Below are 72,089 nucleotides of genomic sequence, written 5' to 3' on the forward strand. Positions count from 1 at the left end.
TTTTTCAATATCAAAATCAGCTTTTGGAAGAAGTCTCTAAATTGCTACTAAAATCTAAGAAGAGGGGAAAGCTCCAAAACCTGATAACTCTTTTTAATAGATTCCTTCACAAAAGATTTACTCTTGAACATACACTAGCATTTGAGAATGTCATTGCTAAGGATATTATACTGCTTGCCAGCCAAAACCTCCTGTGTCTCTCCTTCTGGGCCATGCACTCAGTTTGGTTCATCATGAATTAGCCTGTGTCAGCTAACGTTTCTCACTGTAGGAAGTGGTAAAAAATAGTAATAATAATGCTTCTCCCTGTCACAATGCCATGGGAAGAGAAGCGAATGGCTTCTTTAGTTTCTTGAGCACAGCCACTGGAATTGAATCTGGGAAGTTTCCTTTACATTGCACATAGCCATATTGCCCTGGAACAAGAAAGGTGAAAGGTAACAGGAAAGATTTCTAAAAGTACATTGATATTAAAAAGAAGGCTAAGGAGGGTGCAGGTCCATTTCTCAGTGGGGCATGGGACCAAGAGACAAGTAATGTGGAAAAGGTTGAGGTACTCAATACCTTTTTTGCCCTACTTTTCACTAGTAAATATTGTCCTCAGGCATACGAAGTCCCTGATCCTCCTAGTAAAGTCTGTGAGAGTAAAGAAATAACCACAGCAGAGGAAGAAAGAGTAAGGGTTACTTAACTGACTGGGATGTGCACAAGTCCATGGGACCAGATGGAATGCCTCTGATGGTGCTTGGGGAGCAGGCTGATGTCACTGTGTCACTGTCTACAATTTTTTAAAGATCATGGCAATCAAAGGAGATTCCTGATGACTGGAAAAAGACAAATACAACATGCATCTTCAAAAAGGAGGATACATGGGACTGCTGAGGTCAGCCTGACCTCAGTCCCTAGGAATAAGATGGAGATGGAGAAAATCCACTTATAAGTTGTTTCTAAACCTTTAAATACAAGAATGTGATTGGAAGAGACAGCATGGTTTACTGTAAGCGATTATGCCTGACCAACTGCATTTCTTTCTATGATGAGGTGAATAGCACCGTGGATTAGAGGAGGACAGGGGATGTTGTATACCTTGATTTTAGCAAAGACATTGACACAATATTCTACAGTCTCCTTCTCACCAAATTTGTAAGATATGAGCTGGATAAGTGGACAATAACATGGCTAGAAACTTGGCTGGATTGCTGAGCTCAAGGGTTGTGGTCAATGATGCAAAGCCCAGTGGAGTCCCTCAAAGGTTGGGACCAACACTGTTTCATGTCTTCATTAATGACCCAGATGATGAGTGATGAGTGCATTCTCAGCAACTTTACAGACACCAGATCTGAGAGAGTAGTCAATATAATGGGGCACAAGGCTGCTCTTCAGAAGGATCTAAATAGGCTGCAGAAATGAGTTGACAGAACCTCATGAAATTAAGTAAGAGCAAATGCAAAGTTTTGCATCTAGAATGGAATAACCCCCTCCAAAGGTCAGGCTGGGGTGCAGCTGTCTAGGAAGCAACTCTGCCAGAAAGGATTGGCGGGTGCTGAAGGACAAGCTTAACATGAGCCAGCAATGCATCTTCAAAGCAAAGGTGGCCAGCAGCATCCTGGGCTGAATTAGAAAGAACATTGCTAGTGGATCTAGGGAAGTGATCCTTCCTATCTATTAGGTGCTTGCAAAACTGCATTTGGAGTATTGTCTTGTTTTGGGCTCCCCAGCGCAAAGAATATACTGGAGTGAATATAATGAAGGCCACTAAGCTGGAGCTGAGGACATTTGAGGAAATGCTAAGCGTTGGATTTCTTCAGTTTGTAAAAAAGAAAATGAAGGGAAGATCTTACTTCTATCTACATCTACCTGATCAGAGGATACAGAGAAGACGAAGACAGACTCATCTTGGAAGTGCACCATGATAGGATGAGAAGCAACAGATAGCAACCGGAACACAGAAAATTTCAAATACATATTAGTAAAAAAAAAAAAAAAATACCATGCCAAAATACTGACATAGGTCTAGAGAGGTTGTATGAACTGTCCTTAGAGGTGATGAAGATTCGTCTGAACACAGTCCTGAGAAATTTGATCTAATTGATTGGATCTGATCTGATCAGATTTGCTCTGAGAAGGGGCCTGCACTAGATGACCTCTGGAGGTCCCTTCCAACCTAGACTATGTTTCTATTATTCTAAGAATTTTATTCAGATTAAGAGGGAAATCTTATAGCTACTCATGTACTGATTACTACACAGATATGAATATTTGAAGCTAGAAGTAGACTTTATTTTAGAATCTTCTAATTTTTTTTTTCCTTTTGGTAATAATTGTCAAAAAAAGTAGAAAAAAATAGTTACATTGAAAGCAAGAGGCTGTGAAGGAGGTTGCCTTTCCTGGAGAGTTGGTTTTGTCAGGTGCATAGCAGTTTAAGGCTCCTCAGCCATGTAAGCAAATCATCCTCCCCAAGACAGGGGAAATGAGGCTAGGCAAGCTGATCCTGATATGGGAGAACAAGCAGCATGAAAAAGGGGTACAAAGGCAATGAAGAGCTTCAGATAGAGCCCTAGAGATTTACTGTCAGCAGAAGATGGGAGAGAAACAGTGACAGTGTCTGCTGAAGGAATCACGTTCCTTTTGGCAATAGCTGTGGTCTTATTCTCCCACAAAACATCCTGAACAACAACAGCTGAAGCAATGACTTGGCTTGCCAAAGTGCTTTCTAGGCCTGGCCTATTTCTGCATTTCTTTTGTGTTTGCAGCAATCAGGCAAGCTCTGTGTTGTGGAGAAAACAAAAGCTAATGAACTTCTCCATGACCAGAAACCATTGTGCATCCATAGGCAATCACCCACATTTTTTTCTCATATTGTTCTATCAGTGTCTTCAGTTTCTTGTAGGGACTTCTGAAACTGTACCATGCATCTGGTCAAGCTTAGGAACTGCAGAGGGCAGATTTCTTCTGGGTAGAATCCAGAAGGGTATCTTTTGCTTTGAAGTACAATTAAATTACCTTTTCCCGTGGAATTTGGCAGTCTTTTATATTTTTTCCCAGGATGAAATGGCTATATTTACACCAAACACATACAAATACATGACTCCTTGCAAGGTTTTAGTGTAAAACACTTTAAAACAATGGCCAAAGGATTTGTTTTTATAAGCCTTTTTCTTTTCTAGGGGCAAAATCCCACCGTTCATTCACTTGTATTTAAAAAATACAACTGGCATTAGTGGAACTCACTTGTCACTGCCTATAATTTTAGTTGGCATGCATTTAATTCTGATTGTATCATATCTGTAGAAAGAAGAGTGGAATTAGTTGGTATGTATTTCAGACATAAAACATTATTTTAAAAATGCTATTACTATGTCCAGATTTTCTTTCTTCTTCAAAGGAATAATTCTTTATGCAGCAATTTCAAGACTTCATTCTGCAACTATCAAGCCATTTGCAGTTTTGCCTGCACAAGAACATGAGATTAATTTGTTCTGTGGGTGGACATCAGAAATATTCCATAGCACAGTCCCAGCTGTCACCAAGGACTAAAGCCCATACAGCTGAACACAGTAGTCTCTGTAGTTAGTAGTTGTGACAGTATTACCTCTGTGACTAGATCCAGAGGGAGATAAAGTTGATCACCTTCTTTGTGTCTTCAATGCCAAATTTAGCTGTTACTTTCATAGTATCTATTTTTTATGATGAATTCTACATTGTTCTTGCCCCAGAGGTTACACTGAGTAAACTTCTGCCAAAAATATTTACAAAAACTTTTTAAAAATGCTTTATCTGTTTTTTCTTACTATAGCTGGAGGTATTACTAATAAGAGGATGAACATGAATCAATTATGCATTCTACAGCTCACATCTATAGCAGTCTCTATGAATGCTCAATATGACTAGAGGCAAAATATTAATTTATTATTATAGACCAGATACGTAAGATCCAGTGAAGCAGTAATATATCAACAGATGAATGAAAAGAAATTTTGCCTTCCATATTTTCCATTAAATCTGTAATAGAACTTAAATACCAGAAAATATTCAGCAGAACAAGGTTGTGTTTTATACAAGATGAAGAAATATATACAATCTTCGACAGATATTTATTCATAACAAAATTCCAGGCTTCATGCAGTTCTTTAAAAATACAATTGGGAAGTAAAAGTAATCATTTTTAACCTAAGAGTTTTCTGAAAGGAAGAAGTAGAGATACAGAACTGTATTTCTGCCACTGATAATGGACAAGAAATAATCATTCTATTCAGTCAGTACTTCAGACGTGAAATCCTGCATTCACTGAAGTCAACAGTAATAGTATTTAATTCTTAATATTAGTTTTAATACTTCCTTGAGGGTGAAATTTGCACCTGCACGGAGGGAGATCACAAGGCTAATGCACCACTTAATCTCATTTAGACTTCATTACATCCTCCACTTCCTTCTTTACTGAAGTAGGATTTACTAGTTGTCTTCACTCATCTGCCTAGGTAAGTTTTCTGATCAGATTTCTATTGTAAGAAACCCTCTAGAATAGATTGTTTTTAATGAGAAAAAACAATGTTTTTCAATCAAGATAAAATTAAATGGTTGAGAGCACATCAAATTTACTAGAAACTGACTTTGTCCCTAAAGTACTAATTTTGTTTTTACTAGTTACCTTTGCAGAACACAAGATCTCTCTGACTTTCTTCCTCTCTTTTCTTAAGGTGTCAATACCTAATATGTTGGTGTATATACTTTGGGGTCTTTACAAATAAAATAATATTTTCCTCAAAGATACATAAACCTGTACAGAGCTGTTACATTCTTTCTAAGTATACTCTCAAATCATGTTATAAATATATCTATGTTGATAGTTAGTTAAATTGTAAATTGCATTTACAATTTCTTTGACAAATTTAGATTGAAGGGGGAAAGATTTGAATATAATAAAGTGAGGGCTAAAATTAATTTAAGGCCTTTTACATAGGTAGATGGGTGCATTATTATATGGAGAAATAAAGTATTGCTCAACGAAGACGTTTCACAATGGAAGAGCCGTATTTAGTTGTCTAAATTAATTTAAATTTCATATAATTAATTGATTTACAGTTTAAATCAAAATGTAATACTGTGCAGTAACACATGATATAAATACTTACTTTACCAAGTACAAGTTATTGTCCATACTTAAGGACTCAACAGAAAACTGTCTGACACACTGAATAGCTCCATCATTTTGCACAGACATCATGCAAAGCAAAGTCTTATTCAGTGCATGTGGTGGTAGAATCCAAACCTAAGAATTCAGCATTGCTGCCATGTCTTTTAAACATTTGTGATGAAGGTTCAAATTCTGGAATACTTCTTTCTCTGAACAGTGAATTATTCATGTGAGCTTCATTTAGGATTGTGTACTTGAGGAAATACCAGCAGAAGGATTCTTAACAGTGATCTTTCATTTTTAATGTGCAAAGATAATTTGTAAAATGACTTCATAAAAATATCAAACTGCTTCCTGTGAATATGCAAAACGATAGCTGTTCACTTTTATGGTTAATGAAGTGGTTACAATGTTTTGATTTTTCTTGTGGAGTTAAACAATGATGAGAATTTAATCCAAATTCTGGACTCTGTTCTGATTCATATTATCAAGTGATAAACAAATTTCAAACAATTTAATTCTAATGCTAGTTTACATATAAGCTGGACAACAAACTTTGACTTTCAAGCTACAGTTTTGAGTAATCAGGAATAGGAGTCATTAAAAACAATATTGCCAGTGGAGTAAATTTGAAGTCCTCTCCTACATTCTCTGACTGTTGAAGCTCCTTATTTACTAAGAAGACAGTTTCCCATGTAGACATGAAAGTACATTAGTGCCATGTTCAGTACCTTGGTATAGGAGTTACGAAAAAAGAAAATGCAAAACATAATGTGCCAGATTTAGAGAATTATTTTCAAGGTAGAATCAAAATATTAACGATTACTACTTTTAGCTATAATATTTTTATCTTTACTCTCAGACCAATTTGTCTCATTAAAGTTTATCAAGTTACACGAGCAATATTTATAGGTCCTATTTGTTTAGCTCTTTATTTTAATAGATAATATAGATAGATATATCTACTATCTAGAGAAAATGTTTACGTCCCTTTTAGATCCCTATGCATAGAGTTTTAAGCTTTTGTCAGACTAGTATTGTACTGAGGCCTAGGGTACTGTACTTTAGAGCTTATTAGAAAATACCTGAAAAAATTGAAGTAGCTAGAAGAATCATCACATTTGTTAATTTGCTTTATTTCTTTTGCTTTAGACAGATATTTAACAAAGCAAACAAAAATTTAATGCTGTGTTTCTTTGATGTTTGTCTAGATGTATTTCAAAATAGGAATCATGTTTAGTATGTCTGAATGGCTCCAAGAGCAGTATGTTTGATGCACGAATTAACATTGTTATACAGAGATATTTTTCATAATAGTTGGGTCAGAAAACCCAAACTGACATACAAATAGCAATCTGAATTCCTCTTTTTTTTTCCTATTTCACTGTCAGAAGTGGATTTACCAGATAAAAGCTAATTCATCTCTCTCCTCTCCCTGATCAGTACTGTGCGTTTCAGGACTAACAAGAAAATAATTTTGTTCACCCTGTGATTCCATGTGCTCCTGATACATAATCTAGTATAAAAATAATTCAAAGCACACTGTGCAAATGACTACAATGCTGAGAGGTATACCCCAGGTTATAATCTGGTCTGTATGGCCACTATTACAATATGATGGTATCTGAAAAACAAAATAGAACAAAACAAAAAGTCTGAATTTGAGTTACTCCGTCTGAGTTTGTAAACATAATAGAAAACTTCATGTTATGAACTCTGCAGATTTGAACTGCAGTTACATCAAGAATAGATTCTGATCACCTGACTTTGTCTAAAGTGTGTCTACACATAAACTGTTTGATCTGTTATAGGCAATGAGGATACAGTCTGTTCCTCTAACCAACAAATTTGTCTATTTCAAGATAATATGAATCATTTCCTAAAACTCCATGTAATACAGTTGCAGTTTCATATACAAACACGCTGGAGGTACTTCAAATTAGGCAAGATATATCTCACTCCAGCTATCAATAGCGAGGAGTTTAATCTGAAGTATTAATCAAAGCTCCTTCTAAAGTCAATGAACCAGAATCTCCATAGAGCAATTCATCCCGTACTTGGACACATGTCTACTATAGATGGGAAGAACCATATCTCCGTGGACTATAGAGGGAGCCTTGCAGGTTAGCTTAGATTAGACACCTAGTGTGGATTTTGTTCAAGGTAAGATTTTTGCGTATTAGTCAAGTATTTCAACTACCGTTATAGTCAATGAAGTTTCTTTTATTTGGCCACATACAGGTGTCTAGGTGACACTGTGTGAGGCGATCTAGGATATCCTGACTGACTCCCTCTTGTTACTCCGGAAGAGCACAGGTCATATGCCATAATTGCCAGCCTGTTGCAAATTTGTCATGTATATGTAAGTGCATCAGGTGACATCGGCTGTATATATTTAGGTAAATAAATGGAGACCAATGAAGATTTATTCAATACAGGCAGTGGAATCTAGACAGGTATTCAGCTCACTGGGTGGTAGAAACCCAATGACTGTTGAGCTGAATCTTCTGCTAGGTTCCACTGACTGCATTGACTAGATCTCACCAATAAATTCCTACACATAGACAACTAAATGTGTCTTCACTGTAAACTGAATTCACCCCCAGATGGCAGAACTGGATGAGGTGACTCTCATCCTAATAGCCACAGAGTTCACAGTGTTACTAGAACTGCACTGCAGACCAGGGTACTCTTTTTCCATATTCAGGAAATACTTAACTAGTTACAGCCCCTTCTTAAAAGGGCTTCCACTGAGGCCAGATTCACCTCAGCTGACAAGAGTACTGAGACAGCTCTCTGAGAGTGCTATAGAAAATTATCATTTTGAATTCTGCTACTTCATTTGTATCAATCCTGTTTGGCACTCACTCCTTCATATACATTCTGGAGTCTATAACTCAGAAGAATTTGTTCAAAAAAAGAAAGGAGATTTATAACATTACATTATTTCATATGTTTGGTATAGTTATGTGTCTTCTACCTTTTACTGCACAGGTAACAGCCTGATAGTGTAAGAATGCTGATCATATGCCCTCTCTAAGGGAATAATATTACTCAAAATGAGTATGTAGGAAATCAAGTTTTGTATTATATCTTCTACAATAAAATTGACCATAGAAGATGAACAAAGTACACTGGGATGGGGAACGTTGTATTAATATTTGTCGTTACACCAAAATTCTTCTCTCCAATTCACAAGTTTGTTTCTAAGATACTACTACTCTCACCAGTATGTACACAGAAGTGCCATATACTCAGGTATGGAAAACTGAGTAATCTGCTTCACTCTCTTTGTTTAGATATAAGAGGGAGGAAAAATCACTTCCCAGGTTTTGATCAGCTGGTATGCTCATAGGAGAGTGTATTCACTGCATTTTCTAAGGACTAAATCCTGATTTTGGATAAAGCATGAAAAACTCCCACTGAAGTAAGTGCCACGTTCACATGTCTGAGGGCAGAAACAAGCTCTCAGAACTAAACAGCTTACCTACTGCTTTAATTCTGAAAGGTATTTTCAATTGATATCTTCTGTATATAGTGAATTAATGTGAGCAATGTGCTATATCAAGAAGATAATATTCCAGTTATAAAGTGCCATCCAAATGGAAATCTCCGAAAGGTAAACAAGAATGAGCAGGATATTACAAATATGTTATTGGAATTTTCCTTTTCAGTCCCTTGCATTTAGTATTACACATTTACAAGGTATCAGTTTTCATTTGGTCATTGTTATTTAAAGCAGGAGAAGGCTTGCTCTTCTGACCTTCAGTTCCTCCTTTGGATGTGTCCTGGAAGAAAAGCCTTGGCATCCATATTGACATTAAAATTCGTTTGTATTCTTTCCGAAAATTCTGATTAAGAAGTCCATATATTATTGCATTAAGGCAGCTGTTGAAATAGGCCATGAAGTAGCTTACAATGAATAACCATTCAGGAACTTTTGGTGCCATTTCCAAAGGATCAATGGCTACAGCCAGTCCAATGAAGTTTAAAGGTGCCCAACAAAAGGCAAAAATCACAAAAACCACAAACATGGTAAGAAAGTTTCTGAAGTCACTTGGCTTCAGTCTTGGCTTTGTTTCTGACTTGACTCGTCTTCTAACTTGAATCACTAAGATCCAAATTCGAAGGTAGCAGAAGCTCACAATGGTGATAGGGACAATGAAGTGAATTACCACAACAGCTATGGTGTAGTAGGAGCTAGCAGTCTGGACAAATGTGCATGAATAAATACGTGGATCATACTTCAAAGAACCAACAAAAAAATTTGGCACAGTTGCAATAACTGTTAATACCCAGATTAAGGAGACATACAGCATTGTGTTCCAACAGCTATACACTTTGTCATAGGCAAAGCTATGACATATATAGCAATATCGGTTTATTGCAATTGCAGTAATGTTGAAAATAGAACCTATTACACTTAGTCCCATCACAAAGCCACTCACTTTACAGTGTATTTCACCCAAAGTCCATCCATTGTGGAAAATGGCTAAGAGCACCAGAGGGTATGGGTATAAGGCCACCACCAGATCAGCCAAAGCCAGGCTAACCACAAATGCATTACCTAGGGAAAAAGAAAGATACATAAGCATAAGTCCAAAGGCAAGCATATTTGTGAACAATAATGAAATATGTTATAATATTTGGATATTAGCAATGTCAAATTATTGATGATGCTGCCAAGCGGCAAGTATATGGGATCAATTTATCTGTGTATGAAGTAACTCTACCACTTAAAGCAAACTGCCATAGAAATAACTGTAGCAACATGATGGCTCAAATATATTGGTGACTGGATTATACCCTCATTTTTATTCTAATCATTAATAAATGTAAGTATCAACGAGCTATTACATAAGCATATGCTGAGCTGTTTCTGTATAGCTCACTCCAGCAGTAGGAGTAAATAAAGTGAAAAAAACAGACAACAGTGTAAAGGGAGCTAGGTAGACATGTTATTTTGTCATTCTAACCTATCACTGGAGTACCAAGAGGCTTGACAAATGGCAAATGGGAAGATACATAAAGACCAAGTCTAATAGCGTTAGAAGGATGCATGGTTTTATGTGTATTCTGAACAGCTACACAATGAGCAGGGGGGTTGGACTAGATGATCTCCAGAGGTCCCTTCCAACCTTACTGATTCTATGATCCTATGATAAACTAGAGTAGATATTTTCTTGAATGAATGGCCTACCCATGCTGCAGCTCTTTTCCTGTCCTGTGATTAAGGAAGATTGAAGAGTATTCACTACCTTCTATAGACAGACAGATTAGATTATGCAAAATAAAAATATATGAGTGTGATGGAAAGGGAAGAAAGCATTTAAATGTACAGAAAGAGCCTTTAGACCCATTTCTGCTGATAATGAAATATTAGTAATATAATTGAGGTTTATTGTCTTTCTTTAAATAGTGTCCTTTTCATCATTTTGAAATTTCTGGATGGTGCATCTAAGGATATTTACATAAAATAGTGTGTTAGTAAAATATACTTTTGAAAAATGAGATTCTTATCATGGTAAGCAATGGCTCCCTTGGTTTTTAGGAAATGTGACACGAATATGTGATATTTCTGAAGAAATAGAAGGGAGAGGTACTGATCTTACGGTTTTGGTATTAAAGACATAGCTATATTTTGAAAAGAGCCATTAAACACTCAGCCCTACAAATTCTGAGCTTTCTGGTCCTGATCTAACAAAACAGTTCTGCACATGTTTAATTTTAAGCACAGAAATAATCCTGTGAATAAGAATGTCGTCAGCTGGGAGCCAGAGCACCAAGAACACTGCAAGATTAAACTCCTCAAAAAAATGCCAGAAATCCACCTCCATACCATTTGTTCGTCATTCTCCTGCATGTGTACCTTGCCTAACTTGAAAAAAAAGGAATGAGGAGCTGTCTTTCTCACTTATACTCTAGGGAGCTTGTGCTCATCAAAATTTCCACACAGCCAGGGAACTTAAGAGAAAGCAGAATTATCCGTGTGTAGCCACAGAAGCCTAACTCCCCTCAGGAGCTGTATAACTTATTTTAAGTGGTTGCTTGTTATACATTTAGCAGTCCATCTCGTACCCTTTCAAGGGCACACAAGTGTTTTGATGTTTATGATTCACTCACATAAAATTGGATGGAAGGCAATTCTATGCTATTTTTCTTAGAAGTGGGATGTAAAACTAATAGCATTATGCTATTTTTTGTGCCCTCCCAAGCCATCCTTACTTTAGGGATGAGGAGGGGTCCATTTCAGCATGTCCCTGGACTTGTATATTACATGCTACTGATATATGTGATGTACTAAATATTTACATGCTACTGATATATGTGATGTACTAAATATATTTCAGTAACACCATGCTATTGTGAAAAAGGTAGGCATCAGTTCCAGATGCATAATTAGTACACTTTGAAAAACATAATCTTTTTGTACTACTCAACATTGGTGGGGCATTAGAGAACTTCCTCTAATTTGGGACTTTGCACTTCAGGAAAGAAGTGAACCCTAGTTAGAACCAGTCTATGGAAAAGCAATGAGAATGATACGTGAGTAGAGACTGAACATACTAGAGAGAAGACTGAGGCCATTGTGGTAAGTCTTCAAATAAGTGAAAGAGGAAGGATATACTCCATTCCCCATGTCTGCAGAGAACAGAAACAAGCTTCAGTTGCAACAAGGAAGTTTCAGATTAGACACTGAGAAAAACATTTTAACAGCGAGAAAAAAGAAGTGCTGGAACATCTTGCTTTGAGCCAACCATTGAAGGTTGTAGAAAAAAGTTAAACATTCTTCGGCATTAACCTAGATACAAGTGATTCTGCTTTGAGCAAGGGAAGAGTGAGATGACTTCGAAGGTCTCTTCTAGCCATATGATAACTATGATAAGACTGAGAAAGGTGCACGGACATCTTTATCAGAATATACTGCTTTATGGAAATAAGAATTCCCTTTATATTTTTCCATTACTGTATCTGACAGTAGACAGCAGAGAAGGCAGAAGAAAGTGCCTTTTTGAGAGATAAGGATACAGCCTAGTCGAGGACACATACCAAGATTAATAAATCTAATCTCTCAGGCCTCCCAGCATAAGCACATACTTAAAATGTAATTATTCAGTTAAAAACAATTGGGCATTCAGGTTCTTCAACAATATTTTGAAATCTCCTGTAAAGTATATTTAGTAGGAAAATGTTTAAATTGTGTATGTAATTTAGGACTTCTTGAAAATTCCATCTGCAGTGAATACTGGTAACGAATCTGTCAAAAAATAGTGCACCACTTTATACCACAGGAAGAAAAGTTATACAATATCTACAAAAGTCCAAAGTGATTTGTCACTTTTATGATTGTTCAACAGGAGATCAGGAGTTTACTTTGAAGCTGCATAAATGGTTAATTTTATATCATGTGTTTTATTTTTCACTAGGAGTTATTTTAGTTGTTACAAATTTGTTTAACAAGTTGTTTTACATTGCTTATAGATTTCAGTCTCTTAACCCCATTTCCTGATAGCTGGGCTACAGAATCATGTTCTTCCTTGCACACGCCTCTTCTAATTCCATTACTCTTGTCTTCTTTAGGGTAAAATGGCCAAGCTTCAACAGGAAGAGTGTTTCTACACAGGCTATTGCACAGACAGTTGCATTTGTCTCTGAGAAATGGGAGAGAGGGTTTGTAATCCTCCCTTGTTTGCAAGGGAATTGAACTATATGCTAGTGCTCTGTCCAGCAGGTTATACAAAGACCAAATAGCCTCCTCATCTCCTAATGTTGAATTTGGACCACTATATAGTGAAGAATGGAAGGAAGGCAGAAGGGACATGAATGTGATTATGGTGTAGTGGATGAGTGTTTGGAATATCAAAGGGCAAGGTTTGATGACTCAGGATATTCCTATTATTTCTCCAGTTTCATATCCTAACCTCAAGGGGCAACTCAGAATCCTTCTTGCACACTTCTAGCTTATTATACCTTCAGTTGGAATGTAAGTCAAAAATCTCTTTGTTAAAGCTAAAGGCATAAAACATGTATAATAATTAGCACTATATTTATAATCAAATAGTTTTTCATACTGTCTGATAATGATAAAAAGTAGAGGGTTTTTTAATTATATTACCTGTAGGCACAAGCAAATCAGGAGAACATCAATGACTACCTCCTGATACAAGTGACAGAGGAGCCAACAGGAGAGGTGCTCCTCTGGATCTTGTACTGACAAACCAGGAAGGACTGGTTGGAGATGTGAAGCTGGGGGGCAGCCTTGACTGCAGTGACCACAAAATGGTGCGGTTCGGGATCCTGCAAGGAGGAAGCAGGGCGAGAGGCAGAATCACAACCGTAGACTTCAAGAGAGCAGAGTTTGGCCTCTTCAGGGACCTGCATGGAAGAATCCCATGGGACACGTCCCTAGAAGGAAGGGGGATCCAGAAAGCTGGCTGATATTCAAGGATCACCTCTTCCAGGCTCAAGAGCAGTGTATCGCAATGAGCAAGATTTTGAGCAAAGGGGGCAGAAAGCCTGCACTGAGGAGCAGAGAGCTCAAGGCAAAACTCAGACAGAAGCAGGAAGAGTACAGAAGATGGAAGCAGGGACAGGCACTTGGGACAAATATAGGGACGTTGTCTGAGTATGCAAGGATGGAACTTGGAGGGCCAAAGCTCATCTGGAGTTTAATCTGGCAAGGGATGTCAAGGACAGCAAGAAGGGCTTCTGTAAATACATCAGCAGCAAAAGGAAGAGGAGGGGAAATGTTGGCCTGCTGCTGAACGGGGCAGGAGCCCTGGTGACAAAAGATATACAAAAGGGAGAGTTACTGAATGCCTTCTTGGCTTCGTTCTTTTCTGCTAAGACCAGCCCTCAGGAATCCCAGGCCCTGGAGACCAGAGAGAAAGTCTGGAGAAAGGAAGACTTTCCCTGGGTGGAGGAGTGTTGGGTTAGAGCTCATGTAGGAAAACCCGACATCCACAAGCCCGCGGGCCCTGATGGAATGCACCCACAAGTGCTGAGGGAGCTGGTGGACATCTTTACTCGACCACTCTCCATCATCTTTGAAAGGAGATGGAGAACAGGAAAGGTCTCCTGAAGACTGGAAGACGGCTAATGTCGCTCTGGTCTTCACAAAGGGTGAGTAAGAAGGAAGACCCCAAGAACTAAAAGCCAGTCTGCCTCACCTCAATCACTGAAAAGGTGATGGGACAGCTCATCTTGGATGCCAATACAGGCTGTGGGCTGACCTGGGAGTCCTGCTGGACTGATGAGGTCACATCTGGAGTGCCGTGTCCAGTTCTTGGCTCCCCAAAACAAGAGAGACACGGAGCTACTGCAGCAAGTCCAACTAAGGGCTTCTAAAAAGGGCTAAGGGAGTAGAGCATCCTCCTGTAAGGAAAGGCTGCAAGAGCTGGGCCTGTTTAGCCTGGAGAAAAGGAGGCTGAGGGCAAATCTTATCAATGTGTATAAGTATCTGAAGGGAGGATGTAAAGAGGATGGGGCCAGGCTCTTTTCAGTGGTGCCCTGTAACAGGACAAGGGGCAACAGGAACAAACTGAAACACAGAAAGTTCTGTCTGAACATGAGGAAGAACTTCTTGACTTTGAAGATGACTGAGCACTGGAACAGGTTGCCCAGAGAGGCTGTGGAGTTTTCTTCCTTCAAGATACTCAAAAGCTATCTGGACACAATCCTGTGCAACATGCTCTATGTGACCATACAATCTCCAGAGGTCCTTTCCCACTTTGCTAGTTAGTGATTCTTTGATTCAAATGTCATACATGTTAGCTGCTCCTGGAGAAATGCTGATCTTTCTTTACCTCCCAGCTGAAAAAAAAAAAGAAAGAAAAAAAAGAAAAGAAAAAAGAAAAAAGAAAGGAAACTAGGGACTGAATGTTAACCCTGAACCATAGTTTCATTTTCTCTTGGTCATGGAATACTGCAGTTGCATAACAGCCATAGATTTCCAGGTGCTGATCTGGGACACAGCAAGCTACAGAAGTGTAAGTCAACTCAAACAAACAGAGTAACTTGGGTACAAAAATAGTATGGAAATCTCATCCATACTGCCTATTTTTTAACTCATTTCAGGCTTTTCTGATTTTTTTTTAAGTTCTTGATGTTTTTGACTCTTGGGTTAAACATGTACTTTTATTGTCTATTTAAAATCACTTGTTATAATCTATTTTTTTTCTCACAATCCATTAAGAAGAATAATTCCTGCAAACCTAATTCAGATGAACCTCCATTCATGTCAGCAGGAATGAAGCCAGCAGAAGTGGACACTAGCCTGCAAGTGGAGTGGAGAACTAAGTCTCTCACATATTGACATTTGAATTTCCTGTGACACTACCAGCCAAAGCCTGGGGTAATGTTTGATCTACTCAAACATGTGTTGATCTAGTGTAATGTTCAGTGATGTGTTACTAACAGAAGGTTTAACATAATGCTTCAAGCAAGTGCCAGCTGGATTTTCGATTTTTTTGAACATTACAGTTTAAAAACAGTGACACACTCCCTTGCTGTTATATCTCATGTTTTCAGATATCTGTTGGAAGTACTGCAGACATCATTGTAATGAAAAAGATGAGTGGTATATTTTAACTAGATCTGCAGTGCTTTAGGGACTCTGTGGCAAAAAAAGATGCTAGGGACAGGGAATCAAGACTAGATCTTTTACTTATGGAACATTTAGGTTATTTCTTTCTAGGAAAAATATGTTCTACGGAGTTATTTAAAATGTTTGATGAGTATAATTACTCTATACTATGTCTGAGGGAAATTCTGTAACATCTTTGGGAGTGCTCTGTGCAGAGCAGAAGGGGAATATTTATTGTGGGAGTTATGTTTCTATTGCGTATCTACCCACAGACTCCGGGAGAGTATTTCATAAGATATTCTAACCTAGGCAGTCTGAAAGTTAGAAACCTGTCGTCCTGCTATTTTTCACATCAAAATATAGAATTCAGACTGAGCAGGCTCAGGACATAGTCATCTGCTTTCTGGATAACAGCACTAACCTGTTATGCAGAAGATGAGAAGAAATATTTCTCATTTTAAGATAATACAAATAACATCACTTTGGGATATTTCAGGGACAATACTCTATACACCCCTTCCTTATTCAAGTTGTGCTCCAGTGCCAAGAGTACAAAATTCACAGGACTAGAATCCCAGAAAGTCAAAAGTAGCTTGAGATTGCAGTTTAGTGACTAGCAGACTGCTGGATCAGGGGAGACTTGTGGTCTTGACCCCAGGCTCAGGATTATAGTTTTATGAACTGGAGGTAGAACACAAACCCACAGGAGCAAATCTTAGGCCAGAAGCTGTAGTTCTCAGGTGTTGAAATAGTCTTACTAAAAGAAGCACATTAAGTTGCAATATTGATGAATATTTTTTCTAAGATCATGATTTTAGCATGCCTATCAGTTAGATGTGAATGTAACCCAGTGAGCAAAGCCTCAGGCTCTGTTCTCAGACTTATTCTTCCACTAAATACGGGGGCATAGGTACTTGCTGTAAGTTTACTGCTATAAATTCCATAATCCATAAATTCCATAAGTAGGTTTAAAAAATCTTTCTAATGTTGTGTTGTTAAAAACCCAGTAAAGACTCAAGATTTGTAACCTCTTGGTATATAGTTTTGTTCAGCTGTGGCTTCCTCTGCTGTAATAATTCAGAATAAATAGGGAGTATGATGACTCTCTATTGCCACCTAGTGCACCAGCCAAAACAGAGACCATCTAACACTGTAGAAGGCAAAAACAAATGGTTTGTTCATCCAGAGCAAAAGTCTGGTTGTTATTCAGTTAGTATGTTGATAGGGGTGATAAGACTTTTTCTGGGTTCCTGAGACTGGCACATTCCTGGTACTAAGTGAGGAGTTTTGTTTGTTTGTTTTTAAGAGGAAGAATGAGTGGAAGAAGAGACCAGACAGTCTTCCAGAAAATTGACTGTTGCCAAATGGTTAGGACACTTTCATGGTAGTAGACCCTTTTTAAGACCTTGCTTGGAAAAGGGACTGTGTCTCCCATAGTCCCAAGAGACAGTCCTACTCACCGGCCCAGCTGCTCGTCTGGGATTAGCCTGTGTCAAGAATTTCATCCTGGAACCAGAACACATGGGTTATCACTTATGTTGTAGAGTGCTCTTTGTCTATCTTAAAAAAAAAATCTTTCTCATCAATTTACAGGTGAGAAATTGAGACAGATAGGTGCAAAGACTCTTCCAAGGAACAGTTTTAGAAGAGCACCTAAGATTCATGAATATTGCTTTTTTATTCTAAGTAATACCTACCTCTGTTAGGCACATCCTGCAAAAAATGACAATACCTATCCAGTTCACTGCTCCAAAATGGCACCATAGAAGGGTACTGGTATTGAGAGACTACTCAATGTCTGCTCTATGAGACCAGCTATATGCTTGGTCTGAACCAATGGAACTGTTTTTGTGATGAGTACATACTGTACTCAGTATGTTTCAGCAACACTAGTCAGAAGCATAACTTCTTCTGGGGCTCCCAATGTTGTGCAGATTTAAGCTGTGTAATGCAGCTTCTTCATTCAGATCCTGACCCATTCCTTCACTGCACAACCAGCCTATTTTTGTTGGCAGAACATATGAAGGAGCAACAACCTTGTTCTGTATCTCTATCTACTTGCAATCTTTGTGCAGCAGTCTTGGTAATGAAGATCTCTTACACTGATGCCTCCACACTGAAGTCAGAATCTTGCCTCCAGGGTAATCTAGCATACTCTAAGGCCCCTGCTATTGCTGAGAAAATCTCTATATCTAGGGATATCTAGTCCCCTGACTGTTGCTTTTCATGTATTTGAAGGGACTGAAGGGAAGACTTTTACTCTGAGAGTTTCCCACTGTGGGCACCACTGATGCCCCACCTTAAAAGTCTCCAGTTGCTGGAGGCTTTGTATGATCACCAGATAACAGTGTTTTTTTCACTTGTTCATGAAAAAAGTCATGCTTTCTGTATCTGTCAGTATATATCTCCTTAATTTTCTTTCACACAAAGTAGGAACAGCTGTTGATTGTTTCAACCAAGGAAGAGTAAGAAACCTACATGGACTGCAAGTATGAAAACTCATTTACTGCTGACAAAGAGGCTAATATGACAAGTTGTAAAGCACTACAGGTGCAATTTAGTCAGACCCTATGAATAGTCAGGACCTATTTTTGTTAGTAGCATATATATTTTTCAGTCTCCCAAAACTATATTGCATTCTGTATACAAAAGTGAAATATGTACCATTTTGAAGGATGATATTTTGTTACGAAGAAAGAAAAACTGAAAATTGAATCAAAGCAACTGCAACAGGATTTTGGAAGCAAATAAAGTAGTAACTTTAATAAAAATGCTGGACAAAACTTTACTCTGTCCTGGCAGATATTAATTTGTATTGTGTGAAAAGCTAATTCTTCTTCTATTACTTTTACAAGAACTCTTAGGCACATTAAATACATCACAACTGTCCTTGCTACTTTCTTTAGCCTGAATTCATGTCAAATGAAATTATGTTTTTTTTCCTCTCTCTCTCTCTACAGCAACAAAAAGTGTTCAGGTCCTTAGGATAACTGCAATCTTCTACCTTCTTTCAGAAAGGAGGACAGGATACTGAAGAAAGAAAATACTTTTGTGAAAACAAACTTCATGCTTTGTTTTGTTTACCTGGTTGGTTTTGTGCTTTTTGCTAATATTCACCAGTATTTTAGTTTCATTCAAAAAACAAAATAGAAGAGATATTCAGAATATTCAGAAAATGTGTCAAGTGAATAGGAAGGACAACTACATTTTGTTAACTATGGGACATACTTAGCAGCAGTTAGCCAAGAGTTTTGGCTAGCTATGATAAAGTGCATCTTGTAGCTTTGTCTTGTAGATCCTCAGTAGCTCTACTAGGGTTCTGACATACATAACAGTGGAATTAATTCACCTGATGACACTCAATATGCCTACATGAATATAAGCTTCAAGTTACCCAGGTCTTCAAGGCTTTCTTGTCTTTTTCAAGTAGTGCACTACATTAGGCTATACATGAATTAAGTAGCAAAATAGTAGTCTTAGTGTTGAAACCTGATATTTCCATTGCATATGTACAGTAACAGCTCTCTGAATTAATCTAGTAGGCAGCAAATATATCGCAAAATTCCAAGATATGAAAAATAGCAAGCGTTACTGGGGTTCCTGCAAACTTTTACTAAAATTGTTTTTGTAATGATAGTTCACTGACAAATGCCCTACTTCCTTGTCAATTACAATTCTTTCCTTTTCTCTGGTCTCAGATACTCATTTAATCTGGATATAACAGAAGTCATCTACCTGACCTTTTATTAACCTGTAAAACCCAGAATACTCAGACGAACATGACGGTCCAAATTAAAAATGAATGGCATATTTGCAAGTCTCAAAAAAAATCAAGTCCTCTTTCTCTCTATTTTTGAGTAGAGATTTAATAATGAATGAATAGATGAACCTAACATGGATATGACTCCATTACTTCCATAAACTTTCCTTCAGAACTTTTGGTGCACTGTGAAGTATTGCAATATTTAGAATGGAAGCACTTTTTCAGATTAAAAAAAGAAGTGTATGTGATGCATTATTCACATTTTCCTATTGAGTTTGTTTTCAGGCTAGTTCTCACAGATTAGGCTGATGTTTTTCCTAGTCACTTGGATAAATTTGGAAGGCTCTATCAGAACATGAGGCATAAAATGTTGCCTGACTCATGTCCTAAACAGTGATTATGTCTTAAACCATTTATTGCATCTCTTTCCTTCAAAAATCTACAAAGTACAAAACAGTGTGAAGAAGAATATTGGAGCATGTTGTTATCGCTCACTTATCATTGGCTAGCTTATCCTCATACACTGATTTTAAAAATGGCAGTGTCACTAGTCTGCTTAATAGATTGGTCAGAAATAAAGTGAATTATCCAATGGCAAGTTGAGACCAGGAATCAAGGTTTGGTTAGTACACAGTTGCCAAGACTATCGTAGAAGCTCTCTGATTTCTATTTATTGTGATTGTACTTGAATAACCAGAGTTTGTGTTTTTTAGCTCTTCATTTTGGTACCTACAGTCATAATGAAAGGAAAGCAGTCCATTGATGAGAATCCATTCTGCAAACTGTGATGCTTTGCTGTTTCTTTTTATGGGGTTAAATCCTACTTTAATTAAACTAGAACTCCCTTTTAAAGACATCAAGTGATTATCCTGAATGAGGACTTCCAGATTTGATTTATCCATTTAAACAGAACAGACTATTTTGGCCTGCACTAAAAATGTGATGTCCTTTTCTGTAAATAAAGATATGTAAGTAGTAATTTACATAGTGATTTGGTCAACAGCTCTAGAGGGCTCCAGAAGATTGATTTACAGCAGTGACAAATAAACAACTAAAAGCAAGTACATTCAAAGCATACACATGCAAAGCACAGCTGCAAAAAGAAATTAAAGATATAACAGTTATTGCTGCTACATACTTTAACGGGTTCCTGTGTTAAATTCCCTGACAGTGGGGGATCTAAGACAGTACTGGAATTCTATAAAATGAGGATGGATACACTAAAATAACAAAGCATCTGGGAGTATTTAATATTGGGAACATTCAGGCTTACAAGTTTCTAGTTCTTCTAGGTAGTCTTTTGGAGTCCCATCATTATGGTTCTCTCTCTCTTGTTTTTCTGCCAACTTGGACCTTGTCCTAACCAACAAACAAGGACTGGTTGGAGATGTGAAGGTTGGGGGCACCCTTGGCTGCAGTGACCACAACATGATGGAGTTCAGGATCCTGCAAGGAGGAAGCAAGGCAATAAGTAGAATTGCAACCCTGGCCTTCAGGAGAGTGAACTTTGGCCTCTTCAGCAGCCTGCTTGAAGGAATCCCATGGGTTAAGGCCCTAAAAGGAAAGGGAGTCCAAGAGAGCTGACTAATGTTCAAGAATCACTTCCTTCAAGCTCAAGAACAGTGCATCCCAAGGAGAAGGAAGTCCAGCAAAGGGGGCAGAATGAACAAGGAGCTCTTGGTAAAGCTCAGACGGAAGAAGACAGTACATAGAATAGTATATAGAAGAGGGGACTGGCCACTTGGGAGGAATACAAAAATGTGGTCAGAGTATGCAGGAATGTGATCAGGAAGGCTAAGGCCCATTGGAATTAAATCTGGCAAAGGGTGTCAAGGACAACAAGATGTTCTTCAAATACATCAGTAATGAGAGGAAGACTAAGGAGAATGTGGCCCAATGATGAAAGGGGTGGAGACTCCGGTGACGAAGGATACAGAGAAGGCAGAATTACTGAATGCCTTCTTTGCTTCAGGCTTCACTGCTAAGGGCAGCCCTCAAGAATCCTGCAGCCTGGAGATGTGAGGGAAAGCCTGGAGAAAGAAAGACTTACCTTTCGCTGAGAAGGCAAACCTGACATCCACAAATCCATGGACCAGGATGGGATACACCCATGAGTGCTGAGGGAGCTGGCAGATATTGTTGCCAGGCCAGCCTCTTTCATCTTTGAAAGGTCCTGGAGAACTGGAGAGGTGTCTGAGGACTGGAAGAAAGCTAATGTCACTCCAGTCTTCCAAAGGGACAACAAGGACGACCCAGGCAACTACAAGCCGGTCAGTCTTACCACCATCCCTGCAAAGGTGATGGAACAGCTCATTCTGGATGTCATCTCCAGACATATGGAGGAAAAGAAGGTGATCAGGAGTAGCCAGTACAGATTCACCAAGGGGAAATCCTGCTTAACCAATCTGATAGCCTTCTCTGATGGAATATCTGGCAAATGAGGGGAGAGAGCAGTAGATGTTGTCTACCTTGGCTTCAGCAAGGCTTCGACAGTGTCTTCCATGACAACCTCCTTGGCAAGCTCAGGAGGTGTGGGTTAGACGAGTGGACAGTGAGGTGGATTGAGAACTGGACTGAAAGGCAAAGCTCAGAGGGTCATCATCAGTGGCGTGGAGTCTAGTTGGAGGCCTGTAGCTAGTGGCATTCCCCAGGGGGTCAGTACTGGGTCCAGTCTTGTTCAACTTCTTCATCAATGACAGAGCGCCTCCTCAGCAAGTTTGCTGATGATCCCAAGCTGCGAGCAGTGGCTGACACACCACAGGGTTGTGCTGCCATTCAGAGAGACCTGGACAGGGTGGAGAGCTTGGTAGAGAAGAACCTCCTGAGGTTCAACAAGTGCAAGTGCAGGGTCTTGCACCTAGGGAAAAATAATCCCATGCACCAGTACAGGGTGGGGGCTGACCCTCTGGAGAGCAGCTCTGCAGAGAAGGACCTGGGAGTGCTGGTGGATGACAGGTTGTCCATGAGCCAGCAATGTGCCCTTGTGTCCAAGAAAGCCAATAGTATCCCTGGGTGCATTAGGGAGAGTGTTGCCAGCATGTGGAGGGAGGTGGTCCTGCCCCTCTACTCAGCCCTGGGGAGGCCTCATCTGGAGGACTGTCTGAGTTCCCCAGTACAAGAGAGACATGGAGCTACTGGGGACAGTCCAGAGTAGGGCTAGTAAGATGATCAGAGGACTGGAGCATTTGTCTTATCAGAAAAAGCAGCGAGAGCTAGGGCTATTTAGTCTGGGGAAGAGAAGACTGAGGGGGGATCTTGTCAATGTCTACAAATATCTTAAGGGAGGGAGTCAAGAGGATGGGGCTGAACTCTTCAATGGTGCCAAGCGACAGGACAAGAGGCAACAGGCACAAACTGAAACACAGCAAGTTCCACCTGAATGTGAGGAAGAACTTCTTTACTGTGAGAGTGACAGAGCACTGGAACAGGTTGTCCAGAGAATTTGTGGAGTCTCCTTCTCTGGAGATATTCAGAACCCGTCTGGATGCAACCCTAAGATGCTCTAGGTGCCCCTGCTTGAGCCAGGGGTTGGACTAGATGATCTCCAGAGATCCTTTCCAGCCTCAACCATTCTGTGATTCTGTGATTCTGTGATTCTGTGATACTTTTTCTTTCCTGTTTCCTATTTCACTGAAGAAGAAAATAATGACCATTGATGAAAACAGCCATTATAACCCTTCAGTGAGAAAAAGTCTTACTCTTTTTATGTACTTAGCTTTTGTAAGGTATCATCAGTTTTATACTACACATACATATGGAGTTGAATGTCTTTAGAAACTGTTGTCAGTCTGTGCCATCTGCTTCTTTTGGAAGCAAGGCTTTAAAGCAAAGTGCATTGACATGATTCATCTTATGATGATACACATAGGTTTGTAAACAGCATGTAAACAGAGGAGTAAATAAAATGCTATTATAGAAAATGAACGTGTATTTTCTTCTAAAGCATTGACTAGTTTGTGATTTAATTAGATCTGGAAAAAGTGTGTAATGATCATTTCCTGAATTCGGGTCTTTCCTGAGAACCAGTAAAAGTCTTACAGGAGGACAAAAACTCTGTTTAGGCTGGGCCTGTGAGACATGATATCACTGACGTAGTTAAAGGAAGGGTGGTAGGTATAGGTATACAATCATATAATCATTAGGTTGGAAGAGATCTCTGGAAATCACCTAGTCCACTTCTATTCAAGGAAGGGTCAGCAAAGCAGGTTGTTTAGGGCCATGTTCAGTGAGGTTTTGAATAAGTTCCAACAAGATGCCACTGATTTTTTATCAAATGAGGGAAGGCAGGAAGACTGGAAGGCAGGGAAGGCAAGGGAAGGCAAGGGGAAGGGAAGGGGGGAGGAGAGGGGAGAGAAAAGAAGGAGAGAGGAGGGAGGAAGAGGAGAGAGGAAGAAAAGGAAGGGGAGAGGGGAGGAAAGGAAAGGGAAGAGGAAAAGAAGGGGAAGGGGAGAGGAGGAGAGGAAGGGGAGGGGAGGAGAGGGAGGGAAAGAAGGAAGGAAGGGAAGGAAGGAAGGAAAAGGAAGAAAAAAAGAAAGGAAGGGAAGAGGCAATGAACAAAGAATCAACAAGCAAACAAACAAACGACCTGCTTATTTTGATCCATAAAACAGTTGTACATGGCAGATGGTTCTAAGCTCATCTGTGAACATAACAGCTAGTATTTTTGCAGTCACTTTATAGTTCTCATAAGCAGCCATTGTAGTTTGCCCTTCAGTAGAGTACTCTGTATTTTAGAAGCACAACAATCATTTTCTGCCACTGTATGTCAATAAGATACCTGGAACATGCCAGTGAACTATCTGACTGCTGCTAACTATTCTGCTTTTAATTTTAGATTTTCTTTCCATCATGACCTCTAGCTTACAAAATACAGGCATATAAGGATACCAGTCTCCCATTAATCAATTAATTGTTTCTTTACCTAATTGTAGGCCTTTCTATTTAACAGAGGGTTCATTAAATATAATGTTTTCTATCAGGTGACTATGTTGATGTAATTCCAATTGTAAGAAAGTGTGCTGCTTTGTTTTCTCTTTCAGGAAATTACATTTCAATTAAGGGCTGGATTTGCTGATGCAGAACATTCCTGAGGGTTTACCTCCCAGCTGCTTTTAATAATAATGTGCACTGCAAATACAGAGTTCCACAAACACAAACTATTCTCTTGCTATCATTTATCAAAGCGCTATCCCTTGTTTAACAAAAGAAAAGACATGCAACCAGATGCACTGCTACTACCGCAAACATATCACCATGTTCACTTTATTTTCCTGTTTAGTCTTTTCGGAACTGGAGCAATAATGGAAGGGAAAAATAGCTTTTGTAAGTAATAAGAGAAAGACCACATTAAAAGGCACATGAAATGTACTACCTTTTAAATTACTTATACAGTAAAAAAGTGAGCTTTTTGGAAAATGTTTCCTATTGCAATCTCAGAAATCAGAATGAGTGTCTATTCATTATTAAGCCAGTTCTGTTAATAGGGTTCTGCCAATTTATGTCAAGCAAAAATCTTTCTTCTTAAGATGTGTCTCTCTCAATGCAATACTTAATTATATGAATGCCAGTAACTAAGTTAAAATACAAGCTTTTTAAGAGCAAACTATGTCATGCTGCAGCCTTACCTCAGTAGGGAATCAGAAGTGGTACCTTCTTGTGTCATCCTGCAATTTTTTTGGTTATTTGTCTTCCAGTCATTCAGTAAGTCAAACTTTGCTTAGGTTGTGGTAGAATTAATGGGATATCAATGAAAAGGACATTAAATTAATAATCCAGCTCACTTCTAGATCTAAAATGCAATAGCCAGGGATGGGACACTAATTAGAAATCTTTCACATTCTCATACTTTAAGGTTACCCACAGATAGGAAATTCTTTCTTATTACTAAACATTATGGAGTAGACTTCTAGAAAAGCTGTGGGAGTCATTTCAACTTTTCAGCTAAGTCATTTTGGCCTCTATGGTGATGGCAGTGCTTGGGAGCAAAAGAAGGAATGCAATAGATGCTTCTTTTAGGGTTCCCAATGTACTTCTCTCTCAGGCTTTTGCAAAAGATTTATATTTGCATTCCATGAGTGAGACCCAGGAAAGAGCACAGCATTTTACTCAAAACAGAATGCATGATCAACTTTGATGGAAGTACACATAGGACAGTGTGATTTGCTGGTTCCTATGGGAAAACTTCAAGAAAAGTCATCTCTCTGATTCAAAAGGTATTTGTATGAGAGGTATACAAGTATTGCTTGTGTAAGGAGATTCACATCTCCTTTTTGTGAATTTTAAATCTGTAGATAATGAGCTTAAGCAATTTTGCACATGATATAAAGTGGCGGGGCTGTGTTTTCTGAAGAGCTTGGCATCCAATAAGTTCCTTGGCTTGTGAATACTTTGGGAAATCTGTTTTTTTCACTTTATGTTTATCTAGAAGTGATTGTATGCCAATGTCTTTTGCAAAGCTCTCTATATTTGATATGTTGAGTAGCACCCAGCATTCTTTACAGCTCTTGGCTGAGTGAAAGATGCAGTGCTTAAGCCAGAACTTGGAATTGTCAATAGGCAGTCTAGATGAATGAGGCTAAAATTGCCCTCAGTGACAAGAAGAATGGTTTCATTTCCAAACAGTGCAGTAGTACTGTGAAGATGGCTTATTATTTCAGAAGGGATTTGCTGAGATGCTTTTAAGAAAATAGAGGATTAACTATTTTTCACCCTAGAGCCAAAAAGGATGGTTCTTTATTTTTAAAGGATGACATGGAAGAAAGTACAAAAGGTGTGTTGAAGCTACATACTGTCTTAAATTTGTAGACTTAATCCCAGAAGCTTTGGCCGAGTAAAGATGGAAATTCCAACTAAGATGTTTTGTGAAGCTTTTTCTCCATAGCAATTCAAAGATTACACCTTGTGCACTCTAGTAACACCTGATTTCAAACAAGTTTGCTCAGATGCGGTCTTTTCCTCAGTATTTCCAAATGGGTGGACTAAGTATGACCTTGCTCAATGTACTAGCTACCATGAGTGCCATTCTGAGGTTCCTAAATATACCCAGACAGAAATGAGGGAATCTGCATGAGGGCTGTGGACTTCATTTTCATGATCCTAGTCCTACTGATTCTGAATTATTTTAGATACAAAAGTTTCTCTGTAGTGTAATAAATGCTATATTCTACAGAATGTTATGTATTCCTTTAGCACACATATAATTTGGGCTTTAGAAAAGAGTTAAGTACATAACTTTATAACTTTATAACTTTATCTTAATATTCCTCCATCCTACTGGATATATCTTTCTCTTCAATAAAAATGAATGAATAAAAGCAATAGTGTGACAGATATCACCATTAATATTTAGAACGAGTCCTTTATGAATGATAGATTCTAAAATTTACTTTGTAATTATAATACTAATGGAAAAAATCATAGTATAATTAAGTGTGTGAACCTGCAGGTACTAAAATGATCACAGGGGATTATGGTAAAATCAGTTTGTTTATCCACCAGCATGATACTTTTAGTGCTGTAACATGTACTAACCTAATTAGCCAAATTGATAGGTGATTCATTGTCCTGAAAGGATCTTGAATTATAGGAATAAGCACAGACAAACAGCTATTTTTTCCAAGGTAACCTGTCAGTGACTTATAGTGGAAAGAATTATTTTCAAGTCAGTATTGCTGGCTTTTCCTCAGGAAAAATATTGTACACACTGCTCCTTCAGTCTTAATTGGCTAAAACCTTAGTAATGCAATAAGGTCAGAAATCAGTTTCCCAGAGGGGTGAAATGTTTGATATTTGAACATCTTTCAGTATCTGAATTGAGACAAAATGTTAAAAAAACTGCAAGCCAACAATAAAAATTGCATATGAAAGAATATTTTCTTTTCTTTTTTTTTTTTTTACCAAAAAAACCCCACTTTTCCTATTTAGTTCAAGTTTGTAGAATCACCTTGTCCTCAGCTCTGAGGTTTTATTGTTGGACAATGTTCTATATTCATGTCTAAATCTCAGGATGAGCCTGAAGACTCTATTTATTTCAGAGTCTGCAGCTGAGGAACAAAACTAAAGGTCTGTAGAAGAGCTTTCCAGACCTAATAACCCTCAGAACAAGGCCTCTGCTAAGTTTGGAAGCTCTGGGAAAAGTGTGATAGGATTGATCCCTTAATCACTGCTATCCTACCCATTCTGCGCTTGCTCTGGAATTACCAATTTTGGCACTGGGAAGTTATTTGCCCTCCATACTTCTTCTGTGTTTGAATGCTGCTATGATATTCAACAAGGGGGGTTTTGTAAAATGGATCATATAGGATCAAAAAAATGTTAGTTGAAAGGAGCCTCTGAAGCTCATATAGTCCAGCCCCCGCTTGAAGCAGATTCCAGCTCTAGATCAGATCAGTTGTGGTGTTGTCTAGCTGAGTCCTGAAAAACTCTGGGGCTATTTTGGTAATCTGTTCCAGGTATCACCTTCCTAGTGATTCTTTTCCTGTGATGTTCAAAGTGGAACAGAACAAGCAGAAACTTGTGGTCAGTCATTTCTTAGGCTTAGAAAGATGCATACCATCTAAAATGTAGGCTTGTAGCTTATATGCCCACTCATCCTAGGTTCCCTCTATCGTCAAAGGAAAAATTCAGACATCTCCTTAGGGCAGTTCAGATCTTAGGGATGAAAAATAACTTTTGAAAGTGTTTCTCCCTCTCCACTCTTCCACTGAAGAAGCATGGGAAGTTTCTAATCCTTACCTGCTTGCCTCAAATCTTGAAGTTCAATAGAATGAGTTTCCTCCTGGACTATTGTTTTCTAGCAGCAATCTCTTGAGCCATGGAAGTGAGCAGTTAACATCCAGTAAACTAATTTACAATTAGTGAGCCTAGGACTTCAGGTCCTAACAGCTGGATAACTATATTTACTCTTTGCCATGGAATTACTGGTTTTAAAAGTATATATCTCACAAAAGGGTAAAATTCCAGGCCAATGTGCACACTACTAATATAATGCATAGGCATGACATGTTCATCCAAACGCTGGAATAGTCAGGTCAGTTTAAAGAGGAGAGGATGTAGCTGGGGGAAGCTCATAATCTCTATCTGTTTTAATAAATTATGTTTAGTCTACAATAAGACTGATAGCTGGATTGAGGGATGAAAAGGAATGTTTTTCTCCAAGCTATTTCTTCCTCCTCTGACAAGATACAGCACTGGAAAGATGCCAAGATACATGCATATTGTTTTTAATGGCAGCTCAAACTGTTAAAAGTACCTTGTATGAGCCCTGAAATCCTAAGAACTGTGGTTCTCTTTGATTCACTTTCTTTTTTCTGCTTTTCTCAACATGAACCAGAGATTTTAGTTTGTTGTTGCATTATCTTATGGAGAAAAGAATGTAAAGAGATGGCATTCCATTTAGTGAGGAATATGAGGAACTTTGTCATATTTGTAGTTCCAGAGGCCAGACACTGAAAGAACTCGTTTCTCAGCTTTTTTGACTGTTATTATCTTTATGGACATATTATGGAGTGTTCAAATCTTTGAAATTCAGACTAGGCATTCAGCTTAGGTGCGATAGGGTAAAACAAAGTCAGGAGGACTAAAATCTCCATATAGTCAATAGAGAGAAGTATGCAGCTTGAGCTTCGTGACTCAGATTTCAATACTAGAAAGGGGACTGAGTTAGAGATGAAAACAAATTATATTTATGTGTTTAAAGGTACATTCATGTGAACTAAGTACCTAAACTAAGCAATATTCAGTGGAGGTCTAGTGAAAATAGTCAGTTGCGCCTGGAGGGTGTCTGGTCACTATCTCAGGATGAATTGAAACATTCTGTAGCATGACTCCAGTGTATTAACTGCATTATTTACAGGGGTTAGCCACTACGCGCACACTTAAGAGACCTGCATATCTGGAACAGAATGCGACCTTCTGGGTTTCATTCAGTTGCCTAAACACAGGCCGTCGGATTGTCTGCCTGACTTCCAGCTGCCACTCTAGAAGGGTGCAGGTGTCCTGTAGGTCCTATGTCATATCTACATTTTCCTTTCTAGGCTCTTTCTCTTCAAAAATCTTGTAGAAGTACTATTACAAGCTTTCCTTGTAACTGAGTCCAGGAAGGGGGAGTAGCAAGAGGAAACTTTTCCAGAACTATGTTAATTCTCATTTTGTTTGAACAAGAGGTCATAATCTGATGGTAAACATAATATAGGAACTAAAAAATTTCATGTCAAACCTGCCATCTAGAAGAAGTTGCTTCAGGCATACAATCTTCACCCACTTTCTTGATTGTAGTTAGTTGAATCACTGAGACATACCCATATGTCTATCAGGTCTTCTGAACACTTTGGGAAGTAGCCACAGACTACTCTTATTCCTACTTTCCCTTAAGGAGCAAGCGCTAGAAAGCTAGTTTAGTTTGCCGCTAGAATTTAGTCTCCATTGTAAACAATATTTAGCCTATTGTCATATAAACAGCTATTTTGTTGCCGTCCTTAAGAAACTAATGTTGTTAGGCTACTTTTCAACTAATGAAACAAATTGAGATTGCACCTTACATGCATCAGATCACATTCTGATCACAGACTGAGGTGAAATATAACCAATTCTTGCCTATCCGGTCCCTGGATTTCCAGAAGAAACTCCAGGTACCTCAATGAGACAGTCCTGCATCTAGACAATGAAGAGAATATGACTCTTGAATGCAGTGAAATACATTCTTATTGATTAGTGCAGAAGCAGTCTTTGATACCAAAACACTTGCACTCAAAATGGAATATGATGAGCTCTTCAATGAGTTGTGATTATTATTATCCATGTATGGTAGACTTTTCAAAAGTTCCTGTATAACTTAAGTAGAAATCTTCTCATTATTTTGTATTTCTCAGTTGGATTATTATTTTTGAAAGTACAATAATTCTGGTAGAATGCACATTATGCCATGAATTTTTAGTTCAGAAAAAAAAGGTATGGTATCTGCCAGATATATGTACAGTCTTAAAACAAGCACACAGAGAGTAATAGGAAGAAAATCAAGATAAATGTAAAGTGATCAAGGGTATGATTTGTCAGGTAATTGTTATATTTGTCCTATAGTGGTCATAAGCAAGCATATGTCTGAGTTAGAGGGACTAGTAAAATTTATTGTTCCTCAGATTTCAGATATACTATGCATGTTAAAAAGGTTTATTGTAACCTTGTCACTACAGTGCAATAATTTTTGTTTTCTTTAGCAGAAAAAATAAGTGTGAAAATAAGTTATCTGGGTACTGCTGAGGGCCTCAGAACATATTGCTTCTACAACTTGGTTCAATAACTGCCAAAATTTGTCATGGAAAGGCTTAAGATTTAAACGGTACAATTTAGCCTGTCAGTTAATGGTATTCAGACAGAGTCTTTATTTATAAAAAGTTCATAATAACTTTTTGACACTTGCTAAAATTTCCTGGTTTGTTTTTCTAGCAATTGTTTGAAGAAGAGTGGTGTGAATCACAGATCTAGATACTCATCCATAAAACTCTATGTGTGACTACTAAAATTCTAAAGAAAAATTGTGCATGTCAAATATATTAACAACGACAGCAACTATAAGCTTATTACATTAATATTTTACATGGAATTCGTATTATTAATACCTACCTCATTTCCTTTGGGAAACATGTCATGGAAGTGTTTTGTTGTGCTGTTTTTATTTTATTACTTTATTGTTTAGTTCCAGCAGTTGAACAAAACATGGCAACACCAGTAGTAATGAGATTTAAGAACAGCATAAACTCCTTCATTTACATAACTTCCTAAGGAAAAAAAATTTGACAAATCCACTTCCAGTTGCAAAAAGACCTACTAAGACTTTTCATATTTCTCATTTTATCCGTAACTTCAGCATCTGTATAATTAGAATCATGAATGGATTAATTTTATTTTTAATTATCTTAATCAAGCACTCTGTATTTACACTTAAATCTTATGTTACATATGTATTATATACGTATGCTACTTTAATTATTAAACAGTATACATGTATATACACATACATATATACATATCTGCTAATAAGAATATATATATAAGAATTAAAATACTTTCTTTCTGAATGTGGAAATTATATCAGCTTTTTCCCTTCCCTCATTCTCTCTGGAGTGTAATTCTGGCGAAAGGTTATTATTAAAATAGGATAGGTTAAATGTGTTACCATGAAAAATACTAATTCTTTTATATATATATATATATATATATATATATTTTTTTTTTTTTTTTTCTGTGCAAAGAGAATTTCAGGTTCCCTTCCTATACCAAGAGCTCCAGTCCTACAATTCTTCTGCCTAATCTGCCCAAAGATGACTGAAGGCTACATGAGGTTTTAAAGACTCCTAGTAGTACTTCAGTTGATTTCATCACGATATGAGCAAGCTAAAAGGTCTTGATACAACTCTCACTAAGATCCCTATAAAGACTCCTTTTAAGTTGATTGTTTGTCAAATCAGGCCCAAAGATTGCAGAATCAATTCTGAGTAATCAAACTGAGCAATTATAAATTAAGACAGTGAAAATTTAACTAGCTAAATATTATATAAGCATTATATTTAAGCTTCAGCAAGTATTTTCTAGAAGGATATGAGTAAAATATGTTCTTTAGACTCTAGAAATAAATAATTAACAAAAATGTCTAGTTATCCTGCATCTTAATCTTTAGAACTAAAGTTGGGCCAATGTCTTCCTTGTTTCTTTTTGTACTGCAAATGTGTGTGGACAAATGTTTTCTGCTTTCAGATATCTTTGCATTTCTGGGCCACAGCTGTGTATAAAAGTGCTAATTTACAGTGGTGGGAACAGGGACATAGAAAATCAACATATAACTTAGACATCTAGAGTGTCCTCTAGGTGGAACTGGGAGCTTTTCACGCAGGATAGCAGTTCAGGAAAGCCCTCTTAGTCTGTTAGGCCATGAAGTACTTCTATTTCTTGGTATTTCAGGCAGAAAATTTCCTTAGTGCCTTCACTTGAATTTTTCTTTCTTTTCTGCATTTAGTACGTAGATGTCCACTTTTGTGCGTAGATGTCCACTTTTGACTAAGGCCTATGTGAGTCATGCTGGCATGAGGTCTCCAAAGGAGTTCAATTTACTTGGCATGGTCTGAGTGGTCTGAGCACATCTGTTTCACTAAGAATTCAGAGTCCCATTAAAAACATAATAGTAATAACTTTAGAGTTGATTCCTAGTTGATTCCTTTTGCTCAAAAGTGACTTGAAAGATTTGAATTCACAAGCCCTGTATTGTAAGCCAGGGTCATAACCATGAAGTTATGGGTTATCCTGGATGCTGGAGTAGACAGAAAGGCAAGATTTCTGTTATAAGAAAAGCTAGAAGATCTTTTATCCTCAGCAAAGAGAAGGTATAGTCATCTTAACTGGAAGACTATGGTACATTGAAGAGTTAGTGATCTATCTAACAGTTGACCTAAATAGGTGGAGGCCTATGGTGTACATACCACTTGGCCATGAATGAATTTAGCTGACTATATCATGACACGGAAACCTCAGTGCAGGTCCGACTTGGCAGAAGGAGAAGGTGAAGGGATAACGATACTCTTCTAAGACTTCATCCTGCTGTGATAGGTTCAAGAGGCTCAGATGAATCTTTAACATTAGAACACTTAAAAAAAAAATACAGCCAAATGGCTTTTACTTTCTTAGCATATATGGAATGGGAAGTGTAAGGCTAATTTCATTTAATAGTTTGAATAGCCACATTGTTTTGAGACTATGCAGAGAACATTTAGTAAAATGGATTACTTTTAATTTAATGGAAAGAGCTGTCCAAGCTATGAGGCAGAATGAAAAAAAATACCTAAATTGATTAGATAACAATTATTCATCAGTGATAGCCATCTGATACAAGATCCTTTTCACTATGCAAACTCAAATTAGGTTCTGTGCATAATGAGGTAAATAAAAAATTTTCATTGATTTTAGTGGGAGAGGACACTGAGAATTTTAGACAAGGTTTGAGTAAAGCTTAGAGACATGTGGATGTCCTTTATTCAACCCTGCCTTTTATGTAGCGGTGTTTTTTATGTTTCAGTGCTCCTTCTGAACTTACAATTCCTTTAATAGAATTATATTTACAGGGCTTATATATTAAATGTATATTTTTCCTAATCTTATTATCCAGACTACTAGCTTCAATAGCTGTATGTGATATTTTCTGACAGTAATTGTTGCCCTCATTGTGCAGATGTGCTAATCTAACATAATGGATGAGCAGATGTTTTTCTATAGCAGAAATATGATAGTGCTGTGGAAGTGACATGTAATATCAGTATAAATTACGTATAGATATTTGAACACTCAAAATAATTGAAGTCCATAAATAGTAGCTGAACAAAACTGATTACTTGCTGAGGAGATTTGTGTTTTTTACCTCAGATATAATTTAAACAATGTTTAGTAAACAAACAGTATAACCAAAAATCTCTGTAACATATAAGTAAGTAAAAAAATCCCAGAAATACAGATCCCAGCAATCAGTAGCTGATAAGTGTTTTAGGCTGATATTATCTGTTGTTGTGTCAAGAGGTAACTGTCCCATCTCTGTCTTTAATAGCATTCATATTCAGCTGAAAAGTCAGGAAAATATTGGCTTTGTGATGTAGCTCACTCTTTATCAGTATTAAGACAAAAAGTAGAATCATAGAATTACAGAATCAGCAAGGTTGGAAGAGACCTCTGGAGATCATCTAGTCTAGGGGACCTCCCTGCTCAGCAGGGTCACTTAGAGCATCTTAGACAGGGTTGCATCCAGGTGAGCCTTGAATATCTCCAGAGAAAGAGACTCCACAGCCTCTGGGCAACCTGTTCCAGTGCTCCGTCACTCTCACAGGGAAGAAATTCCCCCTCACGGTCAGATGGAACTTCCTGTGCTTCAGTTTGTGCCCCTTACCTCTTGCCCTGTCACATAGAACTACTGAAAAGAGTTTGTCCCTGTCCCCTTGACACCCTCCCTTCAGGTACTTGTACACATTGATAAGATCCCCCCTCAGTCTTCTCTTCCCCAGGCTGAAGAGGTCCAGCTCTTACAGCCGTTTCTCATAGGGCAAATGCTCCAGCCCTCTGATCATCTTCCTAGCCCTATGCTGGACTCTCTGCAGTAGCTCCATGTCTCTCTTGTACCGGGGAGCCCAGAACTGGACACAGGACTCGAGATGAGGCCTTCCCAGAGCTGAGTAGAGGGGCAGGACCACCTCCCTCCACATGCTGGCAACACTCTTCCCAATGCACCCCAGGACACCATTGGCCTTCTTGGCCACAAGGGCACATTGCTGGCTCATGGACAACTTGTCATCCACCAGCACTCCCAGGTCCTTCTCTGCAGAGCTGCTCTCCAGAGGGTCAGCCCCCACCCTGTACTGGTGCATGGGATTATTTTTCCCTAGGTGCAGGACCCTGCACTTGCACTTGTTGAACCTCTGGATGTTCCTCTCTGCCCAGCTCTCCAGCCTGTCCAGGTCTCTCTGAATGGCAGCACAGCCCTGTGGTGTGTCAGCCACTCCTCGCAGCTTGGGATCATCAGCAAACTTGCTAAGGAGGTACTCTGTCCCCCATCCAGGTCATTGATGAAGAAGCTGAACAGGATGGGACGCAGTCCTGAGCCTTGGGGGATGCCACTAAGCACAGGCCACCAACTAGACTCTGCGCCACTGATGACAACCCTCTGAGCTCTGCCTTTCAGCCAATTCTCAATCCACCTCACTGTCCACTCGTCTAACTTCCTCAGCTTCTCTAGGAGGATGTTATGGGAGACAGTTTGGAAAGCCTTGCTGAAGTCAAGGTACACAATGTCCACTGCTCTTCCCCCTCATCTACCCAGACAGTCATGACATCAGAGAAGGTTATCAGGTTGGTTAGACAGGATTTCCCCTTGGTGAATCCATGCTGGCTACTCCTGATCACCTTCTTCTCCTCCATATGTCTGGAGATGACATCCAGAATGAGCTGTTCCATCACCTTTCCAGGGATGGAGGTGAGGCTGACAGGCCAGTAGTTGCCTGGGTCCTCCTTGTTGTCCTTCTTGAAGACTGGAGTGACATTGGCTTTCTTCCAGTCCTCAGACACCTCTCCAGTTCTCCAGGACCTTTCAAAGATGATGGAGAATGGCCAGGCAACAACATCCACCAGTTCCCTCAGTACCCGTGGATGTATTCCATCCAGGCCCATGGATTTGTGGATGTCTAGCCTGCCCAGAAGGTCTCTAATCCTATCCTCCTCAACCAGAGGAAAGTCTTCCTTCTCCAGACTTTCTCCCTCACATCCAGGCTGCAGGATTCCTGGTGGCTAAGTCTTCCCTTAGCAGTGAAGACTGAAGCAAAGAAGGCATTTAGTAATTCTGCCTTCTCTGTATCCCTTGTCACCAGGGCCCCCGCTCCATTCAGTAGCAGGCCCACATTTTCCCTAGTCCTCCTCTTGCTACTGATGTGTTTGAAGAAGATTTCAAAACAGCCACTACTGTTAAGGAAGTCAGTGGAGTTGCACCCACAGTGATTTAGAGGTGGTATTTCTGTTTACTTTTGCTTTTAGGAGGTCTGTTTCATATCTATCTCAAGGTGGCAGTTTAAAAACTAGTTCAACTGCACAGATTTTGATTTTCAGGAAGATATAAATTGTGATAGCCTTTCTTCCTTCTGCAAAGAGAAGGATTGGTTCTGTTAAATCAGCTCAGGATAATACAGTTATTCTCATATGTATTCTGAGAATAGCATCTGCCTTCTTGGGACTAAATCAATTTATTTGACATTCTACATGGAGATAACAATATTGTTTGTAAAGCATAATATATGTAAGATGTTAAAATCTGGATGTGAATCTGGCATATCTGAAGACAGTGGTACTCTGAATAGATCCAATTCTACACCTTCTAGAGGCAGAAAGCAAGTTGTCCCTGATTTTAGTGAGTTGAACACAGTCTTGTATGACATTCTTAGTAGAATGGCTCAAGCCACCTGATGAATATGTATCTGCAAAAAAGCATTTGAAAAATTACTGCCTTTTACAATGAGTGGTAACTGCTTTCAGTGAGCAGATTTGGTCTCTTGGCTCTCTTGCTGATTATGTCAAAGAGCAATGTGAACCCTTGAAAAGTTTCTGTCGGTCTATCCAAGAATAGCACTTTATTGCAGACAAAACATGTCTCACACAGTCTGCAAGGGCTGCAGAGGAAAAGCCTGTCCAGAGGAGAGCTAGCAGTAAATGGAGTGCTGCTAAGACACATACGAATTGCCATACTACAGCAAACTAAATGTTCTTCTAATTTCATGTTTCTGAGGTTATGTTTCAGGCAGATACAAGTAAACTTACTCATATTCTGAGCTGAAAAAAACTCAAAATCTTTGTGAGCACATTAGAGTAGGATCTATGGAGAGCCTGGGTATGGTATTGCAGATGAAGTGTCAGACTGTCTTCATCACCACATAGTTTTCTCTAGCTCAGAGTATGGTTAGAATGTACATATGCCAGCTGCAAAACACAATATGAACACATGCTTAGACCTTCAGGTAAAGGTTCAGGTATTTATCAAGGTCATCAGAATGCTTATCATTTTTTTCTTCTAAAGATAAGAACACCAAGAGCCCCAGTTATTCAGTGGAGCAGAGATTAGCATTTTATTCTAAAATATATACAAGTGTCCTGGAGCTGATCTTGGTGATATGCTTCCTATTCATTCATCAATATATTGATCTATTCCTCTACAGAATAAAAGGGAACTGCCATAATGATTTGTCATCCAGTGAGGTACTCTCAAGCACCAGAGGATATACAAAGTATCCCACAGATGTAGAATAACCTGCCCTCAGATTAGAGCTTTATCCTAATTCTTAATTGCTAGAAGCTGGTTTACGCCTATCACTAACATATTTTTTACTCTCAGATTTTTGCTATCATTAGCCATTAGAGCATTGAACACTCAGAATTTTTATAGAATAGCCAACAATTCTTTAAATTTTTGCAAATTCCTGACTTCCACAGTTCACTTAGAATTCAGAAAAGCATCTTCTTTTCCATCTTAGTATTTTTCATCTTCAAATTTTATTGAATATACTCGTCTTTTGTCATAAGACTCACAAAAAAGGTCATACAAATCTATCTCCTCTAAGCTACTCACTATTTTGTGTATACTATTATGTAAAGCCACCTCCTACTGCTTTGGAAGAAACTGTTAATCTCCTAATTATTCTCTATGTAAAGACTGATGCAGAAGTGTTTGTTTGGGGTTTTTTTTGTTTTTTTTTTTTTCCTAAACAATGTTTGTACACTCTTAAATACTTCTTTCAATCCTCTTAGGCCACTGATTTCCTTACAGTCTTTCTACTTCCAAATATTTTAAAATTCTACATTCTTTAGATTTGTTCTCATCTAGAACACTCTTAGGTCTCTGATTCATGCATTGAAACTTACTTGCAAGGTTTACTTCCCTTTTCTGAAGGGTACTTCCTTTGTTCAAGTAATTTCTTATAATTTGCAAATAAGGCTTTTCTCTTTGCTTTCCTACTTTTTGGATTATTAACAGGTTAACAAAGTTTAAAGGTTCTATTTTATTAATACCTTTCAAGATTTATTTACTCAGCTAGTTACTTTTTCAGTGACGTCTCACTGAAAAGATGATGGAATCAGTGATGAATTTATCCTATTTCCCCACCTAGAAGAGAACAGAAGAGCAACTGTATTAGATGAGTCAAGGGCACATGACTGGGTGATTCTAGAACTAGTGTACAAAGGTTTGGGATATTGACCATTTGGAGGGATTTTCTGAAAAGAGAATTCTTTTTGATAGACAGATAATCTAAGATTATGGGATACTAGCTTGTGATCCAGCCTGGCAAACTGAATAAAAAGAACTTGAAACTAAGAGATGGAAAGAGAGCATGGGAAAGATTCATACAATTTCTTGGTTTAATACACAGGGCAAGGAGGAAATTGGCTGGGAGAATGTGATGGCAACAAATATGGACAGTTGGAGCTGACAGAGGAGGCTGACTGTAAAAGTTATTGATTTGATTGCAGTGGTAGTCAGAAAAGTAATATGCAAAGTAAAAGATTGCAAGGAACCTATACAGAAAAGAAATTAAAAAAAAAATGAAAAATATGAATGAAATTTCATGGCAGTAATTCTATTAAAATGGAATTACACCAATGTTTGGAGATGAGAAATATTAACTCAGAGTTATATAGTCTTCACAAAAGACAGAAACGAGGATGAAAGTTTTGAGGTAGTCTTGTGCATTGATAAAAAAGGGCATTATAAAGTGTATTAGGGTAAGTGTAAAAGGGTATTATAAAATATTCTTTAAAAAAGTCAAAATTAAATTGGGGAGGAGCTGTAAAGGCAATATGTAGGGAAGTACCTGCTAATCTGCAATAGGGTAAAATAAGCTCTGTTTAGCAGGGCAAAATCAATGGAAATCATTTAATGATAGGACACTGTAGCTTCTCGTATGTAAAGTGGACAACAAATATATCTCAGCCTTTGTTTTGAAAACAGAACAAAGATATCCCTGAAGAGCTTATCATAGAAAATAAGCTTGCATTGAAAGCAGAGATGATTTAGCTTAAATTAAATGGAAGGATAAACAAAATAGATGTAACTAAAGAGTTTTGCTTTAAAAGGACGCATTTCAATAAATGAAAGAAACTAATTAGGAAAGTGAAGTCATCTCTCCCGAGGAGCTTAGGGACTTCAATGTGAAGGAAGATTGACATTTATTTATATTAAAGATATAAAAAAATATTTGAAACCTGCATTCAAAAGAGGAAAAACTGTAAGGAAGAGTTCCAGATACAGCTGGAAGAAATGTCTCAGAAAGGATGCTGGGGCAAAAAGAGAGTCTAGAAGGAACAGGAAAAGACAAATGCACCAAAGATTTGCCAGACAGAGCAAAACAGTCTAAAATGGAAACTGGCAAAACCTAAACTTAATTGGCTTTTCAAAGACTTCCAAAACAAATAAATTCCCTTTTGCCACAGTAATGAAAAGATGAAGGAAAGAGGAGTTATTGAGGGAGGGAGAATCCAACAGAGATTTAAAATCTCTAGTATGAAGAAAGATTTTGCTATGGTTTTTAATAAGGACAGTAATGGTGGACTTGGAACAAGGCAGGCTGGCAGGTGAGGAATTATCATATCCACCATGAAGTAAAAATGCCTGCAGGTCCAAGAGATTGGATATATCTGACAGGAAGAAATTTTTAGTGTCTGTTATCTCAGAAAGAGTGTTATGGGGTTTGACAAGACAGAGCGCTACATGTGGACATGCAAAAAGAGGCAGGATGGGTTCTCTGGTTCTTGGTCCAGCAGGAAAGTGCTGATTTCTCTGAAGCTGTGGCACAGAACTTGGCTCCTATACGCATCCCAAGGAACAGTTGTGTTATGGCACCCCTGCAGCTTTAGGTGCACCCACAGTTTATTACCCATTTCCTTTACCCTTGCTAAGTACATGAATGGTGCTAGCAATGAGTCAGGAAAATAATTTGTCAGAGAGCAATGAGAAAACTCAAATACTGTCAGTGACTCCTAAAAGATTCATTTTTCTTTCATAGACCATGTGCTAACATAGCACCCATATTTAAAGTGGAGAAAGTGGAGAAGATGAACGGATCAAGAAATCTTCAGGCTTGTTGATCTCACCTCAAAAGCAGACAAGGCTACAGAAAAAAAATAAAATGAATTAAAGACACAGGTAAAAGGCAAATATTAAAGAATAAAATGAATTAAAGACACAGGTAAAAGGCAAATACAATAAAATTAAATGAGTTTGTAAGAAGAGGTTGTGTCAGCTAATCTGACTATTTCTATTTAATAACATCTGAACTTTCTGTACCTAATATGGCATGGCTTTGGAAACACATTTGCTAGGGTACCACACAGACTATGGGTACCAATGCATGGATAGTGAGGAAAGGAAAATGTTGGACTGCAGGGAGATAACCTCCATTGGACTAATTTTCTCTAATGTGGAAATATTAGGTCACAAAACACAGAGAACTAATAACATTTGGTGATAATACAAAGTTGGAAGCCTACATCAATATAGAGAAAAATCAAGGGAAGATCTCTTTCCCTTGAGGAATAAAAGATTAGAAAGTGTACGGAATATAATAGTATGAGGTCAGGTGCTGAAGGAAAACTGATAATTTTGTGGGCTGAAATGACAAAAGAAAAAGAAGAGTTGTATTGGTAAGTGATAGCACCACTAAGAGTCATCCATATTATCATATAAAAGGAAAAGCTGGCCAAATATGTATCAAGTATTATCCAGGGAAGGGTAGCATAGGACAAGGTGCTTATATTATTTAAAGTTATTGGTAATATTTAATCTGTATTAGTAGGAATAGTTCTGATTTCTCCTGTTTAGGAAAGATGAATCAGTTGGGACAGGTGAGCTGAAAGGCTTAAGACAATCAGGAAAATGAAGAGCTCATCTAATTAGAGGAAACTAAAAGTGTTTGCCTTATTTAGTATGGAAAAAAATGAAGGTTGAATGAGAATGTGTGTTTGCTTTCTATTAATATGACATGAGAGTTATCACCAGAGAGAAATGATCTATCCAAGTTAAATGTCTACGTTGGCTCTACAAATAAAATAAATCCACTATAAATCAGCAGTTAGTAAGTACAAGCTTAAAATAGGAAATTGTTTTGAACCATAGAATTATTTTAAAGAGATAAAAAGAGCTCTATTTTGTTATAAACATTGGGTTCAGTGAACTTTTGTGAACACTGAAGTCATATTCCCATGAATTCCTTAGTGCTGGGCAGCTTCAAAACAAGAGATTCTGAATGTGAAAGAGAATGTGAAAGCCTGGCCACACAGAGTTCCAGGGCTAAGGAACCCAAGGACTAAGGGTTCAAGAAGTCAGTGGCATAAAAGTTCTGTCAAGACAGCTCCTAGCTGAAAGAAATAGTGGGATCTCAAGCTCTACTCATCTCTTGTAAGTATCATCTCTGATATTAAAAGCCAATTTCACCAAGCAGTTTCAGGATCCAAGTACATATAAGTACTGAATATTTCAGTTGTATCAGAGATTAATTTTTCTTTTCACCATTAGTCTTATTTGAATAAAAGCAATCTTTTGGAGGACAGGGAGGGAGGAAGGAGAAAGCAGAAATTTCAAGATGGAGCTTGGCAAGGTTCTAAAAAAAATACATGATGGATAGCTTCTGAATTCATATGTTGATTTCTTCTCACCTAACTGTAAATGTCTACATCAGAGCTACACCCCTCTTGCTTCCCTTTGAAGTCAGTGGAGAGAGAGAAAGAGACTCTTTAGGGGCTGAATCATGTCAGTCCTAATGTAGATATCAAAAATTGGTTGGATGAACTATGCCCTAAAGATGCTTGTATCTCTGCATAGACTATAAAAAGAGCCCAAGAAAACAGGCTCAGAAGCAGCTATCTCCACTGTCATCTTCTAGAGTTAACTGAGATGAATGTCACCCCAGGAGAAAATATTTTATGACCCTCCACTGCTCCAACATGTGATAATAATAATAAGGAAGAAATAAGGGAGAGGCAAAATAGAGGAGAGAAAGAACTAGTGAGGCTAAAAAGAGGAAGAATAACTGAAAACAGCAGGTAACAATGGAGGAAAACATATCCTCAGCTATTTTACAGAAGGAAACATGAAGTGAAGGATAAAGAAGAAACAGAAAAAAAAAGCACAAGATTTATGTTTCTAAACTTTTTTATTTAGTAGAAAGATGAAAACCAGAATTACAATTCTTTGTGCAGGAATGTCCTGGTTTGTACTGATGTCTGCATACATAAGTAATATTGTCTGTTTCTACAGCCACACACACTCATATTTAATTATACGTGCAAATACACCTACACCCATATTCTCACAGGTGGAAAGAGAAGCATGAATTGAACTTGATTTGTGTTATAGAATCACCTTGCAATATCAGTGGAAATCAGTCTCATTGTGCCATGTTAACTGTCATATATATAAAGGAAAATAGTGGAGGAAGAGAGTAAAGAAGGTTGACACATAGTACTAAAAATATTGTTTTCCACTTACTAATTTTTGGCAGTACTCTGAGATTAAAATTAGACCTTCTGCCAAAAGTCAAAGGGTCCCAAGCCCTCACTATTCTCTGAAATAATATGTGAGATAATTGACCTATTTTTGACCTCTCTGATTTTATGTTGGCTTAACACCAAAGAAATACAAATGATTTGTTTACACACCTTCTGTGGGGGATGTCTTGTCAAGTTCTCACCTGCTGAAGCTCTTCCTAGCGGGCTCCTGCCCCACCCCTAATGTCATGGCTACAGCTATAGAAATATATCCTGGAATTCTTAAAATACATCTAGTGGTTTTAATCACAGAATGTTTGAGGTTGGAAGGGACCTCTGGAGAGCATCTAGTCCAACTCCTCTGCTCAGACAACGTTGCCTAGAGCATGTTGCACAGGACCTCAATTGTATTGTTCTCTTTAGCTATGCAGTTCTCATCATAACCCAACTTTTGTATATTTTAACACAACTGCAAAGCTGACTGCAATTAATGGCTTCATAAAGCTTCTGAACACTTGACTATCCAACAGTGATTGTTTAGCACACGTGGACTTTAGCACCACAAAAGTTTAGCACCTTAAAAACTGCCTCCAATTAGGCATGCTTAAATGAAGACATCCAAAAATATCGAGTCACTTCTGAAAATTCAGTATACAAAGCCAAGTAGGAAGATAGGCTAATTTATTTCATCTTTCCCACACAAGAAGTTTTACTTAACTTTGTAGTGTGCTGGACAAAGTTACTTCCTCTCCAAAATTAGAAATGATAAAAGCATTAATTTCTGTAAATTCATTCACTTTTTAGAGATCAGAAATTGCGCAGATTCTCACAAAAAGGTTGGATACAGTTATATAAGAGAACAAACATGTTGATTCATACCAGTTATGCTCTGTATTGCTTTGAAGAGCCTTCAGAAATTCTACCCTCCACCTCCAAAAACAAATTTAAACATGAGAAAGAGACTTCTGCATGTATGAAACAATCCAATCTTTTTGTTGAAATGCTGACAAAATTCCTACTGTTTAAGGAGTGAATGTCCTAGCCATTCTCCATTTTTCTGATGAGAATAATACTTAACATAAAGGCTAATGGGTCATTTTATTTCACTCCATTCTTATGCCTCATAATATATGACAACATTAAAATAGATTTGCTTTTGATTATGCTTTAACTGTATGGAGGGCAATTCATAATTAAATTGTTCGCAATTATCAGTTTTCTCTGTAAAACCTACGAGAGAACAGTGTTGTTAAACTTTGGGAATATGCTATAGCCCTGTTTTGATTTTTGAAGAGAAGAATAACATTTGTATTATAGAAGCAAGCAGAGTTGCTTACTTTATTCCTCATACGTCCATGGCTTATTGGAAGTCCCAGCCTCTCTTCCCTACCCAGGAATCTCTTCAGCTTCTTCAAAGAGAATTGAGTTAAAATCTCCCTTCCTGATTCCTTCAGTCAGCCAGATCCCTTGCCTCCTGTCACAACTATTCCACTAGCTTCATCTTGTCGGACATCCCTTATTATCGGTCTAATTCATTTCATGCCATCTTTCTCACCGTTTCACTTTCTCCTGCCTCCCCTCCCTTTGCCCGTGCGAGCATGTTGCTTCTGATCTGCTCAGAAAAAAAGCCATCTCTAAGTCCACCTGCCTATCTGTTTTCTTTGTTCGTCTCAGGCTGAGGGCTCCCAAGCCCTGCCTCAGCCCTCCACCACCTCCCCGCGCTCTCCGTGACTCCACCCTCAGCTCTGTGCAGCCCTCTCTCTCCGCCTCCTCCTTATGAAACTCTCACGGCATCTGCCTCTCTATTTACCCACTCAGCCTCTTTCAGGCTACCCCTTCAGTCTTTTCCTATCAGTTATTACGCGATGCAAGGCAAAGAACTGGCAATTTATAAGATATTTAATTTTATGAAGATTAGACAGAAGGTACTCCTTGCTATTCATCATGATGCTTACCAAGGATCAGGAATAGATCTTCGTGACAGGGTCAATGACACCATATTAAGGGTAATCCTAGAAGCAGGTTAATTAGCGGGTATTTGAATCAGATATAAAGAAACTTTTAGGATGACACGGAGGACTTTGATCAGTATCCTGAAGCTTGATCTTCCATGCAAACTCTTCTGCTCCAAATCCTCCTTCTCGCTCTCTTGAAAGGAGGAAACGGTTCAGAAAAAAATTCCCTTTCCGCCCTCCCCGCGGCCGGGATTTGATGCCTCGGGCTGGCAGAGGGATAGTTTACGGGGGGGGGGGGGGGGGAGGGGGGCAGCGGCCCCCGCCCGCACCCGCGGACCAGGCCCGCGTCTCGTGTCATGCCTTTATAGCCCGCCGCTGTTCTTACACTTCAGCTCGTTAGGGCAAGCGCGAATGAACGGCCCTTTTCAGTCCGCGGGAGCCCCGGTCACATCGCACCTAAAACACCGTAGCGCTGCAAAGGAGCGGGGATCCTCCCGGGCGCGGAGCTCCCGGGTCGCGGCAAAAGCACTCCGGGGAACGGGGAAGTGTCACCAGTTCTACCCCCCCTCTCCCATCTCTTAGATGGGACGTTAGACCGAGGTAACGCAGAACCTGCTCACTCTGTGAAGGCAGCACTGCCTCTAACTCGGCTCAGCTCTCAGCAAAGTTTTGTTACGGAGGTCTGCGTGCCCACCAAGATCTGAAGACACGAACCGCTTCGGGAATTTCTTGGTGTAACGGGAACATTAGCAGGTACAGCACTGTTTGTCCGGGTACCGCGTTTGGCGAGAATAACACCTTGCGCTACATGTCAGTACTTCACAGGCAGCCGAGCGCCAGTACGCGAGGACCAGCCTAATTGTGCGTTATGACAGAGCTGCTAGACCGAAACTGGCGGAAACTGCCGCAGGGTGGGTGGGACAGAAAGTCTCCACGCAGTGGGACGTGGATGAATCAGATAAAAAGAAGTTGGGAGGAGGGAAGGCAGACTCGAATAGTTGCCACTAGCTAGAGTCTTATCATCGAGGCGTGTGTAACTAGCCCAAACTGCAAAAGGCAAGTAAGTTCAGCAAATACAACACCCACCGCCACATTTCAGCGCTCAGAAAGAAAAACTATAGACATGATTCGAAAACCCAGTTTATTTGCTGCTTTTTGGTTGAAGAACATTCAGTCAAGGGACAAGAGAAAGACGATTTCATAGAAGGCTACTTAACTCCGACGACAGTTTTGGACTTTGGGCTGAATCTTTTTCCCCTCTGAACACACAAAGCGCCTCATCTCAAAAGTACTCCGAAGTAAGACTTAAAAAGTTCCTTCCTTCGATCTCCTGTACCTTTGGGCAGACTTTGTTATTTTAATCAGGTTGCACCGCCAGAAGATCCCCCTCCTCTTTAGCCTCACAAAGGCCACTCAATGCCTCATTACGGTCCACTTGATGACCCGCACGCCGCCCCTTCGCGGCGAGCGCAGGGTGCAGCGCAGGCCGAGGCAGCACAGGGGCGCGTTGGCAGCACTGCCGGGACAAGGATGGGTAGCAGGGCTGACAGCTTGGACGGGGCCCTACCGGACTGAGCACTGGGAGAGGGGGGACACTTCAGGGCTCCCTAACTCTTACCTGAGTTCCTCAGCTTGCGGTTCTTGAAGACGGAGACGATGACCAGCAGGTTACCCAAGATATCCACCACGGTGGTGAAGATCAGCACGCTGGAGAGCACCGTGACCACCCAGGCGGGTCGCGGGCCAGCGGCGGCGGCCGCCTCCTCCTCCTCCTCGGCCCGCTCCGCGAAGCCGAAGCTGCCTCGCCCGCCCAGGTCACAGCAGTTCCTCAGGGAGCCATTCTCCAGCATCGCTGCCACCCCAGCCCCAGCGCGCTCCGCTCCGTTCCGCTCCGCCTCGCCCCGGCAGCCTCCCCCGCCCCTCGCGCTCCTCGCATCGACCGGCCCGCGCCGGCCCCGGCCGCTGCCCCCGACGGCAGGCGCGGCGGCCCCGCTGACTGCCCGCGCGGGAGGGCGGGAAGGCTTTTAACGGCCGCGCCGCGCGCGCGGCCCCCTCCCCTCCCCTCCGCCGCGGAGGCGCCGGGGGCGGGGCTAGCGGTGGGCGGTTGCCGCCCGCCGGCGCCCTCGGGGCCGCGGAGAGGCGGGGCGGGCTCTTCGCCCAGGCCCCGCCCAGTCGGGGCTGCAAGGCGGGCGCGCACGGCGGGAGGGCAGTGACGGCGGTTAGCGGCGGCGCGCGCGCCTCGGCGTGGTGAGGCGCGCGCGGGTGCGGCCAGTGGCAGGGGCGGGGGCGGGGGGGGGGGTTGAGCCGGGTCGGGGCAGCGCCCTCAGGGAGCGCGGCGGGGGGAGGCGGCCGTCCGCGTTCATCTGCCGTGGCTCGGGCCAGCAAACCTGAGGTTTCCGCGGCCGAGAAACGTGTTTCCCTGAGGCTCAGTCCCGTGTGCTGCCGGTGGTGCCGGGCCAGGGAATCCCCCCTTCCCCTCAGCGCCCCCCACCATCTCCTGCCTGGCTCCGGAAGCTCAGTGAGCTGTAGTATTACACTGCGTGTGTCTATATGCAGTATTATAGCACTCACTTTGTACTGCACTCTTGCTGTATACTACAGTGTTATATATTCCCTGCCTCCATCGATCTACAGTCAAAATAGAAGTAGTCAAAGACACTGAAAGTTATTCAGGCAGCAAAACGTCAGAACTGGTAATATTTGGTCCGCGGGTCTCTTGACTTTGTACACTGGTAAGGTTGGAAGGGACCTCTGGAGATCATCTAGTCCAACCCTCACCATAGCCCATATGGGGATTGAATCCATGACCTTGGCATTAGCAGCACCACACTCCAACCAGCTGAGCTAAACTTTTACTCCCTGCTCATGTATCTATCAATTCTAGTGCATCTTGAGGCTGCTTTGTCTGGTGTGTGACTTGCCTCTCCCACCCTGAAAGAAATCAATGTGTATCTGATTAATGACATGCACTGTGATCTCAGAAATTCACATCATGAGGATAAGTCTGAATGTGAAGCATTCCTGCCTTTAGTGGGGACTACGGGTCTAAGGTTTTACTGGGACATTTCTGTGGCCTTGTTCTTTGCATTTGAAGAAAACAGTCTATGAGACCAAGACTAAGGACACCACCTGTAGGGAAGTCACAGACAGGACATGCAATGTAACAGCTCCAAAACCATTAAGTTTGGTATTACTGAACATACTTAGGTCGATACTGAGTCCTTAGCCCAGGCTTTGCCCTGAACTGTTAACTTTGAAAAATCAGTGTATTTCAGAAGTTTTTTCTTTCATGCTATAGGAATAGATAGTGGGGCATTGATGAGTTTCTGTTGTCTATGTGGAATTAAGTTTGAAACTTACAGTTTGGTTCTCAGGTCCCAAAGTGACAGATGCTGTATGTTCATTTGCATTAAATAAATAGTATAAGGAAGATGTGTGAGACAAAGGAGGACAGACCCTGTGTGTCTCAGTGCAGAGAGTAGATCTGCTCTGCCTCAGTACACTTCCTGGCTTCCAGCATGGTTGGCATAGTTACTGGATGCCGCTGACAGTGTATCAATGGGTTCACCCGTAACATGTGTTGACAATTAGGGCTGCTCACAGCAGACGTAACTCAGAAAGGTTTTATGTCCTACTTCATATTGTTTTCAGGGAAGCCAGGCCGCACAGGATCACTGATCTTTGTCCTGCTTCCAGGTTTTGCCCCACTTTTCAGTATGATACTGGAGCTACACCTGCAGAGAAAGAGTATAGTTGTGTTTTTCCTCTTTGTGACTGCTCAACACAGGGAAAGGTAGGTCTCACACTTCTTCAATAATTAGATCTTGATATAGCCTGCCTCTGCTAAGTGCATTTGCAAAAATGGAGCAAGTTTCTGTCCATTCTAACAGCAAAATAATTTATTATAGCACATTACTTTTTTGAGACATCGCTACATAGATGTGCACTGCTTTAATTAAAATATTTTAAATCCTTGTGGGAAACTTCTTTCTTCAATTTAAAAATAGTTTAGTGTTCAGTTTAAAACATATTCGTCATCAATTTTAGATATCTTAAAGTGGTCTTTGTTGGAAGCAAATAAAAGTTACCATGTGGAACGTTTGCACCAGTTTTAAATACATTGATTTTTAAAAAATCATACCACGTGCTTTCTGCTTCATGTAGACAACATGTAAGTCAATATCTGCATCTCAGTCATTTTTAAACTACAGATGAAGTTATATCCAGAAGCTTCATGTCTTGAACCAAACAAAGACTATCTTCTGGGAAGTGGCGTTACTGAATATCATTTTGCAGTTCTGTCATTACCATGGGAAAATAATAATTGCACACTTGACAGAACAGGTTCTTTCTTGGTGGAAACAAAAAGTTTGCTTGATTTTTCTTCCTCCAGAAATCTAAAAGGAAGTTTATCCAAGGGAATGCCTAATTTCTATATTCTTCAGTGCAAATAAGTAATTTTCTGCCAGTAAATAAAAATCTATTATTAAAAAGAGATTTTGAGTTACACTCTTCCCTTTATCCACATCTATACTAATTTGCCATTTCACAAAGTTGGTATTCTCAGTGCTTACTACTCTAGTCTTGTTGAAAAGACAGAACAGACACTGACTTATTAGGGTATATATGTAAATATTATCATTTATTTTTTAGCATGGAGCTCTTTCTGGTCATCTTTTCATAGACTGTATAAGTGCTTTTAGGAGAAATGTATCATTTTGTTGTCTGTATTCTATTATTGCTACATGAATTATCTTTAACTGGATGTCAAAAGTGTAAACTGTTTCTGAGCATAAATGTGATTTTAGAAGGTAGTCTTTGCTCCTGGCATTCTCCAGGTTTTCAGTTTGTCAACCCAAGAGTAATGCTGTATATTTCTCCCTGCCACACAAAATTGTTATGTATCATTACTCACTGCAATTTATAGCTCCTAAAGGAATGTCAGATAATTTAGACAAAAAATAGAAAGCTATGGCCTGAACCTGCCCCAAAGTATAAGCTCGTTACAAAATGTGAAATAAAATAAGTTTTACTTGGCTATGTAACAATAGCCTTCTTTTTTGTGGTTACACTGGCATTTGACAGTAGGAAAACAACTAGTTAGGAATCAAAATGGTAGCCTTTCCTCCTCAACCACCTGTATAGAGCAGGCTCTTCATCTGATCTGAATTCTAATTATTCTGATTCTGTATCTAGGAAAAATAACTGTGTTTTGTGTTTATTTTCTAAAGCAATCTACATTTTCTAAAGCAATATTATGTTTGTGCTGTAGGATAAGTCCAAGAATTGCCTGGGTGGCAGAACAATCAAATATTCCACGCATCAGACTGCTGCTGGAGGCTTTATTCCCTCATTGGGCAATCTTTTTCCATTCTGAAGGCTTGTGACTGCTTCCTGGAGATATGTTCATACTCTTTGTTTTCTATGCTTTGGTACGTTGATTTTTTAAGAGATTTATCTTTAATTGGCTTCATAAATTGAAGTTCTTTGTGAACATGAAGGAAATTCCGGAAGACAGAGGTTCCTGTGTTTGACATCCCTTGAATTTTGTGTATCCAAAAAAACCAGAAATTACGTGTCTACTATACTTGTTGCTTATATTATCACACATTTCTACAAAATCAAAAGTCACTTAGAACTAAAATGCACTTTCTCTTACGTATCTTCCTATTTTCAATTGTCTCAGCTTGTCATTTGACTATTTTCCCAGTACATATCATGGCAGATGCCGAACTAGGGCTTTTCTGCTGCTTCCACTTCCATCCAATTTTGATATTTTGAAAACAGTTCAGATACTTTTGAGTCAGCTCAAACATAAGTACCATTGCTTAAATGAAAGCCTGTTTGCCTGTCTACCTCTTTGCCTATTTATCTATAATGAACACGTACAAAAAAATTCTTTCCTTTAAGAGACGGGTGTCTGTGTTTTTGCAGAAACAGAAGTTGATTCTCTTAGTGACAATTTACTGTTTAACTTTCATCTTCTCACTGCTACAGTAGCATTGTTTTTACCTAGAAATCAAAGCTTTATTGAAGTGAGTGTTATTTTGTTGTCCATAATTTTCCAGTCCTTTTTCCTATTGGAAATTGCCTATAAAATATGATCTTGTATTTGATTCTCAATTGTGTTGGTATTTTGGATATATTCATTTTCTATGGCCCCTAATGGGGTCGTTATGCTGTGAACCATCAATAAAAAGTTAAGAGACTCATTGGTTTTAAAAGTTTAATCTGAGCAGATAGGACAAAACAAAGAAGGAGAAAAAAGGAATTAAGGCTTGCTGTATCTCATTTTCATTTTAGAAGTAAATTTGTCATCTATGTTGTTTGTAAGTCAATTGAGAGATAAAAAATGGATGGACCAGAGAGAAAGAGAGATCTGCTTCCAAAGGACAGCTTATGTGTTGTCATACTTGGCTATGAGACAGGTGGGATGGATAACCTTGTGCCTGTCTTTCTGTAAAGACCGGAGAGTTGACTTCATCAACTAGTTTGGAAGAGATGCTTCATTGTTAGGTGATTAAAGGTGAATGCTGCTTGTAGAAGCTTATTCTTAGCAGGGCTAAGACTAAACCATGGTCTCTTGATTCTCATTCGGTATCATAATTTCAAAACCATCTTACCTCTAAACTTGCTCACCTATTCCACTTTCCTGTTGTTTAGCATAAGCACAAAGAGTATAGGATTTTAGCTCACCACTTTTTGTACTCTGTTGGTAAAGGAAACAATCTGTTACATTTGTCTGGTGTAATAAAGTATGCAATATACTAGCAAAATGAAAAAGATACTCTTGCTATTCCACTCCTGAAACCATTCTGCCAATTTGTGTGCCAGGAACGGAAGGCTGAAATGGAAGAAACTATTTTCATTCATGACCCAAACTAATATTTGAACTTACATTTTTAAGGAGTGAAAGGTTAATTCCATTATCATTGTAACAATTTGACTAATTCTATTTAAGATGAAAAACAGAACCAGAGGGAAATAGTTGGCTTATATCATTAAAGGGAGCTATCACAATGCCTTGCTCATGTTGCATTCAAGTGCTGTTATCTCTGTCTTTCAGCTTTTGTGTTTTTGTGTTTTGTCACAGCTATAAAGGCAAGATGGGCTGTGGAGAAAGCACTGCACTGGGATTCAGAAGGTTCTGAAGTCATAGTGGTGACTGTCCTGTGGATTTGCCACAGCACTTGGACTAACTAATTTCATTTCTTCCTCTCTTTTGTCCCATGAAAATGGGCTAAGGAAACTCCCTTATGTACTTCTCAGGAGAGAAGTGAGAGTTAATTAGTTAATGATTTATAATGCATTTCATTTTGCTGTGCGGCTTATAGTGTTTTGTTTAAGTTAATGCAAAGTAGTCACGAATGGCTGAAGATGCATAAAAAATAGCTTGCAGTCCTCTGCTAATACCAGCAGTAATAACTGATATGCTTCACAAGGTCTTTAAAATGAGTTGAAATGTGCAACTGAGAAAGAATTAGGTTTGACGAATCAAACTAGTTAACAACTCAAATGTAACTTCTTTATAAGGAAAGGGTTCAAGTTTCATCCTTCGCAACCTGTTTTCACTGGTGTTATCCAAAAGACAGTGAGAACTATGCTGCTTTAAAGTTTGCCATGATGACAAAGGATCAGTCTTGCTGAAGTGTTAGAGACTCCTTTTGAGTTATTGGACTGTGAGTTTGCCTCTCTGATTCATGCTGTTGAATATGGGAGAGGTAACCACCATTTAAGATTTAAATCTCAATGTGTCCTCAGCATTTATAAGTGTAACCTAGCTGGACAAAGCCATGGGCAAGTATTTGATCCAGATCTCCCAAACTACAAGGATAAAGAAGAGGAAAAGGAATTTCTTGCAAAGCCTTCTCAAGTAGTCTTAGAAAAAAATAGCAGAAAGTAAGAGTACTCAAGGTTTTGTTTAACACTAAAGATTTATTGTTTGGAACATAGACTGAATATTTGAATTGTATGCTGATATCAGCAACAAGGACTGAAGTGTAGGACATTTCCTGGGGATTAAGGGCCCCTAGGGCTGAATGGTCCCATTGCAGCCTAGGGCCATTGAGTCCAATGGCATCTTAATCCCCTGGAAATACTCTGCACCTCATTCCTTATTGCTTACGTTAAATGCAAACTGGAAGCTTCATCTGTATTCTTAAGGATAAAATGTAAAAAAACAAACAAACAAAAAAACCCCAATCCTTGACATATGGAGCTTTTTCTTTCTATTTAAAGCAAGGGATGCAGATTTCCACCGTTCAGAAATACATGAGAAGTTTCTAAAGAACTATCATCCTGAATATTTTCTAAGGACCCTTATATTGTTTGTCAGTATTCTTAAATTGACCTATTCTGCAGCTAAATCAGCTAAGAAATTCAGCAAAAGATTAGCTGCTGATTCAGCAGAAAGTGCCAACCACCTCACTTTTTCTATTATTAAAATTCAGGGGGAAAGGAGATGGGGAGGATCATGCACAACTTAGCATCACTAGTCTCCTTTTAACATTAAGTTTTAATGAAAAACTCCAAGGTTGTTCCTAACTCCAGTTTCCTACTATGTCTTTCCTGTCTCAACATGACAGAAACTAGTTTCCTGTACACATCTGATTTTCTGCTGCTTTCTTCTTGTGTGTGCTGTAGAGATTTGTCTGCTCTCCCTAACTAGCTTCATCTTAGATTATCTGTTTTCATGACACTCGGTAATTGTTTTGATGATTTCATGTGAGAGGTAACAGCTAGGTAACAGCTGTGCACTGTAGACAAAAGGAAAAAGTGTTCATTTCCAGAGGGCATTCCATATAGGTGCCCAAAATAAGTGAGATGAATTGCCTTCTTGAAGTGCATTTGTTTATTCTGTGGCTTATTTGTTCTGTATCACGCAATCTTCCTTTCAAGCGTAGCTCCTTCTAATGTCCACAGATCCTTCTCCTGTGCCCTGTCATGGCAAGCAGAACTTCTTACGTGTTTCATGTGTGCAGGTTGGTCTGGCAGTACGCGTGTGGGCTGACCAGGTGTCTGACATGTTTTAACATGCGTAAGGGACAGAATTGTAACTGCATTTTTCTTGGAGACGTAGAAATGTGTCTTTCTCTGCTGGCCAGCTACTGACTTGCAGTAAAACTCTAGGAATATAATGTCTTTGAGGCATGAGGTCATGAATCAGATCTGTTGGAATTTGGTGAATATGTTTAGAAGTTGTGAGGAAAGGACAAATGTGTCAATAGAAAGCCTGATTATCATGAATTTCATTTCCTTGGGAAGTTCACGTTACAAGTGGTGTGGAGCTTAAGTGCTTCTATCTAGACTGCTTAGTGATATATCCACTTGCTTCCTATATGACAGGGAAATAATGACTGGGATTGGAGATGGAACATGACAGCCTGGTGAGAATAAAAAACAAGTCAGACTTGGTGATCTCTTGATTAGATCATTTACAGACAACCAACTACATCCTGACCAGGTAACACAGTTAGGCTGTATTTCTTTTTTTTTACTGTTACCATATGATTCAGAAGCAACAGTCTGTTTAATTATCCAAGTGAAAAGGCCAGAGTACCAATGAGTCAACCATGAATGATGGTGAGGTGCTCTTCAATTGCAGTCTCTGAGCTGGGAGATAGAATAATAGATTATTATCATGTAAGTCGGAAATGTTGTCCAGATTCACTGCCATGCCTCAATAACATAAAAGCTGACCCACTGAATTGTCTGCTGGCCTAGGTTTAGTGGCTGTCTGAGAGGAATTCATTTAGGGTAAGATATATCTCTTCAGTAAAAGTCAACATAAAACATGAACACCACTTCAGTTACTGCAAAAACATTTAAGAGAGAATTAAGCAATGCATTGCTCTTGTGTCTTGTCTTCATTCCAGGTGAGTTTCATCTATTATGTGAAAGCTGTTAAGGTGGAGAGTGATTCTGAGGGTGTAAAGTAATTCATTGCACTAGACTCCTTCTATTTAACGGTGAGGTTACACATCTAGTTTAGAATTTTAGTGTGTCAGTTCACAAAGGATTGAAAATAATCTCAGAAAACTACTTTTTGATCTAGTGTCCAGTAATAATTGTTTTCCAAACTCCTTTTCAGAGAAGTCTGGATGCAGCTGGATCCAAACTTAGTCCTAGACTTGGTTAACGATTTATGGCTAAAGGAATATTCGCACAATCAATCCAAGATGTAGCTTAGCAAAATTTGCAAACTTTCAGCATGCTATTAGTCACTTACTGAGGATCTGTTATGGGCACGGAATCTCTCAACCTCGAGGAGTAACCTTGAAAGGTGTCCCAACTCAAGGGGAGATTCACCGCTGTTCAGCCAGCTGCCATGCAGGAGAGCTCAGTGGGCTCTAGGCTGTGGTGCTATTTATGGGCACAGAGTTTGACTTCTTGGTCTACTTATGGTGTGGAGATGTACCTTTTTTACTGATCTCATGTTCTGCTGGGGAAAAGATAACATTTTCTGATGACTCCATGCCATGTAGGAGAAAATATACCCCCTTTTGCTGATCTCATGCCTGTTTCTAGTCTCACCAGTTGCAACCAGTATCACCTTGTTTCTACTGGTAAGCCCTGGGCGATAGTCAACCTAGCTCAGGTAGACTAGCCTCTAGGGCCTTTGCAATGGTGATAAGGACAGTAAGGAAAGTGAAATGTGCCTTAAGGATACTAAGTGCAAAACAGATGGCATTCTGTAAGGAGAAACTGGCTGGCTGTTGACCAAACCTATCTGGATTTAGAACACTGTGATCCGAATTGCCTGAAATTGATGAGAAGAAGGAGGAAGTCCTGCTGAGGGCCAGGAGACATTGAATTTGCATGCTCTGTTTATCTTTATGAATATTTAGAAGGGATGACTGCATGTCCATTGGTTGTTGGGAAGAGGCTGTTCTTGGTATTTTGATTGGGGTGTGCAAGCTTTGGGTGCTTTCATGAAATTTCAGTGAGGTGTGCCTGTGCATTTCATGATCAGTCCATGGGCATGCCAGGTGCAGCAACGCTAGGCCTAGTTGTTCTTAAAGTAGAGACAGAACAAAGAGAAAGAGAAGTGGCAAAATGTACTCTATGTGAAATTTGAAGGGAAGTCCTGTAGCCACAATTATGAGCTCTTTCTCTCTGAGTTGTCATATAACTTTGGGACAGCGTGATGGTAGCCTAGAATTTGGTTTTGAGAAGCTGAGTTTCACAGGATACATCAGCAGTTGTTGATGGTATGAGGTGGTGGTGAGGTTAAATTGCTGGATGTCTTCTTGTGGGTCCAGAGCAGAAGGGTTGGTGATCCTTGAGAAAAGGATGCAGAAAGTGAACAACAGCTTCAGAGTATTCTCTCTAAAGCAATGTTTGCTTAGCCATATTTTCCATGAGCTGAATTTATATCTCCACATGCTTTGGTGTGTCTGTCATAGAGTTTGCTCAGTCATTTCAAAGACTCTTTTTCAGTCAATTGTTTGGTAACTATGATTCTCTTTTCTTAACTTCACATTCCTCTTCCTTCTGTCCTTTTTCTTTTTTCTTTTTTCTCCCCCCCCCTTTTTTTTTCCTGTCATAAGGGTTCCTTCCATTCTTCAGTTTCTCTCTCAGGCAAGCTTTTCCCTCTGTGGAAGCTTCCATAATCTCCTAAGGATTTCCTCTATTCTCTTGTTCTTTACAGTTGTGTTAGCCAGATTTCTGGGAGGGTGAAAACCAAGCTTGTTCTAGGCTTTTCTGGTGCTATCGCTGTGCTGCACAGCAGATGATCATGAACGAAGCATAAAACCTTTTTGTTCTTGCTTTTTTGATTTTTTTCCCACCTTCATAATTTTAGGAAGCTGTTGTAAAGGCTTCCTCTGAGATCTTAGAAATGACAAGCCCTTTCCTAGCTTTTCTCCTATGTTTGAGCCATGATGTTTTAATCCTGTCTGGCTCTCATACTGTTACATAAGTGATTACTTTCCAGTTTGCTGTTCCACTCTTTCATTTACCATTATGGAAGCTGCATTGTGTCACAGACTATGGGACCAAGTACATGAAGCTGGAGGAGGATAGCCTAATGAGTCTAGCAGAGTGGCAGCAGTTATACTTTTCTTTTTTTGTGCAGTCCAAATTCAAACTGCACCTTGAAACATGGCAAAGGAACGATCAGAAATGTAATTGGAAAGGTTAGGGAGAATGCTGTAAGATATGCTCTTGTCCATGACAGTAGGGTCTTCTCATGTTCTGTGAGATGGGAAAGGCATCAAAAGAAAGGAAAAAGAAGTCCTGTACATTAGTGTTACAGTGCTTTCCAGTTTTTGCAACTCCTACTCAAAGTTCAGTACACCATTAGCGCTATTTTACAATGAATTTTTGGTGCTCAGGGGATAATAGTGCAAATGTCCCTTAACTTGCACTTTGCTGTGTGATGCCTACTTATACTTCTGGCATTGCTCTTCTATGTCTCAGTAAGTTTAAAAATGAATTGTTAAAAGCTTTGCTTGTTCAGAAAAAAAATATGTGTTACACCGAATTAAAGTGTGTTTACCTAAAGTTATGTCTATATGTATGACCAAGGTCTTTCTGAAATTCATGTTTATATAAAACAAAGGCATTACTGAAAAAAGATACCATTAACACTTTTTAAAATTAAGGCTTTAAACTGTTGCACTTGAGATCAGAATCAGGACAGAGCAATTGATCTTTTTGAGGGCTTTCCTTCTTTTCTATCTAGTCTTGCCATGTGATAATTTGTGAAGATCTGAGGGTAGCCCATTGTTCTCTTCAAGTACTGGTTACACACTAACCTGCTAAGCTTTCCATTTTTATGGTCTATATGATCTGTACCATCATCAAAATCCCTATAATGATTAAAATAACTGTAGGATGCAAGTTCCAGGTTCTTGTAGCTGTAGGAGACCACTCTATAAGGGACTGCCAGGGGCAGTGTCCTGTTTTTTCAGTTGTGGTAGCAATGTGGATGATTTGGTTATTTATTTGGCAGACAGTAATCCTTACCTTTGTAGCTTCTTGTACCACACATTGGACTTCAGACATAACTACTGAGTGCCCTAAGCATTTGTTGAAATTGTTTAAAATCTATCCCTAAATGTAGCAGTCCTTGTAGTGGTTGCAATGATTCCTTTAAAGTGCTACTTTTAAAGGTGTGTTGTAGAAAATAACATACTTCTAGAGAGGTTACATTACATGTACACATATTATCAGGCAACATAAATAATTAGATAATTTATAATACTTTTTGGAAACATTAAATGCACAGGAAGACGATTGGAGCCTACACAGACAATTGCAGACTGATTGGAAATAGATTAGACACTTCCATAGTCCCTGTTGGCCAGAAAGCTGTTACCTTCAGAAGTGCCTGCCTTGCCCTGCTGCTTTCTGGCATCCTTCTAAAGAGACTGTCCAGAAAATTCCAGCTTGTTCCATAGGCCATTGTAAATGCAGAGCTCTAATATCAGAAACAATATCATTATACATTTCTAAAATTGCCTGATGAGCTACTTGGTTTAAAAAAAAAAAAAAAAAAAAAAAAAAAGATTTTTTCCATCAAGTTGATACATATTACATATTGTAAATGTATGTAGTGTTTTGATATCTTCATAATAGGAGAGCCTTTGCTTTCCGCTATATGCTACTTTTTACACATTCCAGAACCATCATCAGCTATTTTAAAATGTCTTGCCTGTAACACTACGCAAAGTTGCAATCTTGTAAAATACGACTTACTATGGTAAATGTTTTCATGTCTAATTAATTTTCCCTTGCTTTTTATAACACTCAAATATCATGTTTTATAAATAGACAAAATGACATCCATACCTATTTTTGTTACCTATACACATTTCATTTATGTACTGGTGATCTATTAATCACGATCACTATTAATAAGATGAGATATATCCATCATGACTGAGAGAAACAGAGTTTCTCTTATTTGGAGATAGAGACACCTTTAAATTCAATCCAGTTTTTCTCATTATTTTGGCGTGTTCATATTTTCTCATTTTAATTTCAGGCATGGCAATTGACCTAAAAAAATCATCATATCTTTCCCTATTCATGCATGATAATAAAAAAAGGAAAACAAAGAAGTAAAACAAAGCTAAGCAAATTCTAATTAATAATATTCATGGACTTGGAATGGATTACTTATTCTTCTGTGCTAGTTCTGGAGATAAAATAGCAAAGGTTTTTATTAATAGTTATCTTAGTTACTCAGGTTATAATATCTACCTACATAGAGTTTGCTAGTGATGTTGAGTCTAATTAACTACTTTTTTTGCTTCTTTATTTTATCCAGTTTATCGGCTAGTATTCTCATACTATGATTTTTAAGTCCTCAATTCATCTTTATTATCCCTTTATTATTAATTATATCTTATTTATAACAATATGTTTTAGCTTGAATTAACAGTCATTACACTTACACGTAATTTCTACCATCTTCCTTTTTGTCTTCTTTTTCATTTTTTTTTAATTCTAAAACAAATATTAGTTTTAACATATCAGCTATTATAGTGTTAACTTTTGGTTTGGCACATTAACTCTGTGTCAGTTCAGTTAAAATATTTTATTATTCATTATCTCCCTCTTGGACCTACATAGAGTCACACTTAATCCACCATTCTTTTAACTCGCAACTACTTAAGTACTAGTAGCACCTGATGTTTGTTTTCAAATTTCTCTTTTTTCATTCCTTTTTGCTACTGATTTTGTAATCAGTGCTCCCTGCTAGATTTCTTTCATGCATGTACTTGCACAAATTTCTTGAAAATATGTCTCTGAATTTAACAATATTATCTGTAAGGTTGAACTATTTCTTTCTCTACTAGACCACATCTCTAGCCCTTTCCATTCTTGCAATGGTCCTGATAGTTAAAGGATGTATTGGTTTTCTGGTTGTCGCTGTCTCTATTGCAGTGCTGGTTTTGCAGTAGGACATCCTGTGGTGAGTAACCGTTCTCCAGAGCAATTATCTTTGCCAAAAACAGTTGTCGTTATCTGTACCAAGTCTGGATGGGTCTGGATCATTCCATCTGTTCCCATTCTAGCCTTCTGGGTCTGCCAAAGAGCTGTAACACACCCTTTGCGACACTATGTTTTTCGCTCTTTCTGTGCAGTCAGCTCCTGCATGAAGATGCCAAGTGTCAGCAATTCCTGTTCTCATGGCAGCCATGACTGATTCTAATGGAAGATTCATAGAATCATAGAATCGGTAAGGTTGGAAGGGACCTCTGGAGATCATTTAGTACAACCTCCCTGCTCAAGCAGGGTCACTTAGAGCATGTTAGACAGGGTTGCATCCAGGCGGTCCTTGAAGATCTCCAGAGAAGGAGACTCCACAACCTCTCTGGGCAATCTGTTGCAGTGCTCCGTCACTCTCACAGGGAAGAAATTCCCCCTCACACTCAGGCGGAACTTCCTGTGCTTCAATTTCTGCCCATCGCCTCTTGTCCTGTCACACGGGACAACCGAAAAGAGTTTATCCCCGTCCCCTTGACACCCTCCCTTCACGTACTTGTACACATTGGTAAGATCCCCCCTCAGTCTTCTCTTCACCAGACTGAAGAGGCCCAGCTCTCGCAGCCATTCCTCATAGGGCAAATGCCCCAGTCCTCTGATCATCTTTGTAGCCCCGCACTGGACTCTCTGCAGTAGCTTCATGTGTGTCTTGTACTGGGGAGCCCAGAACTGGACACAGGACTCGAGATGAGGCCTCCCCAGAGCTGAGTAAAGGGGCAGGATCACCTCCCTCCACATGCTGGCAACACTCCTCCTAATGCACCCCAGGAGACCATTGGCCTTCTTGGCCACAAGGGCACATTGCTGGCTCATGGTCAACCTGTCATCCACCAGCACTCCCAGGTCCTTCTCTGCAGAGCTGCTCTCCAGAGGGTCAGCCCCCACCTTGTTCTGATGCCTAGGGTTATTCCTCCCTAGGTGCAGGACTCTGCACTTGTCCCTGTTGAACCTCATGAGGCTCGCCTCTGCCCATCTCTCCAGCCTGTCCAGGTCTCTCTGAATGGCAGCACAGCCCTGTGGTGTGTTAGCCACTCCTCGCAGCTTGGTGTCATCAGCAAACTTGCTCAGGAGGCACTCCGTCCCCTCATGCAGGTCATTGATGAAAAAGTTGAACAGGATGGGACCCAGGACTGAGCCCTGCAGGATGCTGCTAGCTACATGCCTCCAACTAGACTCCACGCCCCTGAGGACGACCCTCTGAGCTCTGCCTTTCAGCCAGTTCTCAATCCACCTCACTGTCCACTCATCTAACCCACACTTCCTGAGCTTATCTCGAAGGACGTTATGGGAGACATTGTCAAAAGCCTTGCTGAAGTCAAGGTGCGCAACGTCCACTGCTCTTCCCTCATCTACCCAGACAGTCATGACATCAGAGAAGGCTATCAGGTTGGTCAAGCATGATTTCCCCTTGGTGAATCCATGCTGGCTACTCCTGATCACCTTCTTCTCCTCCATATGTCTGGAGATGACATCCAGAATGACCTATTCCATCCCCTTTGCAGGGATGGAGGTGAGGCTGACAGGCCAGTAGTTGCCTGGGTCCTCCTTGTTGCCCTTCTTGAAGACTTGAGTGACACTGGGGTTCTTCCAGTCCTCAGGCACCTCTCCAGTTCTCCAGGACCTTTCAAAGATGATGGAGAGCGGCTTGGCAACAACATCCGCCAGCTCTCTGAGTACCTGTGGGAGCATCCCATTCGGCCCATGGATTTGTGGATGTCTAGCCTGCCCAGAAGGTCTCTAATGCTATCCTCCTCAACCAAAGGAAAGTCTTCCCTTCTCCAGACTTTCTCTCTTGTCGCCAGGCTCTGGGATTCCTGGGGTTGCCCTTAGCAGTGAAGACTGAAGCAAAGGCGGCATTCAGTACTTCTGCCTTCTCTGTATCCCTTGTCACCAGGGCCCCCGCTCCATTCAGTAGCAGGCCCACATTTTGCCAAGTCCTCCTCTTGCTGCTGATGTATTTGAAGAAGCCCTTCCTGTTGTCCTTAATATCCCTTGACAGACTCAATTCCAACTGGGCCTTAGCCTTCCTTGCTGCATCTCTACATACTCTGACTGCATTCCTATAATTCTCCCAAGTAGCCTGTCCTCTCTTCCACATTCTGTGTACTTTCTTCTTCTGTCTGAATTTGGCCAGGAGCTCCTTGCTCACCCATGCAGGTCTCCTGCCCCTTTTGCTGCATTTCTTACTCATAGGGATGCACCGCTCTTGAGCTTGGAGGAAGTGATGTTTGAATATTAGCCGGCTCTTACAGACCCCCCTTCCTTTTAGGGCCTTAATCCATGGGATTCTTCCAATTAGGTCTATGAAGAGCCCAAAGTCCACTCTCCTGAAGTTCAGAGTTGCAATCCTGCTTGTTGCCTTATTTTTTTTCCTGCTGGATCCTGAACTCCACCATCTCATAGTCACTGCAGCCAAGGCTGCCCCCAGCCTTCACATCTCTAACCAATCCCTCTCTTTTGGTAAGGACAAGGTCCAGCAGGACACCCTTCGTTGTAGGCTCCTCCACCATTTGCGACAAGAAGTTATCATCAATGCATTGCTGGAGCTTCCTGGACTGTTTGTGCCTTGCTCTGTAGTCCCTCCAGCAGATACAACTGAGAATTCAACTTCTCCTACTTTGTATGCTGTAAAAATGTCCTTAACCCATGGTTGGTGGAATAGTAGCTAGCAGCACCTGGGCTCGTTGATTCCTGATCACCCCTTAACTCCACCTGAATGGCGGGCCTTCTCCAGTGGCCCAGTTCTAGTTTGACCATGAGGCACAGGAAGGTAAGAGACAGGACTCCCTAAACTATGATTAGGAGGGAGAGAGTAAAAAAAGCTAAGATCTGCTCAGGCTAAAGCAAGTCCAGAGATCTTGCATTGTATGGGCAACACAAAGCCTCTGATCTTTTCCTAACAATGAGAAAAACCTTATTTACTGCTCTACAAAATCTAACAAAGTCTACCAGAGCAACTCAAAGAAAGTTTGGTTCTCTGTAAATTCACTGCTCTATCAGGCAAAATAATTGTGGTTAGGAGCTGAAAATATATTACGACTGCCAGAGCAGTAGCTATGGGACTCAGTAGTCAATGAGAAATCTTCTGTAGTAGCAGATACTGGCAGGTGACTGTTTTGGGCAAATGGCAGAAGAAATTAAGGAGAAGAAATGAGGAGAAGGTTTCAGAAAATGGAACATTTTTAGGGGCCATGGGTGCATTTTTGAGCCTGTGGAAACAGGCTTTCAGGAAGAGATTGCTGTTACTTCCATTCACAGTGAGGGACGGTAACAACCACTTCTGATATCAGCTAGGACAAATATTTTTACTCTTCCCCTCACTAATGTGCTGGCCACCTGAGCTGTTTCAGTGGCCAGTAGGAGTGGGTTAACTGACTATGGGGTGAGGAAAGGTTTGGGTCATTTTGTGTGGAGCAAAACAAAGAGCCTCTGGCTGCATCCTCACACCAAAGTCTGCTGTCCTGTTCCCATGAACACTGATAGACTGCTGCAATTACAGAGTGTGTTTGCATCATTAATAGTGCCTAAGCCTTTGATAACAAACATCTTTAAGGGGGTTTGGAAGAAGCATCTAGATGTGATTCTTCAGGCACTGCTTTTATGTGGTTGTATTGTTTTTCTGAATCTATCTGATATGGACAAAATTTTGCAGCAGTATTGCATGCTAAAACTCTGTCTGAAAAGGTAGAATGAGGCTGGAGGAAAGTTTGATGCTTAACCAACTTGTAGGCCACCTTCAGGTCCTTTACCTTACTGTCCCATCTGGGGCTCTGTACTACCAGGGCTGTGACCGTGTCTTTAGAAAAAAAATCATCGTTTTTGTGCCTAAATACACAAATCCAGATATTTTCTGCATCTTAATCTCTTCCTACCAACTAAGAGAGTCCAACCTTTTTGGAGCTATCCAGCTGCAAGTGCACAAAGATGATAACCCTGGAAGCAGCTAACATTTAAATGTCAAGGTAAAGTTCAGTCTGTATAACCTGAGAATAATATAGGTGCCCCTGCAAAACAGCACAGCCTATTTGGGCAAGCTACCATGCTCTGAGGCTAGATGACTGAACTTTTTGAAGCACAGACACATGCACATAAAGCTAGCAGTGCCAAAAATCCTGCCCAAATCTTTCTGAGTTGGGCAGGTGTATATCCACTGTTGGTGTCTGGGTTTTATCCTTTGCTTCCCATTAAACTGCATTCGTATCGTATCCTTTGTTTCAATGTGTCAGGATTTTAGATCATGGTTAAACATGGACTAAAGGAGTCTGAAGTGTCTGGAGATTCTTTAATGTTCAGACTAATATTTTGTATTCAAAAATAACCAAATATTAATTTTCAGACATTAATTATAATAAAGGTAGGAATGATATCCTAGACAAAGTGTTATGTAAGAGTGCAGGAGGAACTCTACGTTACTCATCTGAATTTAACAAAACTGAGAGGGAGCCTTTTTATCTAGTCTGAAGTTTCACTAAATGTTTACAACTCTCTCACTGTTTACAACTCTCTCACTGTTTTGCCTCTTTTTCTGTTCCATCCTGATGAATTTACCAAGAGGTCTATTTATTAACTTTACACCATTTGTATTTATAGGGTGAAGAAACAAACAGCGTTCTATTTTGCACAGCCACATTCCTATCTGGGAACACTAAATCTGACACTTGCCAATTTGGCCCATTCTCTTCAGTCTAAGCCAGTCTTCCTAATGTGACTTCTCTGACCAGGGTCATTCAAGTGCAGCTAAGCAGTTGCCACCAAGTAACTGGGACTTGGGAATTGGTGGCATGCTCACAATGAGGCTAATCGTGTTCTAGTCCAACAAGACTACAAGAATGGTCTCAATCCTAGCAGCAAGGAAGTGTGTGCGTGTATGTGTGAAACACTGAAATGTCTATTAGCTTCAGGCAGCCTCTCAGCCCTTCTTGCAAATTGTCTCAAAAAAGGAACAAAACAATACTGCTTATCTGCACTTTTGCCCTCTCAAACATTTAGACTTTGGAGTTGCTTCTGTGCAAAAGACACCCCAACAGAAATGACCAGACTGAGTGGCAGAAAGTGTACAAAGAGGGGCTTGCATTTGATCTCAGAGAAATGATGCAAATGTGAACAGTGTTCTTTCTGTTTTCAGCAGGTTTCTGACCTGCTGCTTTTCCTGTCAATGAGGTCAGCAGTGGGCTGTCAGCAAGGATGTGTGGGGGAGAGATTGCCAACTTTTGGAAGCGCAACTGATTATAAATGGAAATGCTTTCACACAGTATTATTTATGCAGTATACCCACAAATGACAGAGGCAGGTTAATTTTGGATGACTTTAAGTCATATTTAAGCAGAATGCAAATCTGAAGAGGTGCTGGGTGATTTCAATAGCACAACAGATGTAAAAAATTGTTTGCCCAGTCAGCAAGTAAGCGAATTTTATCACTTTGAGTCTATAGCTTTTATGAATGACTGAAAATATATGAATTCCTTCATGAGTTTCACAGCCTACTGCAGACAGAGTTTAGTTACACTGGATATTGTGTTATTAATTATTAAATGGGACCATATTATCCATAATAGACTGCTGAACCACAGCTCTGTCACCAGCTCCCTTTTACCCTTTATCCCTTTATCATGCCAATAATAGTCTAACCTGTCTTGTTGCACGATACATTTGCTCTAATGTTTTATTTATGGTCATAGAATCAGCAAGGTTAGAAGGGACCTCTGGAGATCATCTAGTCCAACCTCCCCACTCAGCAGGGTCACCTAGAGCATGTTAGACAGGGTTGCATCCAGGCACCCTCCCTTCAGGTACTTACACACATTGATAAGATCCACCCTCAGGCTTCTCTTCCCCAGGTTAAATAGGCCCAGCTCTCACAGCCGTTCCTCATAGGGCAGGTGCTCCAGCCCTCTGATCACCTTTGTAGCCCCATGCTGGACTCTCTGCAGTAGCTTCATGTGTGTCTTGTACTGAGGAGCCCAGAACTGGACACAGGACTCGAGATGAGGCCTCCCCAGGGCTGAGTAAAGGGGCAGGATCACCTCCCTCCACCTGCTGGCAACACTCTTCTCAATGCACCCCAGGAGACCATTGGCCTTCTTGGCCACAAGGGCACATTGCTGGCTCATGGTCAACCTGTCATCCACCAGCACTCCCAGGTCCTTCTCTGCAGAGCTGCCCTCCACAAGGTCAGTCCCCACCTTGTTCTGATGCCTAGGGTTATTTCTCCCTAGGTGCAGGACTCTGCACTTGCCCTTGTTGAACCTCATGAGGTTCCTCTGCCCATCTCTCCAGCCTGTCCAGGTCTCTCTGAATGGCAGCACAGTCCTCAGGTGTATCAGCCACGATAGTCAAACAGGAGTTCTTGAGTTTCCCAATATCATTAGCCTTAATAAAAAAAAAAATATATTGAAGTAATCAGAGATACCACTCTGAACACCCTGTGGCTGTTTTTTTGTTTGTTTGTTTTGTCACCAATGAAGTTGGTCTGTCAGCCTCCTGTCTTCCTTGAGGAGATATTTCTGAACTAATTGTGCGACTATGATGAGGAGGGACACACTTCACCTTTCTTTCCATGAACTCTGTTGAATAAACAGGATTTTTGTTTCTTTTTTTTTAACTTAGAATGAAGCAAATTTGATATTGTGATCAATGAAAGACTAGAGAATTCCAATCACCCTTAGATTACAAGAATACTTTAGTTGTTTTAGCACTGTTTCTGATCCAGAAAAGAAGAATTAGTCTGAATGTGTTTTAATCTGACCGTGTTACTGACTACTTTAGCAAGAGGCAAATGTAATCTAGGTAGTGATCAGAAAGTCGTAGAGCAGGGAGACAACTTCGATGAGCTTTCACTTCATGAGGCTGTTTAATACTAAGCTCCAGATCACATATCCTGCAGTGGTCTCTCATCTACATTTTAATGAGCTAAAAGGATGATTTGTTTTAAATAACCTAATTAGCTTTAAACAAGGGATCAGTATTGTTAGCAGTAGAATTCTTGTAATTAACTACATAATCACACACAAGTTCAGGCTAAGATGCATCTGTTTAATAAGATATGTTCCCTATCTAGTAGCTGCAGAAATCAGGAAGCACCTGGATAATAGCTGGATCAGAGGAAAAACATTTTTCAGTTCCTGTTTCTGCAGAAGCTTCTCTTCTCATAAACAAACTTCTTGGGAGGCTGGAATCTGAAAGCAATTATTGAAAAAAAAAAAAAAAAAAAAAAAAAAAAGGAAAAAAAAATTACCACTACAGAGTAGTATAGTTTGCTACTATTTGTAGATTCTTCTACAACTTTTATTTCTTGATCATACAGGGTCTTGTAGGCCTTATGCCGAATTCTCCTAGTGAGAAGGCAAATAACTCTCTGCTCTGAGCTGTATTATTGCAAGCTGTTAATCTGCATGTAGTCATGATTCAAAAGGAATTATTCCAGTGGGGCATTCTCAAAATATGGAGACGTTCTTATTGCGTGCAGCCTTATTACCTTTATAAAACCTTTTCCTTCTTCTGGTCATTATTTCCAGTCAGCAGTAAAGTTAGTAAGAGCCATCAGCAGCACTTTTCATGTTTTTATAAATTCTTCCTCATCTAATTAAAAAAAAAAAAAAAAAAAAAAGAAGAAAAAGGAAAAAACACTTTTAATCAGCCATAAGTTTAGGTGCATTATTACCAAAGTACAAGACCTCTTATGCTTGTTCAGGACAGTGTACAGATTCCGTTAGAGTGACTGTGAGAATATTCTATAGTTGCAGCTGCCAAGCTGTCAGCTCAGTGAACACTTAAGAATTCCTTGTGAGCCCCAGTATACCAACATGTGGGAAGTTTATAAACTTTACTGTTTAATACAGTTTTGCAGGCTTGTTTTGGATATTTATTACAACTTTAAGGTTTTCTAAAGACTGTGGGAACCAGATTGATAAAATTTTCCTGTATAGGATTATAGATTATGGATTGTAAAACTACCCCTCCAGACCAGCTGAAAATTGATAAGGTTATAGTCGTCTTTTCATTGGGATGGGTTCAAGCTGTTAGCTCTGCTCTATCACTATGTGGTATGTCACACAGTTATGGCCATACATTTTTATCATCTACACCACACACATTGTGCTTGTTACTTTATCTTTTCACTTAGAGATAGATTCAGAGATGTTATTCAACAAAGCGAGCTTTTCTTCATGCCAAGAGATTGCAGTCAGAGAATATAATAAATTAGCATAATTTATGAGGCAAAGCAAGAGAGTCTATTATGCTACCAGAGTATGGAGACCAATGACTCATTCTGGAGGCATGGTTTCCAGGCTAATGGAAACCCAGGCTTCAGTGAGATCCAGCATCCTGGGAATGTTGCAGCTTACCTTGCCATGGACATCCAGTCTAGATACATGTACCAGCTGATGCTCTTAACAGCGGATATCTAGGTACTGGGCCACAGCAAATGGTTGCATTTTTTGTATAGTGAGAGACAGACCAAAGACAACATGAACTGAGGACAGAATAGTCTATCATTAAGCAGAGAAGAAAGTGGTTTGTAATTTTATTTATTAAAGATCCTTTCACTAATAATACTTTATCTTGTGACATATAAAATGCTTTATGAAATAAAAGTAGATGAGGCTGAATATAATCCATCACATTTTATTTCTGTTATACTTTCTCTTCTGCAGCTAGAGAACTCGTTTGACACCATTAAGAATACTGCATCCAGTTTCGGGTGCCTAAATATGAGAAGGACTTTCAGAAACTAGAGTGAGTTCAACAGAGGACCATCAAGATAGGCTGGGGCACTGCCTGACGAGAAGGGCATGAGGGAGCCCTATGAGGGGGCTAGGGCTGTTCAATCTGGAGAAGAGATGACTTTGGTGGGGGTTAATACTAGCATTTCAATACCTGTGTGAAAGTCTTCAAGGAGATGATGCTAGGCTTTTCACACTGCTATATGGTGACAGGACAAAAGACAATGGGCATAAATTGAAAAAAGAAAGGTTCTGACTGATTGTAAGAAAAAATATTTTCTCCATGAGAACAGTCAAGCGTTGGAACAGAGACATTGTGCGGTCTCCGTCTTTCGAAATTTTCAAATCCTAAATCCAAATCCTAAATCAAATCCCTTTGCTTTGTGCAGAGGGTTGGACTAGAAACCTCTTGAGGTCCTTTTCAGTCTGAATTAGTCTGTGATTCTGTAATTCTGTGAAGCTCTCATAGGTATATCTTTGAATCTCACAGAAATAATTTTTGGGTTTGCTGTTCTCCCCTCTGATGAGAATTTTTCAAGTACAAAAATGCACCCATGATAAGTTTGTCACAGAACCAGGACAACAATGAGGATAAAAGCCCCAAATTTGTAAAATAATATTTTCATGCAGTTCCATATTTCTTCTACATTTTTGAGATTTCAAAAATTTGTCTATTGGCCAGCAACAAACCCAAAATCTACAAAAAGAAAAATGAGGCTGTGTTCTTTTTGCCTGTTTCATTCTCTTCACTAAAAAAAAAGGTCGCTTCATTAGAATTTTGCATACAAACCAGGAGAGATAGGAGAACGCGACTACCCCTTCCTTAATACATCAGGACCAATGCAGCTTAATGAGTTGTTTTGGACAGTATGTATGCAACTATTTCAAAAACACAGGGAAACAACTCTGCTGAGTAGGGTGTGACATTATTATATATCTGCTTGTGTGTCCATTGCTACATTTGAAGTGTGTTAGACATGCAAATTTTATGTTTTAGCTGGCTGGTGTCTCACTATGATCACAAAACTAGAATTAAAAAAAAATCTGAGAAGCTTTCAGTGTTTCCTTGCTACTTGTATATTTTCAATGTAGTAGTAGTGAAAAGAATAAACAAAAGTGTCACGTATAATTGATCATGCAGGAAAGGCTGACATATGCAATGCTTTATTTGAGAATAAGAAAAAGGAATGCCAACTGTGATCAGATACCTAAATTAATTTTAGTGACAAGATAGAGGTGCAGACCAAGATAGAGAGGGGAGGCATTAATGACTATTTAGATAAGTTAGATGGATTCAGTTTGGTCAGATATACTGAAATTCACTCTGAAGTCCTTAGAGAACTTAATCATTAAAAATTACATGCAAGGATTGCCATAGGAGAAATCACAGAGTACTGCAGACAGCAAAATCTGAAATGAACAGAATGATATTCAATAGAAACAAGTGTGAAGTATGGCCATTAGGAAGGGAAAATCAACTGCATAAGTTAAAAATGGTAGATAACCAGGCTGAAGAACTGCAGAAAAAATGATTTAGGAGTGTAGTAAATCAGACACAAACCCAACAAATTAACATGTTGAAGGAACTGAGGCACACTGTGATGCTATTTCCAGAAAAGCAAGTTGTATTCCGTGATATATTAACATAAGGATAAAATGTAATACAAAGGGATAATTATTTCAGTCTATTAAGCACTTAGCTAATCCTCACTGAAATACTGTGTCCAGTCTAAGCATCACATTTTAACTGAGATGCAGACAATTTGTTACTGCTGTCAGGACGCTCTCCAAGAATAATAAAAGAACTAGATAACTTGACCTTTGAAAAAAGCCTAAAGGAATTGAATTTGTTTAGTCAAGAAAAGAAAACATGAGAGAAAGTATGAAAACAGCATGCTGATATGTAACAAGTTATTGTAAAATAGACAATGATCAACTGTTCTCCACATTCACTATGACTAGGGGACAGAACAAAAAGAAATCAGATTAATTACATTAAAATGCAAACTCATTTTTCATTAACAAAAGTTTTTAACTGGGGCAGGAACAAGGTGAATCTGGACACTAATACAAAATTTGTGGAGTTACTTGAATGTGAATTGAGTAAAAGCTGTAACTCATTCATGTCCTCCCATGGACAGATCTGCAAAATATATAATTAATTATTCATTTGCCAAGCAATGTTATGTTAAAAAGAATGACTGTATAAGAAAGGAAACAATGTTTAAAATATGGTATCTTTGATATGGAACAGAATATATATTAGCTAATAAATAGAAAAACAGAGCGTAAGATGGCACATCACTTCTGAAAAAATTGAAAGTGTTCTAATGTCACTGCTGCTCACTTTTGCATTATGATTATCTTCCCATTTTGTTGCATTTGCAGTTTGCATTGGGAGTCAAACTTATAGTAGGAAGGGAAAAGGATAGAGGAGCAGGAAAGACAACTACTGGAGAAGCTGACATGGTGTTTAGGTCTGCTTTCAATGGCCATTTGTGTGCCTGAGAAGGAAAGAAGGACGACAAATCCGGTACAGGGTCCTTTAATTGGAAGTTATACTAACAGGACTGCTGTTGCATTCATCCCCACCTGCCACTCATTTCTTCTGTGTCTGCTTATGCATGCTATAGAGAAATGAACTATCCAGGAGATCTGTTTGACAAAAGATGCTGTCTTGTATTGAGCAAAAAAGGGATGTATGAGCAAAGAAGGAAGGGATAGGCTATTCGTCTGCCAAGTCGTCTAGTTTTGATAACACAAGAACAGCAGATGTTGAGAAAGAGATTAAGGTTATAGTGTTGTGAAATATTCTATAAGGATGGATAGTTGTATTAGAGAAACACCTCATGGTCAGTGGGGAGCAAGTCCATGCCTAAAGAGCCTTTAGAAGTGTGAAATATGATGTAAATCAAATGGATAAAATATCAGTTAGCTCAAACTGATTTACATGAGCAAAACTGACATCCCCTGTGGGTCAGGCATTGTGATCAGATGTTCATATAGGATATATGATTGAAAAAGCAGGAGTGTGTGTGTATACATGTGTGTAATGTGCATGAGTACATTTCGTGTGATCATTAGACTGCATTAAGAGCTGTTGTAGAGAACAGGGTATAGGAACTATGTTATTTAACAACCTTTACATTTTCCAAAATAACAAAATGTTCAAATGTCTTTTTTAGGAAAAAATGATTTATTATACTTTGTTGAACTACAGAACTCAGCCACTCCATCAAATGAATAATTTTCTCAGTGAATTCAAAAAATAGTTTATACTGCTGAAAGAAATCATTCATGTGTTTAAAAGGAAGATTTTTATTATTATTATTACGCTCTTGAAATAGATGTATCAGCATATTTATCCAAAGTACCACAGTTTGTGAATTAGCTTTCTGTAAGTAGGGTGAGAGACTCTTAAGAATATTTTTTTATTATTCTCTGAAGAAGACGCCTTGTGATCACAGTGGAAGTTTGTAATAAACTGGTGAGTCAATCTGTCCCAAAGCTTGTCTACCAATATCTACCTGCTTGAATGTCCATATCAGTTAACAGAAGGAAATGGCATGAATCAAGCTGACAGAGAAGCATGCAGTTCCTGGCAAACATCATATCCTCTAGGAATAAAACTTCCAAGATAGTAAAAATTGTCTTTCTGCAGATTCCCTTTCAGATATTTTCAATCCACTTCTACTGAAATGTTGTTGCTAAAATTCCCTTTATTATTTTCATAGCTAATTGAAACCTGTTTGTTGACAAAAGTGTACATGCACAGTCTTCAGCTGTTGAGGATCGTCTGAATAAATTACATACAGTAATCTGTTGAAGTCATAAACATTTTTAAGCATTATCATTTTCTTCTTCTTCATCTTTTCACAGTAACCAA

At 39.4% G+C, this 72,089-nt stretch overlaps 1 protein-coding gene across 1 annotated transcript; it reads right to left on the reverse strand.

Annotated features, from left to right (window-relative positions):
- Positions 1-8,832: 8,832 nt before the first annotated feature.
- MTNR1B (melatonin receptor 1B) lies at positions 8,833-46,335 on the reverse strand. Its single transcript, XM_062577942.1, has 2 exons — positions 46,102-46,335; positions 8,833-9,701 (listed from the first exon to the last, which is right to left on the reverse strand). Exons 1-2 carry the CDS (start codon positions 46,331-46,333, stop codon positions 8,833-8,835), a joined length of 1,101 nt encoding a protein of 366 aa, XP_062433926.1. The 5' UTR covers positions 46,334-46,335.
- Positions 46,336-72,089: the final 25,754 nt, after the last annotated feature.

The sequence above is a fragment of the Rhea pennata genome, chromosome 1 (genome assembly GCF_028389875.1).
Source record: "Rhea pennata isolate bPtePen1 chromosome 1, bPtePen1.pri, whole genome shotgun sequence".
Lineage (NCBI taxonomy): Eukaryota > Metazoa > Chordata > Aves > Rheiformes > Rheidae > Rhea > Rhea pennata.

What these genes read in the sequence shown, in the direction of transcription:
- MTNR1B (XM_062577942.1), bottom strand. Translation starts at nt 46,333, where the DNA reads ATGCTGGAGAATGGCTCCCTGAGGAACTGCTGTGACCTGGGCGGGCGA. An exon ending in CCGCAAGCTGAGGAACTCAG is followed by an intron (nt 9,702 to 46,101) that starts GTAAGAGTTAGG and finishes CTTTTTCCCTAG; the next exon opens with GTAATGCATTTGTGGTTAGC.